This window comes from Mustela putorius, unplaced genomic scaffold, assembly GCF_011764305.1.
Source record: "Mustela putorius furo isolate JIRA1106 unplaced genomic scaffold, ASM1176430v1.1 tig00003913_pilon_pilon_pilon, whole genome shotgun sequence".
In the NCBI taxonomy this organism is placed as follows: domain Eukaryota; kingdom Metazoa; phylum Chordata; class Mammalia; order Carnivora; family Mustelidae; genus Mustela; species Mustela putorius.
Genome location: NW_025422060.1, coordinates 7,168,287 through 7,240,134, shown reverse-complemented (window position 1 = coordinate 7,240,134; position 71,848 = coordinate 7,168,287). Strand labels below are relative to the sequence as shown.

The 71,848-nt window shown below is 45.7% G+C and overlaps 1 protein-coding gene across 1 annotated transcript; it reads right to left on the bottom strand.

Annotated features, from left to right (window-relative positions):
- Positions 1 to 20,326: 20,326 nt before the first annotated feature.
- Positions 20,327 to 62,733, bottom strand: PROSER2 (proline and serine rich 2). The gene is made up of 4 exons (XM_004774904.3): positions 62,512 to 62,733; positions 42,322 to 42,526; positions 24,909 to 25,149; positions 20,327 to 23,304 (listed from the first exon to the last, which is right to left on the bottom strand). The coding sequence occupies exons 2-4, from the start codon at positions 42,457 to 42,459 to the stop codon at positions 22,298 to 22,300; spliced, it is 1,386 nt and encodes a 461-aa protein (XP_004774961.1). The 5' UTR covers positions 42,460 to 42,526; positions 62,512 to 62,733; the 3' UTR covers positions 20,327 to 22,297.
- Between the last annotated feature and the right edge of the window lie 9,115 nt (positions 62,734 to 71,848).

Sequence of the window (71,848 nt, the reverse complement as noted above, 5' to 3'; positions counted from 1 at the left end):
GGAGGAGGGGAAAATCATTTTCTTCCCGCTCTTTATAGAGAAGCCAGACCTAGGAAAGCAGAGAAGGAAACATACATCGGAAACCTTCTAGAGATGTAAGACATTTTCACCCTGAATGTCCCACTCTGAGTGTAGAAATAGTTTCCTTATTTATGTTCAAGGAGAAACTGAGGTTCACAGAGATTAAGACCTAGGAGTGGCTGATGGTCATCAAAGGCTTACTACAGGCCAGGCACCGATACGTGTTACCCATTTATTACTCACCAACCTGACCACGCACAAAGATCCCCATTTTACATATGGGAAACCAGACCTAGATTCACCAGGTGTCTTACCCATAGTTCCAAGGTAATAAACACTGGAGCCAGGACCAGAGTCTAGAAAGTCTGGTTCCAAAGCCTGTGTGTATTTCCCCACCACGCTGCACTGCTCTTCAGGTCACAGAGTTGCTAAACACAGGACTCTGAGTTGCCATATCTCCAAGTTCTGCAGAAGTCATCCCGAATGCCCAGGGTCTGAAGCCAAATGTCACCTCCCTCAGTATACAAGGATGCTCCAAAATGGCTCAGTTGCAAAGAAATGCAGGGATGCAGCTGCCAGACACGTGTGCAGCTGGGCCCTCACCCTGTGGTTCTTGGGCATATCTGCCACTGACACAGGGTGCACATGCGAGGGACGGTGATTTGTTCCCTTTCCCTAGGTGCCGGCAGGGTTGGCTCTGACCCCTGTCCACAGTACAGGCTGCACGGGATTGCTGCTGGATGAGCTGGAGAAGTTCCCATTGGCCAAGGGAAGCTTGTTTCTCCTGGGGCAGTAGGGGTGAGGGGAGGGGAGAGGAGTTGGGGGGGGTGGACTGGGGATCACCTCTCCCTGGCCAGATGAAGGCAGGCGAAGTCTTGCCCAGCAGCTTCCCTGATGACAGAGCAGGAGGCCCAAGCTGAGTCCAAAGCAGAAAGCATGTAAACAAGATGAGAGAGAGAGTGTGGAATGTTAGGACAGATTCCTGAGAGAGGCGAGGCACACACACAGGTCTAGTCTGGCTCAGATCCAAGCGTGCACTTCTGAGCAGAGAAAATTGGGTCCAGCTTAGGCTCGAAAGAGTGAGCACTGGAGAAAAAGACTTCTCCATTCTGAGCCGCTAAAATGTATTACCCATGTGGCAGAATTATAGCCAATGCCCAGTACGCATTTATTACATAGCACTATATTGCATGGTACTATTATTATTACATAGTACGCAGTACTAGAGTTGCTAGGTTCTTAGCTTTGCCTTTAGCTGCATGTGACCGTGAGACAAAGTTCTGGCAAATGCAGTGTGCGTGGGAGTGAGGTGTGTGCAACTTTGGGGTCATATCCTTAAAAGGAAGTGGTGTGCCCTTGCTTTTTGCCAGGCCACCTTATGACTGGAATGCAGACTTGATGGCAGGAACTGGAGCAGCAATTTTGGGCCACAAGATGGAAGCACATGTTGAGGATGACAGAGCAGATAGTTAAAGGATCCTGGATCCAGATAGTTGTGCAGCTACTGTACCAGCTCTGCCTGCTCATTTGAACTTTCACAGGACAGAGGTATAGATTTCTGTCTTAAGCCAATATTATTTGGGTCTCTTTGTTACAGCAGGAAAGCTGATGTCCTACTCATGCAGCTCAAAGCTCAAATAGGCTCCCCAGGTGTCCTTTGGGTGTGATGGTTTTGTCATTTCTCCTGTGTATGAAGCACCATGCCAGAAGGGCTCCATACACACCAGACCTCATCTACCTGGTCTTAAAGGGAGCAAATTTTGGAACGAGTTTGTAGGAAGATGGAAGAGAAGACCATACAAGCAGCCTCCTTCCCTGCAAGCCTGTGACCACTTTCAGGCAGGCTGTCCATGCTCTTAGAAAAGTGGGACCAGACCTGGTTCTGTTTCATTCAAACTGAGGTTATTTTTAGTATTGTTACCATTTCTCTAGAGAAAGAGGGAGAGTACGAGGTGGAGGTGAGAGGTAGCGGGACAGAGAGAATCTCAAGCAGATTCCATGCAGGGTGCAGAGCCCGAGGCGGGGCTCCATCTCAAGACCCTGAGATCATGACCTGAGTGGAAATCAAGAGTTGGAAGTTTAACCGACTCAGCCACCCAGTGCCCCTCAAACTGAGGTTATTTTGGTGGAAAGAGCTGGCAGAGGAAGAAAAACCCCAAGGGCGGGGTAAGGATTATGTTCTGGTCCTGACCAGGTTGCCGAGTGGCCTTGGACCAGTTTCTCTATATGTAAAAACAGGAATGACAGCAGCCCCTCTTCAAAGGGCCTTGACACCCTGTGTGTTCCTCAGGAGCCTGGGAGCATTCTTTCTATCCAAGCCTATGGCATTTTTTAAAAGATGACTGCCAAAAAAACAAAACAAAAAAAAGACTGCCATCTTTGATTTGATGTCTCAAGGAGTTTGACTTAAAGGGAAAGCCCCTCCACATTTTGATGTAAGGATTTCCAGCCCGGTGCCCCTCCCGCATCCCTGGAGCCATCCTGCCTGTCACACAGCAGCCACGGGACCTCAGCAACTTCTGTGTTCCATTTTATTTTTTATTTTTATTTTTTAGATTTTAATAATTTATTTGACAGAGATCACAAGTAGGCAGAGAGGCAGGCAGAGAAAAAGGAGGAAGCAGGCTCCCCGCCAAGCAGAGAGACCAAAGTGGGACTTGACCCCAGGACCCTGAGATCATGACCTGAGCCGAAGGCAGAGGCCCAACCCACTGAGCCACCCAGGCGCCCCCTGTGTTCCATTTTAAATCATGAACATGACATTCCATCTTCTGACTTTGTGGTCTTATGGGGCTTGGGTGGCACAGAGGAGACCATCTCACGGTCGAGGGCCAGAGCAGTGCAGGCAGCCTCCCTGGGTCTCCTGCTCCTTTCCACCAAACCCAAGGCCTCACCTTCTAGCTCTTTCCTCCCCTCAAGTACACATCCTTGTCTCTCCTAAAATCAGTGTCTTTTCACGAGCGATCTCTACCTCTCTCCGGGAGAAGGCTTCTCCTGAACTCCTTCTCCACCCAACGGGCCCACGGGCCCCTGGCACTTAAATAGGCCACAGAGGCAGCTTCTTTTCTTGAGAGGAACTTAAAGATCGACGGAAGGTCCCTGACCATCTGGGCTTAGCCCTGATTGTCAAGTCCACACTTAATTCTGTTATGTTTTCCTCTTCTGATTTCATTGTGGAGACTTCCTGACCAGGAAAGGACCCCATGGTATAATGCAGGGTTGTAGTGGAGGGGCGCTCCTTGAAAAGGTACAGGGGCAGCCTGGGCTGTTTGATGTCTGCTGCCATCCCCTCCTTTAGCCCCATTTACGAAACAAGGGGCCAAAGTCTCAGTATGCTTCCCGCTCTCTCTCAACTATCTCTTCTGTGAAATGGGGGTAATTAAACCCATCCAGGCCCCAGGACAGGGGGCCTGACTAACCAATCTGTCGAGTTCCCTGCCATCCCCGGGAACCATAATTTTATGGAAGACTGACTGATGCATTTCGAAATGACCTCAAACTTTTACAGAAAAGTTGCAAACACGCTGTAAATATTTGTCCAGGTCCACGTGGGGAGAAACGGCTGACATGGTGTCTCGCTCTCCCCTGGATGTTTCAGCGTTGTCATCTCCACACACAAGGACATTCGGCTACATGATCACAAAGCACCCGTCAAATCGGGAGATGTGTCCACTCCATTCCTACTGCCCAGGCATTCTATCCCCTTCAGACCCCCGCACTGTTCCCAGTAGTGGCCTCTGACCAGATGTATCCAGCAGAGAATCATCTGGCTGTGAGCTCTCTTCTGTCTCCTGCCATCAGTAAGGGTCTCGTGCGCTTGCCAGGTATCTAGACTTTTAAGCACTGCAGACTCCGTTGTGTGGGGGGTGTCCCTCAGGGATTCGGGTCATGGCGTTGGGTTCAGCGCCGCGTGGTCTCCCCTTGCTCCATCACACCTGGAACGTTGATTCCCTGATTAGGGTCCGTCTGCCAGGTCCTCGTGGGAAGCTGGATTGCGTTTGTGATTATTCAGTATTTTTGTGGGGAGGCACTTTGAAACCATGGAAATATCCATTTACTCCTCAAATAGAGTTAATTAATTCTAAATATGATTATGATAACTAATTGATATAATTAACTAATTGGCATACGTGTGAACTTGTGGTTTCCGAGTCCATCCTATGGGTTCTGACTCATTATTATTATCATGTGTCTTGATGCTCCAGTTGTCCCCAGTGTGGTCAGCAGGAGCCCATTCCAGATGGCTTCTGTGTCTTTCTGGCATGTCCCTGTCATTCTCTGAGCAATTCCGGTTTCTCTGGCACAAAAGTATGTTTTAGGCTGATCTTGCAGTTTCCTGTCCAAAGCTCTGGAGCGGCCATTCCTCTCAAAAGCCCCAAGTCTTTCCAGGTGACAGCGGATGGTGACAGAGACTCCCCTTGATATAACTATACTTGGGCTCCTCTGAACTCTGCACTGCTGGGGCCAGTGTGGGCTCCCTCTCTGTCCTTGTGGAATCCACTTTGAGCAAGAACCATGCTAAGTCATTTTATCACCACCCCTCGGGCCCACACCAACCACCCTGGCCGTCTGGTCAAATTCCTCATCCCCAACCTGGACCCCTTAGCCCCCTGGTCTGCACTCAGCAAGAATTCTGTGGGGTCATCGGGCGGGAATGGCCCTCACCCTGACTTCCCTGTGTTGGAGTGGGGTCCAGGCTCATCAGTTTCCCCCACCACAGACCCCCGAGTCACCCGCCATCCTATCTTTAATACGTGTCACAGACCAGTCTCCTCTTAGAGTGGTATTCAGAAGTTTGCATCCACATGCCACGCATGGCTGCGGATACTACAGTGTTGTGGGCAGAACACGGGAACCTGCATGCACGAATCTGTGTGCACACACGCTTACGGCCCGTCTATTTCTACTTCTCTTGATGTCGACTGGAAACATCCAACATCTCTGATTCCAACCCAACACCACAGGGTTCCTTCTAGTTTTCTCCTTTCTGTGTGGGTAGCCCTCTTCTCAGACATGGACAAAGCTGGCTCCCACGGTCCTTAACATTTTGATTCCCGCTGTGTGTGACTCACCTGCTGTCACATTGTCCCCTCCTCCACAAGGATGCCATCCCCTGACCCTCCCTGGCTCTGGGACCCTCTGCTGGACCACCTACACTCAACAGCCCTCTCCCCCGCAATGCCCCCCCACCCCTCTCTGCCCAGGCCTCCCCTACAGCCTGGCTCCTCCCCCATGGAGCCTCACCTTCCCCTCCCCACCTCACCTTCTCCTCCCTACCTTCTGGCTTTTGCCTGTCCTTGCTGTTAGGGAAGGCAGAGGGAGGAAGAGCCTATGAGAACCTTTGATGATGGAATCTTCCAGTCAGCAGTGAAGGTCTCTGAAACTTAGGAACCAAAGACAACTGGTGGCAATGTTCACAGAGACTGTTCCCTAGAGACTGAGGCTTTCTGACTTGGGTCATCTGTGACCCTGTCTGCATCTCTTAAAAAGAAGAGCCACTGGTGGCAGTCAAGAGAGAACAGGTCTTTTTTTCCTTCTGTGCTTCCACATGAGCTTCAGGCCACATGAGTGACCTTGGATGGGTTACATTTTAATGATCCCACCAGTTTCGGGGCTGGTCAGAAAATTTTCCACGTTTTCCTCCTGGCTGTTCATGCTTTCGGGACTCAGGCCCAGTGCCCACAGCTTCCGGTCTGCCTTTCTCTGAGCACCACCAGGCTCCCAGCCTCTGGCGCTCCCCCCAGCTGAGCTGAGAGGGGTATGGGCTATTTTAGGATTTCCCTCAGATCCCTTGCAGATTCCCCTCTGAGATGGGGGGAGACAGACAAGGTGCCAGTGGACAGAAGAGACTTCAGGAAGCCTTAGTATAGCTCACTGGAGTCTAACAGCCCCAGAGCTGTAGGGCAGTCGCTCAGCCTCTTCCACAGCCTGCATGATTTGCAGTCATATTTCTGAAGTCTTTGTCTCCAGGAAGGACCCCCCCAAATTGTCTAAGCTGTGGGACTCACAATCTGGGCCTACCCTGGGTCTAATGCTACGTGGGATGTGACTCCCAGCTCCTGTGTGTCCCAGAGGGGTGGGAAAGGTCCAGTGAAGGGACATCCCCCTCCCACCCCAGCTCCAGGTATGGGAAAGTGGCCTAGTGTTGCAGTCAAGAGCAAGAGTGTCCGGGTTCAAATCTCAGCTCTGACGTTTGCCAGCTAGCTGTGGGATTCTGGAAGTCACCTCTGAGGACCAACGTGAGGTTCAGTACATTCATCTGTGCGTGTGAACTTTATCATCTATCTATCTACCTACGTACCTGTCCTCTGAAACACAGACACAGAAGGAGTCCCCGGAAGAGCGTTAGACATGTCCTCCCTCTGTTCAGCTTTTTATGAAACGCAGCCATGAAAAGTACATGGCCCGCAGCTTGGAGAGCCCTCAGTCTTCCCCTCATTCTTCACAGCCAAAGAATGTTCCTTCACTTCTTTGCCTTATTTATGGAAGGTTTGAAAGACTCATAAAGGTTTCAGGACATTAAGAGTTTGGGAGTGTGGTTCTGGGCGGATTTGCCAGAGAGCAGCGTGGACGCGCCCTGACACGTGGGATCCTGTGCGCGCCTCGGCTGCCCGGGGAAGCCGAGGGCTAATAGCTGGGCTGTGCCGCCTCCCGGCTCTGTCCCCCAGGGAAGGGCCTGCTGTCCTCTGTCTTGAAGAGGGAGAAAATGAAAGGACTGGGTTGCTCAGGAAGGATTAGGACATTCAGGGGGGTTGCTGGCTGTGAACGTGAGGAGGATATGAACCAGTTTTGTGGGGGAAAAACCCCAATACTAGCCTCAGAGGATACTCTTAACAGGGGGGTACTCTTGCTTTGTCCTGGGAGTTTCTTCTTCTTCTTCTTTTTTTTTAAGATTTTATTTTTTATTTGTCTGAGAGAGAACACAAGCAGAGAGAGCAGCAGGCAGGGGGAGAAGCAGCCTCCTGCCAAGAAAGGAGCCCGATGCAGGACTTGATGCCAGGACCCCCAGGATCGCTTAACTGACTGAGCCACCCAGGCGCCCCTGTCCTGAGAATTTCAAGCCTCCCGCAGTAGATGGACCATGTAGGGAATTGTGATCCCACTTGGCACCATCCTGCCCACCTCTTCCCTCATTGTCAGGAAGCCAGGTGCTAGATACTGGAATTTCATGTGCATTTCTTGCTTCTCCGCTGGCCAGCTGTGTGAGCAACCGACAGCATGGCCACTGGTTCTAGCTGAGGCCAGCCTGCCTGGGCCCTGGCTGGGCCTTGGAGATCGGCTCCTCCCATAAAGAAAGCCTCTCTAGCCAGCTGCCTGCCATCCCAGAGCCTTCCCTTTCTATCCTGACTTCCCAGAATGCGACCTCCCTGGTCCCCGCCGCTAGCTCCTTCCCCACCCGGCTCCCTGTCCTCCCTGACCACCAACCAGCCTTTCCTCCCCCCCTCCCATGCGTACTGAGATCCTGGGGTCCCAGAAGGGCCGCAGCTCTTGACTTCGTAGAGGGAAGCTGTATCATTTTTGTCCCAAACCAAGCACTTCTGAAAATAAAAGGGGACTGTGGGACAATGAGCATAGGCAGAGACTTCCTGGGCAAGCTAGGCTAGGTGGTCACCCTGTTCCACCTCTAGTCATTCCAGCCTTCTCTGGCTCAGCTGATGCTCCCACCAACCTGCATTTTCCTGCTTCTTCCTTCTTCTGGAATAAGCCCCAGGCTTGCCTCCACTCAGCTCAGGCCGAGCTCCTGCCTCCTCGGACCTGCCTCAGGGGGTCAGCAATGGCCAGGTTGCCTGGCTGGACAGACTGTGAAGTTTTCAGAACTTTTACAGGCCAACTGTTCAACGCAGCCATCACCTCGAATTAAATGATATGAACTCACCATTCAACAAGGCAATAAATACTCTAAATTCATTGCTTCTTAATTACATTGTTCTATCCTAGGCTCTTGATAGGATTTATGTCCTCTCTCTCCGTCCGGTGGAAGTACCCCAGGGCTGGCTTCCTGCCGCCGTTTGCTCTCCGACTCTGTCTTCAACGATGTCAGCTCTGTAGCTGGGAAGTGGCCACGGTGGGCGTAGTCACACCACTGAAATGGCAAGTTCTAGAAACCAGGCCTTGATTTGTGGATTGTCCACACTTCAGAAAGTGATGCAAGAAAGAAAATGTTGGTAATGCAGGTTGAACTCAAAAGCCCCTGTGGGGTCCCTAGCCATGATGTGATGAATGATACAAAAAAATAGAGGGAACATTTCTCGGCATTTGAAAATTTAACTGATTTAGCCAAGAAGTTGCTCATATTAGAAGAGGTTTCGGTTTAGGGGGGCCTGGGTGGCGCAGTTGGTGAAACCTCCGACTCCATTCGGCTCAGGTTGTGATCTCAGGGTTCTAAGACTGAGCCCCGCACCGGGCTCTGTGCTCAGTGTGGGTCTGTTTGGGGTTTGCTTTCCCTCTGCCCCTCCCACTTATTGTCTTTCTCTCTCTCTAAGAGATAATAAATCTTCTAAAAAATGTTTCGGTTTAATAGACATAATTAGGATGAAAGGGAGAGATAGTTTATGAGCAGAGTGAAGGACAGTAAGTTGCTTGGGGAGAGAGCTGATTGGAATGCAAGGCTGCTTGTCAACCCAGGGCTGAATGCAAGGGTTTGGCAAAGATCAATGAAGGCATTCTGTGAGAATCTGTTGGCTATGCACAGTGTAGAATATTGTGTATTTCAGCATTGTTTATAAATTGCATGCTGCATGTCCTTGACATCAGGAAAGTTCATGATACACATGTGTACATCTCCGTAGGCATACACGACTCTTCTTATGCATGCACCGTGGTCCACTCCTTGGCCAAGCTGGGCTGCTTGCCTCTTTTTGCTGCTCCCACAATAAACCATGCAGTCTTGCTCACGCACTGAACTTCTTGAGGACCGGGACATCTCTGTAGCTCTAACACTTAATTCCATGGTACATATTAGGTACCCCTCCCAAAACGTAATTAAGTAATTTCTGGATTTAATAGTTGAGTGAGTGAAGGTGACGCTGTGCTCTCTCCATGCATTTTTCTTTTCCTGGGGAGGGACTGCATTCCAGGCCCTCTTACACCGGGGTGTGGCTGTGGGATGTGTGTGCGGTAGGAGGGATGCCAGCCTCTTTTAGACAAGACCTTCCAGAAGCTTCTTCCTTCCCTGCTAAGGGCACCCTGGAGGCCAAGTCTTCCAGATCGGGTAGGACATGACAGAGGAGAGCTGCCTGGCCCACAAGGTGACTGAGTAAAAGAAACTTTTATTTGCTCAGCCTCTAAGATTCTGGAGTTCAGTTGTTACCACAGCAGAGCCCAACCTATCCTGACTAACACAGGCAGGTGGACTGGGACCAGGCAGCCGAGATGTGGCAGGTGGCCTGGGACCAGCCTGTATAGCATGTTAGTGGTGGGGCCAGGCATGTTAGTGGCAGAGCCAGGCCAAGAGCCCATCTTCATTTTCCCTATGCAGACTGCCTCCTGACACTTTTCCGGAAGAATAGAATAAAGTCTGAATCCAAGGTGGCTTTTGTTCCAAGCCCCATTTCAGAGGATAACTGGTTAGGACCCACTCATGGTGAGGTCTTCTGAGGCCACTAGCCCAGCAGGCACGCCCACCAAACACCCTCCTTCATCAGAGGATCAACAGGTATGGCTGGGGTGTGGGATTCAGTCTCCCATTAACTGTCATTACCCTGGCTGATGTTTCAGCCACAAGCACCCTCCCTGCTCCCGTCATTTACCGCTTCCCTCCAAGCGTATCCAGACAGGTCTGAGACTTGAAGGGAGGGAAAGGCAGCTTTAGAAGTGATACTCTCAGGGTGTAGAACTTGAGTCCGAAAGGCAAGCAGAAAAAAGAGGACCCCCTCCCCAAATATGAGCTAGAGAAGCCTTAGCTCAGTCTCACAAACATCCATGAAGCATGGATTACGTGTCCCACGTTAGGCTATACTATAGTATAGTATGAATAGTATGGGCTTAATATAGCATAGAATATAGCATGTATAGTTTAACAGGTATAGTGCAATATTAGCATAGTATGTATAGTATATGTATAGCATAGCATAACATTAGTGTAGCATAGTATGTTCTTTATGGTGTAATGGCATGGTATGGTATAGTACAGTGTATCAGTATATTATTCGTAGTATAGCATATGGTATATTAGTATATTAATATAGTATAATTGTGGATGGTATAGTCTAGTATGTATGCTATAGTAGGTATGGTATATATATAGCACAGTATAGCTTAGTGTAGTACATAGAGTACAATATGCTATATTATACATACTATACTATGCTATAGTACTAGTATAGCATAGTCAAGTATGTAAAGTATGACATATGTAGTGTAATCTATAGTAAACTATGCTATATTGTACATGCTATACTATGCTATACTATACTATATACAATTTACTAAAGTATGTACAGTATAATATGTATAACACAGTATGGTATGTATAGAATTAATATAGCATTGTGTAGTATGTACAAAATGTATATTATTACTATAGCACGGCATAGTATATGGCATGGTATAATTTTTTTTAATCTTTTTTTTTTTTAAAGATTTTAGTTTTTTTAGAGAAAGTGAGAGAAAGCAATAGAGAAGGAGCAAGACAGAGAGAGCACGAGCAGTGGGGGAGAGGCACAGGGGGAGAGAGAAGCAGACTCCCCACTGAGTAGGGAGCCCGATGTGGGGCTCGATCCCAGCACCTTGAGATCATGACCTGAGCCGGAGGCAGAGGCTTAACCGATAGAGCCACCCAGGTGCCCCGCATAGTACTCTTTTTGTCTTTTTTCCAGTCTCCCCTGAAAGCCTGGCAATTTTTCCTTTCTTTGATTGTAAACCAGCATTCTGGAACCACCTGGCTGAAATCGCAGAGCCCCGAGTGGTGGGGTGATGTGAGAGGGGAGCTGACATGTTCCTGACTCTACCTACCTGCCATGACACCACCATCACCTTCCTGGGCACCACCCCTTCTCCCTCCACCTGCATTCCCTCCAGGACTTCTGCTTACCCCTTGCCCTGAAGCACAGCTCTTGGTCTTATGGTTTGTTTCTGTCTCAGCCACTAGGACTTAAGCCCCTAAGGGTCTTGGTCTTATTTTGGACTCTGTCTCTGGTCTGCTGTCTCTCCAGCATCTGGAGAGTGTTTATTGAATGGCAGGGATGGCACCCGTGCCTCACACCATATTTTATGCCAGGACCAGGGCACTGACAGCATCTCAAGTGTGCCCTCCACTCTGGCTGCTTTTGTCCCCACTTGCCTCTGACCTTTGTACCAGCTGTGCCCTCTGCCTGGGACGCTCTACTGGTTGTAGTCCCATTAACTCCTGCATGCCCTTCAAGTCGGTCTGGCTACTTTCCCCAAGCAGAGCCCTTCCCTGCCCGCTGCCCCATCCTCTGTCCCCTAGTCCCCTTACTTTCCCTGTCACAATACTGTTCTACCTTCTTGCAGTGACTGTGTTTATTTGCCTGTCTTCTCCCTGGACTGCCAGCTTGGGAGCGTGGGACTATGTGTGCCCTACTCGCCGCACTATCCTTAGCCCTAGGATGGCACATCCCAGGTGCTCAAATACTCAGAGGATGAACCAATGGACGCTGATCACAGCCAACGTGTGACCTCTTGGTCCATTCTAGGGAGACCCAGAGACGCAGTGAGGGAGTGTAGGCCCTTTTTCTAGAGGACGTTTCCCAGTCATCCTCTCCCCTGCAGCCATCATAGGCAGGCCAAAGATAATGGGCCTTGTCTACTATTTTTTCTGTCTCCTCTCATTCCCCTCTCTTTCTCAAATGAGGTTATCTGCTTTCTCAGTGATAAAAATAACATACATTCATTGTAATATTTCTGAGTTAGTCTTATCTTTCAGGGTTCACACACTTATTCTGTGCAAGAGTTATTAAATGAACACCTGCTATGTGCCAGCTGCCATACCCAGCAGTGGGGAGGCACATGGAAGGACATGGTCGTGACCTTCCAGGAGCTAACAAAGTGCCTGATGGTGTTCATTCTGCTGGCCAGGGGAAACACAGTTGGAGAACCACTGCCCAACACTACAGCACTAGCAGTTTTCCGAAGTTAGGCATATCTGTTATCTTGTTCAGTCTTTCAGAATCTCTCACCTGAGTACGTTAAGGGCATGCCTGTAGTGGATCCTCAAGCCCAGGTCTTCCTGGAACGCTCACCTCTCTCCATGGCACCAGGGTCACCTGCCATCCCCATTGCCACAGGAGTGCTGAGAAGGCTATGATGGGTCTGTTGGGGGGGGGGGTGTTGAGTTGCAGAAGAAAATTCCAGGAGGTTATTTACTGGAGGGAGGGATGCAGGGTCTAGCACTATGCTCTGGAAGGAGACCTGGCTTGGGTCACAGTGGGCTGAACAGCCGTGACTTGGTGCAAGAGCTAGTGCAGAGCAAGGCCGAGGGAGTGCAACGAGGGCCTTCTGACTTGAGGCAGGTGAGACTGGGCCTGGATCACTCCACCTGCTTCCCGGTGGCCCCACCCCGGAGGCTTTGGCTGAAGAGGCACCCCCTCTTTTCATTCTGCCCTAGCATCTCCCTCTGCCAGGACTGGCTGGGAGTGTGCTGTGCAGGGTGGAAAGTCTGACGGCCACAGTCTGGCCAGCCCAGGAGCTCAAAATAAGCATTTCCTCCTGGGTAGTAAGGAGGCCAAGGGGCTCTGACTGGACAATCCCCCAGTGTTCCCTGGAGCCTTTTGGGCACGAGGCTGGGCTGGGCACTTCCTCATCTGGGAGGAGGCCCTGGGAGGAGGCCCTGGGAGGTGGCAGGAGAGCCCAGCTCTGAGAGGAGCTCTGTGAGTCCCATGGGGAAAGGAAAGGAGACATGGAAAAGTGTGAACTTGGAAGAGGGAGTCCTCTGATGTTGTGTATCTAAGCAGGAAGCCAGACCTACCCAGTTCTGAGGAAGGAAAATAAACTCTGGAGACTTATTTTTAGAAAGTCGCAAAATTCTGTTTCTCAGTAAGCAGTGGAATTTAAATCTAAAACTTGTTTCATTGCTGAAGTAACCACCAGACTACATGTAGGAATGGGACCGTGGTGAGCAGTGGTATCTGAATGAGGCTGTTAGGCTGGTGCCTGCTCACCCTTGCTGCTGCTAGACTTGCCCAGAGCCATTCCAGAAGACTCCATAGGCATTCTGACACAGAGTTAGTGGTGGTAATGATGATGGAAGTGGAGATGGTACGGATGATGGTGATCAAGAGAATGGTAATGGTGATGATGGTAGTGATGGTAATGGTGATGATGGTAGTGATGGTAATGGTGATGGTTGTGATGGTGACAATGTTGGTGATGGTGGTGATGCTGATGGTGCTAATGGTGATGGTTGTGATGGTGACAATGTTGGTGGTGTTGGTGGTGATGCTGATGGTAATGGTGATGATGATGGTGGTAGTGATGCTGATGATGGTGGTGATGAGGATGATGGTTGTGGTAATGATGATGGTGCTGATGGTGATGGTTGTGGTGGTGACAATGGGATGGTGATGGTGGTGATGCTGATGGTGGTGGTGCTGATGGTGCTGATGGTGCTGATGGTGATGGTTGTGATGGTGACAATGGTGGTGGTGATGGTGGTGATGCTGATGGTAATGGTGATGCTGATGGTGATGATGACGGTTGTGGTAATGATGATGGTGCTAATAGTGATGTTGTGATGGTGACAATGGGAAGGTGATGGTGGTAATGGTGGTGATACTGATGATGGTGGTAATGGTGGTAATGATAGTGATGGTGGTGATGGTGATTGTGTGTGCCAGGCCTCCACTTAGCATATGTGATTTTATTCAGTCCCACAACAACCTTATGAGGGGAGTATGGGTCACCCCCATTTTGTCAGGTGAAGAAAGTGAGGCACAGAGAAGTCAAGTCATATAGCCAACAATCATAGGGCTGGGATTCAAAGTCAGGTCAGAGTATCAACAAAGCCTGTCTATGTGAACACATCACAAGATCTCAGATGAGGAAGGGGCAACACCGAGTACAATTCCTGACACCTTCCTGTCCCAGAGCACTTGCACGGTGTCTGCTCACACACCTCCATGGAGATGGGACTCACACTCCCATGAACAGTTCTCTCCCTTTCACTCAGCTCAAAGGCCCTAACGTTTCCTGTCTGGAGCTGAAATCTGTCCCATGTAATTTCTGTGGCTGCCTCAGATTCCCTGTTCTGACTGCACTGTAAGCCTCTGGAGGTGGCTCTCATTGCTTCTCAAGTCTTTTCTCTCTGAGGTTTGGATGCACTCGGTCCTGTCAGTGGTCTCTGCTCCTCATGAAGCCCTTTGGGTTTCAGTGTGGAGTCTGGAATCAGGCAGAATGCATTAGGGAAAAATATACCTTTGAAGGTGGATCTGATTTCTAGAAATAGCAAGTGGTTGTTTGGAATCACTGTGCCTGTGGATGATTCCACTGAGAAGAAAAGCTGGTTTAAAGATAAAATTGAGGGATTTTTAGATCTGGCCCAAACTAGCACTGAAAGAAGTTACTCCTGGAAGAAATGTACCAAAACACAGTTGAAACACCAACAACAGGGCATCTGGGTGGCTTAGTCCATTAAGCATCTGTCTTCAGCTCAGGTCATGATTCCAGGGTCCTGGGATGGAGTCCCGCGTGGGGCTCTCTGCTCAGCGGGGAGCCTGCTTCGTCCTCTCCCTCTGCTTCGCCTGCTTGTTCTCTCTCTCTCAAATAAATAAATAAAACCTTAAAAATAATTAAAAAATAAACACTTCTTATTAGAAGAAATGTAGAGCCTTTCAAGGTGAGGAGATGCCCAGTTCTCTGAGAGCTGGTTCATCCCAATAAAAGGTGGACAAAACTTCAGTGTCACCTACAAATGTTGGCAGACGTGCAATAATTCTTGACACGATTGGGGAAGGACCACCAGTTTGTGCTGCAGTTGTGTCCTGAGTGGACTGTGGCTAGAGATTTAGAATGGTGAGGCCGAGTCTAGTCCCAGCGGCCTCCGGAAGGGTTCCCACCCAGAGCTGGGTGGCCTCGGGCAGGGGGAGAGGCTGAGGCCGGGTGTGGGCCTCTGCGGGGCCTTGTCCTGCTTTGAGCCCTGATGCTTGGGGCAGCCGAGTCCCAGACTTTCCACTGAAGCCTGGCTGCCTTTCCAGTACCAACCACAACTTCAAAGGACTGCCAAGGAGCAGCCTGGGCAATGTCCCCCAGTGAACTTGGCTAGCTGGGTGTGCAGCGTGTGCGTGGGAGGCTTGCACACACGGGGGTGTTGGAAACCACGACTGGCAATTCTGGATTCCAGGAGCAAGCCCTGAAGGTGGGAGTGGAGGCATGGAGCCAAAGGATCTGCTTTGAACTGGATCCCCCGAGGCAGAGGTCACATGCAGCAGCAGGTTCAAGCAACCCACGCCCCCGTGGAAGGGCCCTTCTCAGGCCCGGGAACACAACCCACTTCCCTTTCCTCTTTCCAGCTCTGTTCCGCCCACTGGAATGCTCTTTCAACCAAGCCAGACTGTGGAAATGACAGTCCCCACCTGCCTTCCCTCCCTTCCCTAGCGATGCCCCGCCCTCCAGACCCTGTAAGCTGAGGCACGGCTGTAAGCTGGGGATGGGCCCCAGCGAGTAGGGGGCAGAAAGAACACCGCAGGACGTGGCTGCATGGGAGACTAGAAGGGCTCGGCAGAGGAGACACAAGATGGTGGCCTCTCTCGGTGACAATGAAGAGGGTCAGCCCTCTCCACACTTGGGAGAAGGGACAGCTGGAAAGGCATCAGCCTGGTGAGGCTTGGGCAGCTTCACAGAAGGTGCGGGAAGCAGGGAGTTTGCATTCCATGCCACCAGGGTATGGACTACTAATCCCCCCCCCACCCCTCCCGGGCATCCCTTGTGAAGAAGAGGAGTCTGCATTTTCTCATCTGTGAATGTTGTCCTCGCAGCCGCCTGACAGGCGGTCATGAGGAACAGGCGGTGACATTTAGCACCACTCACAGTGTGGGGCACAGGGAGGGACACACAGACTCGCTGGATGAATCGGCAAACACGGTCCTATTTAGCACCACTTGGTTCTCCTCCTAAGCTGCAGTTTTGGACAACTGCTGTCCGTGATTAACACTTCAGTTGAGTTCCTTTGGTTTTTACGATTGGGCTGGAGAATAAAGGGCCTTAGAAGATATATCACAAACCCAGGGATGATGAGCTGGGAAGAGCCTGCCGAGGTGCCCCAAGCTGGGTTTGGAAAGCAAGCCCCAGGGAGGTGAGGCTCCCCGGCTGGTATGTCAAGGCCGGCCAGGGAGGCCCTTCCTGAACCTTCCTCCTCTTTGACATTGTCTTCACAAAGCAAAGGTTATCTCCCCCCAACTTCAAAATGCATAGACACCAAAGGATGTCTAAGTGACAGGATAAATTCTGTCCTATCCCATGGACTGGAAAGCCACGTACCACAGGAAGACCCGTTGGAAGCAGGAGAGAACCTTCTATCGTTACCACCCCAATAACGTCGGGGTGTGGGTTCCATCGGTGTGATGTGATTGCACAAAGACCACGGAGGCTGGAACGCATCTCTAATAACAAGGGCCAGCCTCCCGCTGCATGTCCCCCACTCGAGGGGTGCACGCCACTCAGCGGCAATCAGCGAATCCCGTGGACGGATCTCACCTGTCGCCTAGAAGTGCGTGTGCCTGCTCCCGCCAGCACACACACGTGTGTACACACAGGGCCTCTGTGCTCGGGAGCCTCTCTGCCTGACACACGGATTCCTTGCTCACTCACCCCACCCCTTAAAGGTTATTTCCAGAACTTTGGTTGTTATCCTTGGCAGCTGTGCTTGACCCACAAACACTGAGAGGCTGGTTTATGAAGTGTGACATGTTTATCAAGGACTAAGTTCCATTAACCTCTGCTTCTGAATGTGAATTCCTACCTCTGGCCCCCCAGGCCGGAGCGGCCCAGCCCCTACCTTGAGTGCAGGCAGGGGGTGTTGGGCGGGGGTGACCGCTGAATCCCGAACCTAAGTGGCCACACTAGGAGCTCCAGTGCCCAGAAAGTAGACCCCCGAGGCCCTCCACAAAATGAGGATGGGTTTCCCCTTTGGAAATACTCTCTGAACCTCAGAAACACGGTTAGCTGGGGAAATGGCTGGCTTAAGCGTCTTGAAGAAGCAGTGGGAATCAGGAAAACCTACATTGAACTTGGCCATGGAGGCAGGGAGATTCCTTCTGACTCGGCTTTGCTCTAGATCCTGGCATGCCCCCAAAGCAGAAGGGCCCTTGGGAGCCCATGGCACACAGGTCTGGGCACTGGGGGAATCGGAAGGCAGAAAGCAACACTAGGAGGTGCCCCAGGATTGCACCGTTCTCCGAGTTGGGGTGGGGGGTGTCATTGGTGGACCCTACCCCTGACTCAGGGCCATTTGTGGTTTGCCCCGCCCAGCTTAGCGAACCGTGTTTGCCATTTTGGCTTTCTGGGCCATTTCTGAAAATCACTCTGTTTCCCCGCCTTTAGCTCATTGTTGAATAGAAAGTTCCTGCGCTTCAGATGATAAGCGGGCCTAAAGGAGATCCTTACACAGCAGTGCTGGCCCAGTTGGTGCGCCAATGGTATCGCATGGGCTGGGCACTGCCTGGCTTCTGGGGTCGTCAGTGGCCTCCCTAGAAGGACAGTAGCCAGGACAGCGAGTGAGCCTGCTGGTGACGGCAGCGGTTGGCCTTTCCTAAGTCTCATGAATTTGGAATATGCAGGGAAGAGTTTCATGATCTGTTTTAAAATAAAGAGACATTTTAGATCGACCACAAACCTCACACACAGAGGTTGACCCTTTTATGCTGAAAAGCGTGGGCTGGGAAGTGCCTTTAGGTCATGATCCTGCCTTTTCTCATGCGGACAGAGAGATTTTTTTCCCCTAGCAGCACTGCTTGCTCTTAGGGAAGAGGGAGAACCTGGCAAGGGGCAGGGAAGCAGGGGCTGCACTGGCCTGGTCAGCTGAGGCAGCAGGTGGCTGCATTCCTGGCCCAGCCACTCCCCCACCCCCACCCCTCCAATGCAGTTCCAGTCCCCATCTTCCCAGGACTCGGTGGCTTAGAGCCCTGCCTTCTCTTTTCTCAGGTATCTGAAAGCAGGGCTTGTCCAGTGAGTAGATTAGAAAAGGATATGCCAACTTGTTCCCATACTTGAAAGCCCGAGAAAGCCTTGCTGTGAAGAGAACAAACAGAACCTGTTTGGTGGCTTGTCATTTCAATGACAACACGAACCTTTCACAGGTGAGCGTTCCTCACACACCTCCCCTTCCTCCTACCCCTCCCCCACCAGGCAGGCAGCGGGGGGTCACAGGCCAGAGCAGAGGAAAAACACAGCAAACCAGCTCCGAGCCTTCAGGGAACACCAGGGTTTGATGACAAACATTTAAGATCTCAAGGGACAGCTGAGGGAGAGAAATGTATTAAACCTTTTCCAGGTGGTCAAAAACACTCCTAGGGAAACAATGCCTCATTCTGCTGCCTCCATTAGGGACCCGGCCCAGCAGGGACGCCTTTCTCGATAAGAGTGTATTGTTTTCATATTTATCTTATTTCTCTCTATGTTCCTCTTGAATAAACATCAAGAACTGATTTCTTAGATCACCTGTATCAAAAACATCCCCACCAAATCCTCTGAAGGGTCAAAGGCCTCATAGCCAGAGCTGTGGGAATTTAAGGAAGAGAATACCTTTCTGATTTCTTTACAAATAAAAAGGCCAATCCTGAGGATCTCCTGAGGCCTCACTTATCAACTCCACTAACCTCTTCATGAAAATGGGGAGCTGACCTTAGGAGCCCCCCACGAGGAATTTTGTGTGAAGAATCCTATACTGCCCATGACCGTGTGTGCTGCGCAGGGAAGGCAGAGCAGGAGCGGGCTCAGGCCCGAACCCCGCCGTGTGTACCTCGACAGACTCAGGACACCCCCTGTCTTTCTCCTCAACGGGTCTTGAAAGAGAACAATGCCAGCTGGGGGACAAGAGCAGAGATCAGACTTTCTCCCAGTTTGTGCAGATTAGGGAGCACAGATGAAACGCACAGCGGAGCAGGGAGGAGGAGGGATGGGAACAGACATGGCTGCTCTAGTATCTGTGAAGTAGTGCTGTGCGTGCATGTTACTGTGGAATCCACAGAGCAGTACTGTGTGCGGATTGTTACTCTGGTATCTGGAAAGTAGCACTGTGTGCAGATTGTTACTCTGGTATCTGCAAAGCAGCTGATACCCGTGTGGGATTGTTTCTCTGGAATCCACAAGTAGTACTGTGTGTGGTTTGTTGCTCTGGAGTCCATGAAGTAGTACTGTGTGCAGATTGTTGTTCCGGTATCCACGAAGCAGTGCTGTGTGCAGATTGTTACTCTGGTATCTGTGAAGTGTTAATGTGTGTGGATTATTTCTCTGGAATCTGGGAAGTAGTGCTGTGTGGGGCTTCTTACTGTGGTATCCATGAAGTAGTACTGTGTGTGGATTGTTACTCTGGAATCCATGAAGTAGTGCTGTGTGTGGAGTGTTTCTCTGGAATCTGTGAAGTAGTAGTATGTGTGGATTGTGACTCTGGAATCCACAAAGTAGTACTGTGTATGGATTGTTGCTGTGGTATCTGCGAAGTAGTACTGTGTGCGGAGGAGACTTCAGTGGCATGTGTACATACCTTCCGAAAAGCAGGAAATCTTTCCCACCATTTTTAAGTATTAAGATAAAGAGTTTCATAAAAACGGAATGTGATTTACAGGTATTACTTTGAAAAGAAAAAAAAAAAAAACCCTGGGCACTGGAGATTAATCTTTTCTTTTCATTACAATTTTGCTTTGAAATGTGATCCTTAGCGTTCCCTTGAAGATGAGCCTTTGTGAATGTCCTGTCACATAGTTATGACAAGGGAACTAATGCCTCACTGCAAACTAGAGGTTAATTTAATTTCATTTATTTGAGAGAAAGCACGAGCAGGGTGAGGGGCAGAGGGAGAAACAGACTCCCCGCTGAGCAGGGAGACCGATGTGGGGCTCCATCCCAGGACCTCAGGATCACAACCCGAGCTAAAGACAGGTGCTTAACCGACTGAGCCATCCAGGGGCTCCCAAACTAGATGATTTTATTAACATGAAACGTATACAGGTTACAGCATTAATAGCTATCATTTGAATCTTGTACAAAACACATGCCTTTAATTACTAGGGTTTGGGGCACAAGAAATGGCCAGAGTAATAGCCAGTATAATTATGAATAAATATAAGGGAAGGATATAACCATTTAAAAGAAAATAATTGGGTGCAAGTATAAAATGCAAAAACAAAGCTGTTTCTACTTAAGACAAATCTCTAAATTTATTTTTCAAAACCGTCATCATGGGAACAATATACTTAGAGTCATGTTGACCTTAATCACAGTGAAGTCATAGGATAGCATACAAGAGATAATTCTCATATTTAAAGGATATTTAAAATGTTAGCCATAAAAGACCATTAAAAGACCCTCTTTTAAACACTATATGGCATCTCTCCTTATGAAAGGGTAATATAGCCCTCAAGAATTCTTCAAACAAAATCCAACATAAATAGGAACACAATAAAAACTATTTTGAAAACCTGTAAAATCAAAGCACCTATTTAAATTAAGACCATCAAGAATCTATAAGATTATTTTAGGAGGACATGGGCTGGATGAGACACTAAATACTGTAGTTCTAAGGAAACATTGACAATCAATTTATGTAACTTACAAGGCAAATTGAACACTACGAAAGATGTCCTTTACGACACATTTAAAAGTTTTAATTTAAATAATACTCAACAGGAGGCAACCAAGTCTGTGACACTGAGACATAATAACAAAAGGGCGTGACTTGCAGTTGGGGCCCTTCCCAGTCTATTTTTAGAGGCTTAAGACTCCAGCCTTAAATAGTTTTAATAATAACATGCTTGTGGCTACAACTCAGCATGTAACACACAGTCTGGGAGAAAAGCAGTACTCAAGAACTGTGGAACCTAGCTTGCTGGGGTTTCGTTCCCCTTTAAAACTAAACCTGAGATTGTGCTCACAGAACACGAGGGATCTCAAGAATGTTTTCATTTCCTTCTGTTCACTAGCTACCTTGCAACACGCACAAGTAAAATTGGGTGATAAATTGAAATCAGGTTAAAATTAGGGGATACATCCTTAAAAATGTTCTTCACTTAAAAAAAAAAAAAAAAAGAACTATCTTGCTTCTCTGGAAGCCTACTTGAAATATTACCTTCCCTGGGTACAGAGCGACCCATGGGTGAGTAAGAAGCACTCTGATTATGGAGATGATTGAGATGTGTCCTTAAAGGTTCCAGTCTCTCTCCCATTGTAGCTGGGATGGCTGCGTCCATCGAGAGAGTAGGAAGGGCACTTACCTTACATCCTCTAGTTACTTGATAGGGTCTTGAAACGTTGGTGGATGTGGACTCACGAAGATATGTGCGTGTGAACACAAGTTTCCATAAACACACATTACAGACAGGTATATACACCATACACGCTCACCCACATATCTCCCAGTGACAAAGCCCCCATAGTCTGATGGGACTTACTGAAAATTACCACCTTTTCCAAATCCGGCCTTCCCATTCCGTTCCTGTAACTCAAAATTACATATTCTGAAGGATTCATTTCAATATTCAATTTTTTAAAAATCCAAAGCAACACATGGGTAAACCAAATTATAGCCAGAAACAAAGGCACATCTAGGGCCAACACACCAACATTTACCCCTGAGAAACAAACAGAAAAACCAAGGGAGATAGATGCTCTGAGATGTTATAAAGATTGAATGGGCATTTCTGTTTTATTTTCTCAGAAAAGGAAGAGGCAATCCCTTTCATGGATAACTAAATGTAAGAGATCTAAATGTCTTGGGTGTCCCCTCCTTGGGAGAAGTCTAGATGAGAGACTGAAAAGTAAACAGATCAGATCCAATCCCCTTCCTTCTAAATCCAAAAAAAAAGAAAAAAAAAAAGATATGGCATTTAGGGTTTTCAGGGCTCGTCTTTGAACTCCAAGAAAAAGGAAGACAAGATAGGAGGCCGGACTCTCCCAGAAGGATCGCCCTGCTCGGACTTGGCAGCGGAGTCGGGCACACTTCCTGTCCCCACTCCCTCCGCCTGGACTGTGGAGTCCTGGCACCTGTCATCTCTTGTCCTCCACAGGGCACAGCCCTGGGACCGTGGCCACTGCTCCTCACGCGGGGACATCTGTTGTTAGGCCACATGGGCCTGGCCATCCTGCCTCTCCAGCCCCACCCCACCCTCCATCACAAGTTCTCCTTCAGAAGGCCAAGCTTGCGCAGGGCCTCCCGGCGGGCCTCCTCTGTGGAGCCGCGACCAGAGAACTGGACAGTGATACCCTGGGGCCTAAACCCAACAGCCCTGGGCAGCGACCCTGACCGCTTCCTGGCATCCTGGCTGCAGTCCGGCTGCCGGTGCTCGTAAAGGCTCCTGCTGGCATTCTGCCGTGCAAGTTTGCCGGCCAGTGCCGGGTCTGGACGGAAGGTGACAGTTTTCCCCATTGAGACAAAGGCACTGGGCTCACTCTTCAGGACGTCGTGGATGCTCTGGAAGCCATTGGCCAATGACGGGCACTGTTCCGTCTGCACGCCTCTGGACTGCAGAGTGCCGGTGTGGCTGCCCGCCCGCGTGGACACGGCATCGTGGATGGGGCCTGGCTTGCTCTGGCCACGCGTCCCTAGCTCGGCAACCTCAGCCTTGGGGGCCCGGTCTTCCACCTCCCCCACGGCCAGGAAAGAGACGCCATTGATGTTGGCCAAGACCCGGGCCTTCCGCTCCTGCACGTTGACAGCTGCTTTGGAGATGGTCTTGTTGAACTCCTTCCCCGCGCTGTTGGTCACGCTAATGTTGCTTGGGAAGCGGTGGATCTTGGGCGCGGGCTGGGCTGTGTGTTTGTGCCACAGGAAAGTGTCCCCATGCCGAGGGGCCCCCAAAGGCAGTGTCCTCCAGTCCCCTGGCTTGCTCTCCTTGGAGGGGGACACAGGCGGAAACCCTTCATTCCCTGCCACCTTCTCAGACATTTTCTGAGCGATTACCAGGGGAGTGGGAACGGAGCGGGGCAGTTTGGGGTGCTCTGACGGGGGAGCTGGGGCCAGCAGCTCTTTCCTAGGGGGCGCGGCTGCTGTGGCCACAGGCGGGGAGGGCGGCACAGGAGGGGCCTCTGGAGCTGCTGGGCCTGGCAAGGGAGGATCCCCGGCTTCTGGTTTCCTGCCCTCAAGGACAGGAATGTCTTCCTTCCCAACAGGGCCAGTCCCTGAAAAGGAGGCAGAACCCTCATCAGGTACCACGTTAGGTAAAAATAAATGCATCCCACTGCCTTCCCACTGGATTCATGAGGGCGTACAAGGGACATAAAGCCAACATCAGCAGCAATGTCAGCATCCTGTCGGCTAACCTCCCTGGCCCAGCGAAGGAGAACCTGCCCCGTGAGTCTCACCACCCCCGTGAGTTATGAGAAGGCATGACGCGTCAGGGACAGTAGAAGATGCCAGTCTGAAGGCTCAGCCCCTGGGATGCACACGGAGCATGTGGGCTTCTAAGGAGGTGTGGACCAGGACAGAATAACAACCCACCTCAGGAGGCAGTGTTGCTGAGGGGAAATGGAGGCAGGAAGGTTGGGGGCACCCCTGCATCAGGTTTTTTTAGATGAAGACCAGCTGGTTGTGTCAGATGCCCTGGGTCAAACTCAATACACCGCTGAGCCTTTACGATGTCCTTAACAGATATGGATTATAGGCCACCCAACACCGTGGGCACCTACATCCACACACCTGTCCTTTGTGGCAGAACTGCGCACCGCATCTTATTTGTCCCTAGTCTCAGACTCTCACACAGCGCCTGCCGGAGAAGGCAACTGCCACTGCCCTGAGAATGTCACGGTAGAGACAGGTGGGCAGGGCGGCTTTCTCTCAGTGAGTGTTTCTCTTGGCACTAGTATACAATCTGGCATTTTTAAAGGATCAGCAGGTTCAAGTTAACGTTAGGAAACACACTTCAAAGAAGTGTGATAAAAATGGGAAATTCTTATTCAGTCTCTTCTTTGCTGACATGGCTACAGGCAAAGCTCCACACTGGAGCCGAGAACCCCAGTCTGTGAAATCTGGTGTAACACCGCGCCTTGCGCACGTAGCTCGCACACACACAAACATGCGCGCACGATAGAAAATATATTTCTAGAGGCTTGTGGCAGATGGCAGTATTTTGTAGTAAGAGCCCAAACACTTTCCCTTCTGTTTCTCCCTCATTGTTCCAATCCTCATGTCCTTGCCGAAGCTTATTTCGAGGATCTTTTCCGATCAGGAAGGACAGTGCCAGACAATCCCACCTCATCCGTCCTGTCTGGTCTTCTCGCAGGATTCAAAAGACAAAATTCGTGCCTCTCCTTGGAGGCCACCCTGAATCAAGCAAACCTACAAACCCACAACCTACTAGATGCTGAGCCAAACTCTTGTCTGCTCTTTTCCTGCTTTCCTGAACCAGCAGACTTCTCAGTTCAAATACTCCTACTTTGGAAAGTCATGCTAGAGAAACAGGGATAGAAGATTGCTCAAACTCTGAGATCAAACCCAAGGGCTAAAATAGAAGTACCTCGCCTGTTTTCTTCGTAGAATGAATTGTTACACCTGGAATTCATTTCCAGTTTTCTTTCTCTCTCCTTCCCCTCCGATTCATGTGGCCAGCTAGTGTCATTCTTTATCCTGGCCCTTTCGGAAACTCCCTTCAGAGGCTGTCTCCTAATACGCTATGAAAGCATCTGCTTGGCTGGACACTCAAACTAGCGAGACCCTGCTTCTACCCTGCAAAAACCTGATGTGCCCCACAGCATCATTTCTGGCCACACACAGGGGACGTCCTCACCTGCTGCTGCTGTCCCAGCTGCGAGGCACTCCGGTTCTCCCGCCTCTGGTGCTGGCTGCACTAAGTCGATCACCTCTTCCGGCTCTGAGTGACCAGAAGCACGCTCTTCCAGAGACCCTGGAGAGTGGCCGTCACACAGGACTTGCTCCTCAAAGTCGTCTTCCAGGGAATCGATGGTCTCTTCAAAAAACAGGATGACATCCTTTTCCTCGTGCGTCAGGTACTTCAGACTCTCGTCATCCTGTACGACAGGTGTGGGGATTGGGAATAAAAGGGAAAAAACAAACAGTCATTTCGCTCAAGAGAGAAAACAAGACAAAGTCGGGATCTGCACCCAGCGCCTGATAGGATCCACAGCCCCCTCGGAGCTCCTGCTGGGGAGAGTCTGCCATTCGGGAGGCCCCATGGACCAACGTGTCCCTCCCCATTTTACCTGAATGAAAAAGAATGCTGCCAAGAAGCTATAGCCAAGAAAGCATCTTAGAACCTATTACAGGCTCTAGCCTATGGTTCCTGATGAGTCAATGACAAGAAAAATAATAATTCTTCAAACCTCCTTGGACCAGTGTTCTCAACTGACTGCTCTCAGATGTCTTCCCCAAGAGCAGCGGGGGACATCTCTGGTCAAAGAGAGTGACATGAATGGACATATTTATGTCCTCTTCCACCGGAAACCTCTCTAAAACAATGGGATTTATTATTTGTTTTAAAGGCACAAGTCACAAAGACAAAAATAGTAGGAAAGGAGACGACGGCCACAAAATGTGGGAAGTTAGGCGGCAGCAGGACAGTTGTAACCAACTCTGAAGACCCAGGGAAGCTGAGTTTCAGCCAGCAGCCGCGGAAAGCCAGGGACCAGCCTGCTGGGGACAGGGGACTCTCCCCTCAGTCCCCCACCCCCGCTCAGGTACTGGAGGTACAAAGCAGTTCTGGGAGAGTGGCAGCAAGTGGACGGTGGAAAGAGCAGAATTGGTTCAGCAGGAATGAGGCACCCTGGCAGAAAACTAGATTTTTTTTTTTTTTTTTTTAAAAGAAGGTAAGAGAGGGATTTGAAGCAGAGCTGGTTGTGATGGAAACAGAGAGTAAATGAAGCCAAACAGATGCTCTAGGGACAGAAACCTGGAAGCTTTCCTGGGGCATCTGAACGTTCAAGGGCCCAAAGGGGTCGGCCCCACAGGTTCCCCAACAGAGCAGCTCAGTACGATCTCCCTACAGATGAAGACCACAGTCAACAAGCCCCACACAGAATTTCTAATCAGCTTCTCAACCTCCTCTCTTAAATATGTGCACACGCAGAAGGATCTGTGAGCAGCTGAGAAAAACCTTTATCATGAAAGACATACCTGAACAAATAAAAAAGAAAGCACTTAACAAAAACAAACTATGGAGAACTGATGACAATTTCCAAACAATGACTATGAATGCCCTCAGAGAGATGAAGAGACACTGAACCCATCAAGAATATGATCCTCTTGGGGTTCCTGGGTGGCTCAGTGGGTTAAAGCCTCTGCCTTCAGCTCGGGTCGTGTTCCCAGGGTCCTGGGATCGAGCCCCGCATCAGACTCTCTGCTGGGCAGGGAGCCTGCTTGCTCCTCTCTCTCTCTCTGCCTGCCTCTCTGCTCACTTGTGATTTCTATCAGTCAAATGAATAAATAAAATCTTAAAAAAAAAAAAGAATATGATGTTCTTAAAAAAAACCAAACAAACCAGAGGACCAAAAGCAGCTCTTATAAATTAACACCAGGACAACAGAGTTGAAAAATGAAATCAAAGCCTACAAGAGAAAGTAGAGAAACAAGTAAAGTAAAACAAATAGACATTTAAAAAAAAATTAAAAAAGAAGGAAGACAAGAAAATTAGAGGATAAGTATGGGAGGGCCAACATCTGATAATGAGGTTCCCAAAAGATAAATCAGAAAAGTAGAGGGAAAGTCTCAAAATAAATAAGTAAGAGAATTCAAGGAGAGGCCACTGAACTGGAGGCTCTGGGTTTCCAGAGTTTGCATGGTGGAAGTCATCATGAGGACAACCTAATGAACAAGAACAAAACAGACTGAAATCTCAGGATGCCACAGACCAAGATCCCAAAATCTTCCCAGAGTGAAAATCAGGTTACAAAACAAAAGACCAAGAATTGAAATAGCAACAGACTTCTTAGCAGTGATATCATTGGAAGCAAGAAGCAAACAACAGGATTCCTTCAAAATTCTGAGTGAACTGAGAACTAGAATTTTATGCCTAACCAAATTACGGTGATGATAAAATAAAGAGGCTTTTAAGACACGTGAGGACTACACAATGGATCCCCCACGTATGCCTTTCTCAGGGTGGTGGGATAGTGTGGCCGCTCCCCTGGACAAGGGAGGAAACCAAGAAAAGACACGGGAGTTGGGGCCCAAGAGAGCATGAGAGACAGCCAAAAGGAATCCCAGGAGGCCAGTGACATTCCCAGGATGTCGGCGGTGCAGTGAACAACCAGTCTAGTTCAGAGCACACCAGAAGGGGAAGAACACAAAACAAGCAAATAAAACTCGGACAGTTATTAACCACAGAAAACTGAAGTTATGAGAAAAGGCATGTCTATGAATCCATTTGTCTACAGTAATAAGCATCCATACACATAGATATATGACTTATATTTGTGTTCACAGTAGCAAGAAAACAAGCAAAACAAGAAACTACAGAATGTCCAACAATAAGGGTGTAGTTAAACACACTGAGGCATGCTCACAGATGGAATGTTATAACCGGTGTTTTCAAAAGAATATAAAGCTAAGTGAAAAAGATGCAGATAGAAAAATGGAGCTGTCTCAATTTGACTTAAATATATGCATATTTAATATTTCCCCCCCACAAGAAATACTGATGGGACATAGAGTAAAAGGTAGACAGTGGCAGTGGAAGGAAGATAAAGGTAAGTAACAGAGGAACAGGGTGTGTTAAAGGTTGTGTCCTCTAGGGGCGCCTGGGTGGCTCAGTGGGTTAAGAGGCTGCCTTTGGCTGGTCCTGGGGTGGAGTCCTGCCTCTGTCCCCTGCGCAGAGGGGCCTCTTCTTCTCCCTCTGCCCTTCCCCCTACTTGTGCTCATGCACTCCCTCTCTCACGTAAATAAACAAATCTTAAAGAAAAAAGTCACGTCTTCTAGTGAGTAGGAAATGGGAGGAGGGTGTTTTCATAACCCTATGAAACTGCTTGACCCTCTATGAGTGCAAACTTTGATAAAACAACAGAAAAAGTGGTAGACGCAAATGTGATTAAGACCTGACCAGGGTGGAGTGGCTGCGTGGCTCCAATGGCTAAGCATCTGACTCTTGCTCTCAACTCAGGTCTTGATATCAGGATTTTGAGTTCAAGCCTGCCTCATGTTGGGCTTAAAAGAAAAGAAAAAAGAAAAAAAAATTGTTGACCTCGGTGGCGCAGGAGAATGCTTTTCACACTGGGATCTGAGAGATAATGACAAATGCTCGCCCACCCAAAGCCCCTGACTCCCGGGCCGCCCACGGAAGGGCCTGCAGGCTTCACAAATTTAGAGACCATTTAAGGCATTTGTTTGTTTTTGGTATTAAATCAAGAAGACGTGCAAATTTCTCAAGCTGCCCAGGCTATGTTAGCTTAATCCCGAAGACAGGACGACTCTGGGCAAGGGGACGGTCTGCAGCCGGGTTCAATGGGCAGACAGACAGAATGGCATGGGCTGGGTCACAGCCATGCGTCTGCTTTGGTAGACACAGACAGTTGTCTCATATGCTGGTCGCTGGTGGGCTTCCGCCTCTGACTCCCCCTCCCCCGCAGGCGTGGGCCAGCATCCTATTGTGATTTTCCATCCGCTCCCAAGAAGACCAAGAAGACAGTGCTACAGTTTTTTCCCCCGCCCCCGTAATACTTCACTGGCTGTTTGGAGATTCTCTTATGAAGTGCCGCCTGTTCCCGTTTCTATCAAGTTGTCTTTTTAAAAAATACAGTACTAGCCAGACATCATTTGTTGGATATACTCATTGCGAATATCTTCTGCTATTCATGGGCTGCTCCCTGCTATTCACTAGCAATTGGACGGGCATCCTGGTTGGCGAGGCTTCTGCGATTCAGTGCTACAGTGAGTCTGGAATGAATCTCTGTGTATGGTGTGGTCAAGGGTCATTGTTTTCTAAATTGATACCCAATTGTTTCAGCACCAGGCCTTGGAAAGACCTCCTTTCTCCCCTACAGGTCCCCCTGGTTGTATGTCAGGTGACGGTCCACGTGTTGGGTCTGTTTATCAATTCTCTTACCTGCCTACTTGTCTATTCATATACCAATTAAACAGTTCTATTTTTTAAAGGATTTTATTTATTTGAGAGACAGAGTGAGTGAGAGACAGCGTGAGCAGGGGTAGGGTGGGGCTGAGGGACAGAGGGAGAAGCAGGCCCCCTGCTGAGCAGGGAGCCTGATGTGGGCTCTATCCCAGACTCCGGGATCATGACTTGAACCGAAGGCAGACACTTAACCTGACCGAGCCACCCAAGAGCCCAGGTTGCTTCCATATATCTTGACTATTATAAATAATATTGCAACAATAACATGCTCACCCAAAGTGCATGAGGGCTCCCTTTTCTCCACATCCTCGCCAACACTTATCTCTTATCTTTTTGGTACGACTCATTCTGGCAGGGATGAGGCGATAGATACTTCACTGTGGTTCTGATTTGCATTTCCCTGATGATGACTGATGTTGAGCATCGTTTCGTGTCTGCTGGCCATCTGGATACCTTCTTTGGAAGAATGTCTATTCAATCCACTGTCCATTTTTACTTTTTATTTATTTACTTTTAAAGATGTATTTATTTATTTTAGGGAGAAAGAGAGCAGGGGTGGGGGCAGAGGGAGAGAATCTCAAGCAGACTCCGTGCTTGATCTCATGATCCCGAGATCACGCACTGAGCTGAAACTAAGAGTCGGATGCTTAACCAAATGAGGTACCCAGACGCGCCTTAAACACTGTTTTAATTATAAGTTTCACTATCTGGCAGTTTAAAAGCCTTCCACTATCTGGCAGTTTAAAAGCCTTCCAGGTTTGCTGTTCTTTTCTAAGTCTGTGCTAGCTCTTTTGGTCCTTTTTATGTCCATGTAAATTTTAGATTCAGCTTGTCAGTTTTCCATACATCCAGATACACACACACCTCTGCTGGGATTTTGGAACTATACAGAAGTTCCTTAAATGAGGAGAACTGAATTTTCCAATGTTTTTTGAATCCTCAAATATGGCATACATCCTCCCTTATTTAATTAGTGGCTCTCAAGCTGTGGGCCTTTACCAGCAACTGTAGGAGCTTAGCACAGCACTTAGAACTACAAATTCTTGGGCCCTACCTCAGATGGGCTGAATTTTGTAAAGCATTAAGGGCCTCGAGTCTGTGCGTTAACATATGCTCTGGGAAATACTGATGCACTAACGTTGGCTAGGCACTGATTTGGTTCTTCAGCATTCCTCAAGAATGTCTTGGGGTTTCCAGTCTGAGATTTTATGCAGTTATCATTATATGTCTTCTTAGGTATTTGATGTTTTTTTTTTGATGCTAATATAAATGCTGTCACTTAAAAAAATTTTTTTTTAAACTTTTAGGTGTTTTTTTTTTTTTAAAGTAAAGGTTACCTCCAACGTGGGGCTCAAACTTATGAGCTGGAGATCAGAGCTGAATGCTCCACTGACTGAGTCAGCCAGGTGCCCCTAAATGGCGTCACTCAAAATTTTTTCTAATTGCTGTTGGTATATAGAAATATAAAGTACACTCATCTTGTAATAAATAAATTCAATTTGTTGTGTAATCCTGGCAACTTATTTGTAGATTCTTTTCAATTTTCTACACACACATGGTGTCTGCAAATGAGAGATTTTTCCCCCCTCCTTCCATTCTGCTCACGTCCTGTTCCATTTTTTCATTTGCCTTATCTCGCTGGGTTCTCAAGTTGGCTGAATACAAGTGGCCTCTTTGTCTTGGTCCCAGTATCAGAGAGAAAGCTTTCAATATTTCTCTATTAAGTATAATGTTTGACATAGGGTTTTCTTTTTCTTTTTTTAAATTTTATTGTTTGTTTGTATGTTTACTCTTTTTAAAAAAAAAGATTTTATTTATTTATTTATTTGACAGACAGAGATCACAAGCGGGCAGAGAGAAGGGAAGGGAAACAGGTTCCCCGCTGAGCAGAGAACCCGATGTGGGCCTCCATCCCAGGACCCTGGGATCATGACCTGAGCTGAAGGCAGAGGCTTTAACCCACTGAGCCACCAAGGCGCCCTGTTTACTTATTTTTAAGTAAAGTCGACCCCCAAAGTGGGGATCAAACTCACAACCCTGAGATCAAGAGTCCCACACTCTACCAACTGAGCATCAGGCACCCCTGCTGTAGATTTAAAAAAAAAAAAAGGCTTCTCATCAGATTAAGAAAGATTTCTTCTATTCCTAATTTGCTGAGTGTGTTGGTTTTAATATAATGAATGGGTTTTGAATTTTGTCAAATCATTTTCTTTACATATTAGAGTGATACTCAGCTGGGGGTGCTGTTACCCTTCACAGGGCGCTTGGCAATGTGTGGAGACACTTTTGGTTATCACAACTGGGTGGGTGTCACTGGCCTCTAGCAGGTAGAGGGCTCAATAGCCCACAGGGCACCAGACAGCTCCTCACAGAAAGAATGATCTGGCTGGGGGCACCTGGGTGGCTCAGTGGGTTAAGCCTCTGCCTTCGGCTCAGGTCATGGTCTCAGGGTCCTGGGATCGAGCCCTGCGCATCGGGCTCTCTGCTGGGCGGGGAGCCTGTTTCCTCCTCTCTCTGCCTGCCTCTCTGCCTGCTTGTGATCTGTCTGTCAAATAAATAAATAAAATCTTTAAAAAAAAAACAAAACAGTAAGAATGATCTGGCTGAGGAGGTTGAGGACACAGGATCGTACGCTTTTCCTCTTTTATTCTGCTAATGAACTGAATTACGACGACTGATTTTCAAATATTAAACCAACCCTGCATTCTTGGAACAAGTCCAGTCTGGTTGTGATGTTATCTTTCTTATACATCACTGAATCTGATTTGCTAATACTTTGTTTAGAATTTCGGCATCTGTGTATTCACCAGACAGACTGGCTTGTCATTTTCCTTTCTTTGTGATTGGGTTTTGTACACCCTTCTTTTTAAAATGTCAACTTATAAATAAAACAATGTGCCTGCCCTAAGATTTTAATTTTAGTTCCTAGCTTATCTTTTTGCTCCACCTTTCCTGAGATATTTTTTGGGGGAGGCGGGGGGAGACAGAATTTCAGAATACTTTTTCTCCAGCTGAAATGAGAGCAGATTCATTTTAACTAGGTCTGTGTAATTTTACCAGCAGACCTAGCAGTAGACACTCCCTGAGAGCTTCAATACTTCCTCTAAGAACATGGTCAGGGTAAGGGGCATTAGAAGAGGGGCAGGGTACCATGAGGGAAAAGGTGTACCAGGTGTTCCTGACTGAGTACTTTCTATTGAGTGCTGGACCAAGGAAAAGAGAAATGGGTTTTTAAATACCTAGCACAGGGATGCCTGGGTGGCTTAGTCAGTTAAGCATCTGCCTTTGGCTCAGGTCATGATCCCAGGGCTCTGGAATCGAGTCCCATGTTGGGCTTCTTGCTCGGTGGGGAACCTGCATATCCCTCTGCCTGCCATTCCCCCTGCTTGTGCGCTTGTTCTCTCTCTCTCTAACAAATAAATAAAATCTTTTAAAAAAATAAAAATAAAACCCAAAATATGATCATCTACATAACATGTGACTAAAGAATTTACACTTTATTCTGAGAATTTCAGGATCTGGCCCTACCTACTTTTCATATTTCATCTCCTACCACTCTGCCCTTTCTACTCTATTTAGGGGTCGTAAACCTTTTTCTGTAAGGGCAGGGAGTAAATATTTTGGGCTTTGTAGGCTTTATGGTGACAACTACTCAACTCTGGCCATGTAGTGTGTAAGTTACAGGCAGTGTGTTAATGAAAAAGCCTACCTTGTTACAATAAATCTTTATTTACAAAAACAAGTTGGGGGCCAGAGTTGGCTTGTAGGCTGTGGTCTGCCAAGTCTTGCTGTGTACACATCAAACCACCTGCCATCTCCTATGCTTGTTTTCATGTCAGCAGTGCCTGTCTCTGCATAGTCACATCTTACCTCCATGGTGACCACGCCTCCAATACCACCACACCTCCAGCCTTCTCCATAACATCTACTGAATCATACATTCAAATATTTGAGCATCTACTAAGCATCAGGCAATGTAAATGTAACAAAAGTCTACCTGACCGTCTAATGACCGTCTAATAAGAAAAGAGGTAGTTACTTCAGAGTCTGGAAATGGTTCCAATGAGGTGACTTTCCTGTTAGGGAAATGGGTGTCAATTCACACATTTGGGGAAGTGGTCTGACATGGAACACTTTGGCAAGGATATAGTATCTGCTAATAATGTGAAAGAAGTGGGCTCTTAGCATAACAAAGGTCCCCGTAGTTAATAATTACAACCATCAAGGATATTGTTAGGATGACGAGATGATGATAACAGCCATAACCAAACAAAATGTCTACAGAAATAAATTAATGCTCTCTACCCTCTTCCTCCTACTTCTCCTCTCCTAACTCAGTGTTTCAGGAAAGATATGCACAAGAATTCTAGATAATCTACGTTGGTTAGATATACAGACAGCAGAATTAAATGGGCAGCTGGCCTGCAACTACACCTTCAGCTTAAGACACATGTCAACTTCCCACACTGAGCGAGGGGCAGAAACTATGAACAGAGTATATAACCCCCATGGGTCTTTTTTAAAAAAATATTTTATTTATTTATTTGACAGAGAGAGAGAGAGAAGCAGGCAGAGAGAGGGGAAGATGAAGTCTCCCCGCTGAGCAAGGGAGCCCCATGTGGGGCTCGATCCCAGGACTCTGGGACCATGACCTGAGCTGAAGGCAGACACTTAGTGACTGAGCCACTCGGGTACCCCAATAACCCCACGGGTCTAATCCAACTTCAGAACAAGAAACCCCAGCGTAAGTTTTCATTTGAAAAATGGGCTTAGATCCGCTTTCGGCTCAGGTCATGATTGCGGGGTCCTGGGATCGAGTCCCGCATCGGGCTCTCTGCTCAGCGGGGAGCCTGCTTCCCCCTCTCTCTGCCTGCCTCTCTGCCTACTTGAGATCTCTGTCTGTCAAATAAATAAAATCTTTAAAAAAAAAATGGGCTTAGAAAGGGCAGGATTCTGTGTTCTAGGACAGATTGTGGGACCCACAGGCTGAAAGATACAACACATAGATCAATCAGCCTACCTCCCTCACTGGAAGATGGGAACACTGAGCTCAGGGCCAATGAAGTGACCCCAAGGGTCATACAACTCCTCAGTAGAGTGGCTAAGACAAGACCTAGTCTGTTCTTGCTTTTTTGTTTTATCCTATTCATTTCTGTTTTTAGTCACATACTTATTCAAGATCAGAAGCCTGGGTCCTGGAAGACTCAGATTTTTGCATCCTCAACCCATCCAAGGTCTCTCCCCAGAGTTAGAGGCTGGAGTACGTATAGGCTGGCAGGAAGGCTGGTGTGGATTCCCATGCATAGTCTCTGAGCTCAGCCTGGCCTTGAGCACTGACTTCAGGGGCAGAGCCAAAAACAGCTGTGTGCTTGGTCTGCTGCCTAATTCCCCAAATAAGAAGCTGCCCTCCATATGAAGCCCCCTCTGCCTACACCTGGGAGAGGAAAGAAGGCAGAAACCAAAAAAAGCTCCAGAGCCATAGGCAGGGAAACGGTACTCAGGGCCAGAAAAGGGGTGCATGGCCTTGTGCAAGAGAGTTCCTATCTACTCCTCCCGTCCCAGGAGATGCCTGCGCTGTCTCCCTCAGACAGGGATGTGAGAGGAAGACTCGGGCCTTGGGGAAGAGGCAGAGCTTGGAAAGCAGAGGGCATAGGCAAATCCACAGAGCCAGGGAGTAGGTGAGTGTTTGCTCAGGGCTGCGGGAGTTGGGGGAAATGGAAATGACTGCTAATGGGCATGGGGTTTCTTCTTTGGGGGCAGTGACAATGTTCTAAATGTGTCTGTGAGGATGGTTGCTTGACTCTGGGAATCTACTAAAAACCACTGACGGGCATACTGTAAACGGGTGGACTGTCTGGTACGCGACTATCTCAACAGAGCTGTCATGCAGTGAAAACAACAAGGAAGGCAGGGCCTCGTGGGCCCGGGGAGGAGGGAGGGAGCCCTGGCGGTGGTGGCCCCGCTTTGCTGGTGGGGTTTTAGAAGTGGCATTTGCTAACTTAGTTCCAAAGAACTAAGTAGATAGGAAATGAAGATAAATGAAAACAGCAGCTTTCTAGGACTGTTGACAACAGTCAACTGTTGGTAACATTTGCTATAAAAGTCTGTCATCCAGGGGCACCTGGGGATGGCTCAGTCCTAGATATGCCTATAGGAGTGCAGATTTGGGACAAGAGTTTCATTTCAAGGGAAAATGTAGAGAGGACAAAAAATATCTCTGTTTGATTAAACAAAAAAGTCAAGGAAGCCTAAAATACTCATGCTAAACACCTACCTAAAAAAGTACTGAATTAGTTAAGTTTTGAAGCTTTTTCTTTTCTTTTTTTTTTAGATTTATTTATTATTTTAGAGAGAGAGAGTGCAAGCAGTGGTTGGGGAGAGGGACAGAGGAAGAGGGAGAATCTCAAACAGGTTCCATGTTCAGCACGGAACCCGATGTGGGGCTCGATCTCAGGACCCTGAGATCATGACCTTAGCTAAAACCAAGAGTTGAAAGCTTAACTGACTGAGCCACTGAGGCGCCCCTTGTTTTGTTTCTTGTTTAAACAAAGAAATTGGTGTTGTGGGGCACCTGGGTGGCTCAGTTGATTAAGTGTCTGCCTTCAACTCAGGTCATGATATCAGGGTCCTGGGATCAAGCCTCACACTGGGCTCCCTGCTCAGTGGGGAGCCTGTTTTTCCCTCTGTCCATCCCCCAACCTGCTCACGCTGTCTCTCTCATGTGCTCTCTCACTCTCTCTGACAAATAAATTAAAAAAAAAAATCTTAAAAAAAAAAAAAAAGCAAATATGAATATCAAATCACACTCTGCCAAAATAAATACTATAGGCTGCCTACCTAAGAGACAGGCAGTTGAGAACTTCTCAAGAATATTTTTAGATGTCATAATCTTGTTTATGATTTTTTTTTTTGTCTAGAACAGATATGAATTCTATAGGGTTTTTTTTTTCTCCCTCACAAGGAGTTGCCACATTATCTTAACCTGCAGTGAAGTCAAATTTCTTTGTTTCATTTAAAAATAATTTATTTAAGAGAGAGAGAGCACAACTGGGTGCAGGGGGTGGGGGAAGGGAAGCAGGAGGAGAAGCAGACCTTGTGCTGAGCATAGAGCCTGACTCGGGGCTCAATCTCAGGACTCTGAGATCATGACCTGAGCAGAAACCAAGAATTAGTCTCTCAACTAACTGAGACACCCAGGTGCCCCAATCCCAATTTCTTTTTTTCTTTTTTAAAGATTTTATTTATTTATTTGACAGAGAGAGAGACATCGAGAGAGGGAACACAAGCAGGGAGAATAGGAGAGGGAGAAGCAAGCTTCCCACTGAGCAGGGGGCCCAGTGAGGGGGATCCCAGGACCCTGTGATCCTGACCTGAGCCGAAGGCAGATGTCTAACAAACTGAGCCTTGCATTTGCTTTTTTCACACACCAAAATGACCTTCCAGACACTTGAGCAGGGCTTCACTGACCTAAGCTGAGGAGCGATGCCCCCACCCCCGCAGCTGAAGGGAACCGGGGCAAAGAGAAGCACATCAGCCTCGGCCTCTGCGCAGTTCTCCACGTGGCTGTGCATGCTGTGCTGACCTGGGCCCATCACCCCCACCCCAAGAGCAGAAGTGCACATGGCGTGCCCCACAGCCTGGGGTAAGGGCTTCATTATGGTCTAGGCGTCCCTGCGGTGAGGTTTCCCCAGCACTAACTGAACCCTGTACTTCTGGCCGGAAAGAGACACAAACTGACCAGTGGGCGACCAGATGTGCACCCAGTTTTGATTATAGATCTGATGATTCAAGGCTTCCAAGGATCACCGCTGGGCTCCCTGCAGCCTGTAACTTCCCTCCGCCAGCAGTATCAGGAAGGAGTCCTGACGAAGATGCACCCCCACCAGGCGTGGGCCAGCCATTGAGCCCCCACCCCCACCCCAGACCCCTCCGGAGCCCGCAGTGCTGACCCAGATCCTCCCATGGCACCCAATTGCGAGTTCATGCAAGGCTGAAAACCGCCTTGTGCTCATCATCTACCATCGCGGTAGTTTGGCTTTGGGGTTTACTGAATTGAACTTTTGCAAAAGCTATTTGTGCTTTGTCATAAAATGGCTGCTTTGACTTGGCAAGTGAGGCCAGTATAGAAAGGAAGATGGGTTCATTGTTGACCAGTCTTTTTTTTAAAAGATTTTATTTATTTATTTGGCAGACAGAGATCACAAGTAGGCAGAGAAGCAGGCAGAGAGAGAGGAAGGGAAGCAGACTCCCTGCTGAGCAGAGAGCCCGATGCAGGGCTTGATCCCAGGACCCTGAGATCATGACCTGAGCTGAAGGCAGAGACTTAACCCACTGAGCCACCCAGGCGCCTGGCCAGTCTTTTTAAAGATTTTATATATTCACTTGAGAGAGAGTATGCACACGAGCAAGGGAAGGGACAAAGGAGAAGCAGACTCCCCACTGAGCAGGGAGCACGATGTGGGGCTCCTTCCCAGGACCCTTATATCATGACCCAAGTGGAAGGCAGACGCTTAACTGACTGAGCCAGCCAGGCACCCCTGCTTCTTCTTTCCATCCTAGGTTCTATTTCCTTTCCTTGCAATCACCCGACCCCTTATGTGTCCCAATGCCACGTAGGACCCAGACTTCACCTAACCCAGCCACGCAGGCAGAGCTCACCACTGCTTGCTCTACCTTCTTATTCCATGACAAATGGGTGAGGCCAAAAGGCAATCAAAGGCTTTGGAGAAGGAAGGGGGTAATCAGGAGCTGACAACTGCTGCCTGACCACAGGCTTATTATGTGACTACAGGGCCCTGACGTTTGTTAACTCAGGGTTAAGGGAGGGTTGTAGGACCCTGCACTGAGTAGATCATCTCCAAACACGTGCTAATGAATCTGGATCATTGTTTGGCCCCAAGTTAGAGATAAAAATGAACAGGAGGTATGCCTGGGGATTCGAGGTGCTTCTAATCTGCCCTCAAAGAAGCATGTGCATTAACAAGTCCCTTCCGAGCTAGAGTTTCCAACTCTTTCCAAGCAGGTGGTCACTTTCTCTTCTAGAAGAAGCCCCAGGAGGCCTGCAGGCTGCAGGGCCGCACACAGCAGTGGCACCCAAGCACACCAGCAGGGGGCAGCCATCTTTCCCTGGGCATTTCATGAGATGGGTGCTCCAGATCCAACCCAGCTTGAAGGAGTTAAGAATATAGGGAACCCTACACCCAAAGTTTCCTTTGCTCCGTAAACAGCTATCATATATGAATGTCTCCAGATTCTTCTCAAAACTTTTATCCTGAATCTGTATTACGGACTGAGGATAAATTTCTAGAACCATCCTCCCAGATTCGTGAATATGTGCTGCCTTGCGTTGCATTTAGTCATCCTTCTCAAGTTCCAGAGAGGGAGAAAAAACACGTTCAAAAGGTATCTTCTTACTCAAGTATTTCAAGATTTGGCTAATCTGGTCTCATTCTAGCTCTGTCTTTCATTAAAACGTGTTCAGAGGCAGAATTCCTTACAAGAGAAATAAAGTACATATCCAAATACAACCAGCCTCTTGGTAATACAGACCACATCCTCTGCCCTCCTGGAACAGCCCCGGTCGTCATGGTGGCCATATGGGCAGCCAGAACAAGCCTACTGAAGCATCTATTTTCATTTTTAGCTTGCACTGGCTCAGGAGAAAAGTTTCCATTGTGTAAAGATCTGTTACAACCCAGGCAACCCTTCCACCAGTGTTTGAGAACATTAGGATACTCTCATTTAACACCAGGCATTCGTGTTTTATCTTCTTTTAAAAAATAACCTTGCTTAAAAGAAATGTTTCCCTAAGGCAAAACTAGGTGATCTCTTATTTAAAGAGCCTTCCAAGAGGTACACGGAATGCAAAACAGTGTAAAGGCCTGAAAGCACAGTCCCTGACTAGTCTTTCATGAGGCTGGGGGTTCAGAGAGGCAAGGGTTTGCAAAACTATTATGGTTCAGTCTCATTCCGAAAAAACGGGTCATAAAAAGCCCTGATGATGTAGAATCAAAACATAAAGAGCTCCTCTCCACATTCAGACTCCCTGAAAGTTCACCCGTTTTTGTAATGGTGTGGCTAGTTCACTGGTGAAAGGGGCTGGCTGCTGAGGCAGTGCTTCATTAAAGTTAAGTCCTAATCAAAATGCCAAATTTTCTCAGCGTGCCACTGCTCTCTAAGGAGAACACACAACTGTAAGAGGACACAGATGGCAGCTCAAGTCGGCTTGAGAATCTTCCAGAAAGGAAAACACTTGCAAGCAAGCAGAGGTCTGCAAAGAAGGTGCTGGAACAAGACTGGGATGTGTCCTCCTACAGACACCGAGAAACAGGGAGCCAGGTGGGGCACGTGGCAGGATTACGTGGTCACACCCACCCACGCACGCATCCTGAGAATATAATTTCACTGCGCACTTCTTGAAAGCAGAATCTGCCATGCCGTTCCCACAATTATGCTCCACTGGGTACAGTGCTGGGGCTGCCAGAGAATAAAAGAGTCAGGCATGTTGCAGTCCCACTGCAGGATGGTACCAGAGAGGAAACAACACAGAGGATAGGCATTCTGGACGTTCACTCCAACGTGATGCCCCAGAGTGAGATCGCCAGAATTAGGAAGTGTGTGAGATGCTCAATGCGGGGAGAGGAGTTCTCCCTTTCCCATCTCATCATTAGTGGCCAAAGGAAAAACTCAGAAGACTACTGGTAAGACAGAGACACGACACGGAAAGCATGGATCCCACGAGAAGCTGGGGCGGGATGAGGCAGAATCACATACAGCCTGGAAGCTAAGTGGGCACTCACCAAGGAGGCTGTGGTCAGGAAGGGCGGACTATATGCTGGCCGGCGCGTCCTCACAGTCACCCTGGGGAAGAATTCTTATCCCAGCACCCCTGTTTGTAACTCGGGAAGAAAACTACTGAGGAACACAGTGACTGATTAACTTTCCCAGATTCCAAAGGCAATGAATTTGAATTTGAACTCAGGCCTGTCACTAATATGCTGTGTTTATGACTATGTTGAACAGTTTCTTAGGATACAGACTGCTTAGTAAGAGGGAAGCAACTTGAAACATGCATAATGTGGGTTTTTTTTTTGATTTCAGAGAAATTATAAGTATACTGGGGAATGTCCTGCTGATACCTATTCAAACGCACTGTAAAACCTATTTGGACCAACACTGATGGCTCAGAAATCCTTCCCCAAAGATAGTTAATGCTGTTCACTCTACCCACCTTGACCTCCTGATATTTATAAATGTAAAAGATTTGTAATCTCTCCCACCTTTGAACCTAAAATTTCTAAAGGCAGAGGCTTAACTCACTGAGCCACCCAGGCACCCCTCATCTGTCTTTTCTACATATTCTTTTATTTTTAAAAGATTTTTTTTTTTTTTTAAATTTGAGAAGGAGAGAGGGAGAGATCACAAGTAGGCAGAGAGGCAGGCAGAGAGAGAGGGGGAAGCAGGCTCCCTGCAGAGCAGAGAGTCCAATGTGGGGCTGGACCCTGAGATCATGACCTGAGCCAAAGGCAGAGGCTTAACCCACTGAGCCACTGAGGTGACCCTCTACATATTCTTTTAATAGGTCCTTTGTATAAACTTAAATTTAAAAAGCAGCCCAGGGGCATCTGGGTGGCTCAGTCGTTAAGCATCTGCCTTCGGCTCAGGTCATGATCCCAGGGTCCTGGGATCAAGCCCCACGTCAGGCTCTCTGCTCAGTGGGAAGCCTGCTTCTCTTTCTCCCACTCCCCCTACTTGTGTTCCCTCTCTCACTGTGTCTCTCTCTGTCAAATAATAAATAAAATCTTTAAAAAAAAAAAAAAGTAAAAACAGCCCAAATTCCCCTTTATTAAGGCTTTCTAGGTCCCCAGATATTCAGGGAGTAATTTGTAATATATGTTTTTTTTGGATGAATCAAATCAGATAGTATTTATTTCATACTACTGTGATGGTTTAAGAAAAGATCCAAGTGGAAATCTATAAAGCTCTATCATTACTATTAACTGCCCTCTTTGCTATATATAGTTATCTTAAGTTCAGCACAATTGGGGTTAATTTTAGGACTCAGTGTATCTGAAGGAAATTCTGCCCCCACTCCAAGGGAGTGAGATGAACAACCGAAACAGTTCTCAGTGGGCCCAACGTTAACCTGTCCTTCCCTCTGTGAATAAAAAGGTCTCTCTCCTGAAAGACGAAGATCTTGAGGGGCAAGGGGTGCAGAAGAGTCACCGTAAAAACTAAAGACCCTTTCTGTAAATGTTGCCAAAGCTTTCTGATGCTGTGTAAGGGCCTGGATCCTGAGAGAAAGGGATACAATAACACTTAACATTTGCAAAGGAGGTAAAAATCGGTTTCAGAGTGAATTTGGTTTTGCCCCATGAAATGCTTCTCTCTTTTCAACATCCCCCCTCGCTTTTTAAAAATATTTTCATTTATTTATTTGAGAGAGAGACAGAGATAGGCACAGAGATAGTGAGAGAGAGATCAGGGAGGAGAGGGAGGGCTGAGCAGGGAGCCCGCCCCAGGGCTCGATCCCAGGATTCTGGGATCAGGACTCGAGCTGAAGGTAGACGTTTAATCAACCGAGCCGCCCAGGTACCCCTCAACCTCAACTCCTTTTAAAAAAAGATTTTAATTACTGATTGATTTAGAGAGAAAGAGAGAGCATAAGCAGGGGTGAGGGGCAGAGGGAGAGGGAGAGAGAATCTCAGATGGACTCTGCACTGAGCTTGGAGCCTGATGTGAGGCTCGATCTCACGACCCCGAGACCATGACCTGAGCCAAAATCAAGAGTTGGATGATCAAACCGATGGAGCCATCCAGGCACCCCTCCTTTCAGCCCTTTGAGCGGAAAGGCAGTGGGCCTTTGCTGGGTGGGTTACAGACGTCAGGCACGGTCCTCTCCGAGTCTCAGCAGCCGGATTACCGGCCACAGCATGAGATCTGATTTGAGTGGAACGTTCTGCATCTATGCAAATCTTAAGATGATTACAAACGAAATGCCACTCCACAAAGCAAGTATGTCGAGACGTCAAGCTTGTGAACCCAAGAAGGTAAGCTATTCCTCAAAGAGGAGGGGGCTGCACAAAACCAGGCAGCCAGAGCATTAAAGAAAGCAGTCACTCACCAAAGTCAAACTCCTGGAGCGGGAGCTGCTGCTTCGACTGTCCAGGCTGCCCCCTCTGCTCAGGTCGCTGAGACCGCAGCTGGGGGACACATCCGAGTCCATCTCCGAAGAGTCTGACTGCTGGCGGTTCACAGGCATCCCCACACACACCTCCACCGCTGGCCCAGTCACAGGAAGTGGGGGAGGGGCCAGGGTCCCATTCCCTCTGGAGAAACCAAGCACAGGGGGACAGCTGTTAGAAAGCCCACACAATGAATGCTTTAGCCCTCCGAATGAAAGGCTCAGCATGGGTCAGAATCATCTCAATCTGCAGCCTCAACCATCAAAACAAAGGGAATTAGGAGCCCCTAAGTCAATGTGTCTGCTCATTTTCATTTCTCCTTTATATCTCTTTTCATCATGAAGATGTGAATCATTTTTTAAGGAAAAGATGAATGGACTAACAATTACTTTGTCGCTGAAAAGTTAATAGGATAATGTTCTGGCTCCCTCCTTTGCACCGAGGACCTGTACTATCATGCTCTTTCCCACGTGGATTCAGGACTTCCTTGTGCTCTTTATTGATGCTAGTCTCTTCTACCTCAGACACCACCACATTATGGCTCTTTTTCCAGCTCCACTGCAGTTCAGAGTTCAGTGAAGTGAAAAGAGCTAGTAAATCGTGAATTAAAGTCTGGTTGACATCTCTGAGATTCCAGGCTCTCTGGGGGCTGAGAGGCTTTTGCAATTTCTACATAATATTCTAATGTACGGTAAGTTACCACTATAAGGAAGTTCATACTTTTTACTTTCAGGAACAAAGATAGGAAAATTTCCCCTACCAGCCCCTTAGTTTCATACTCTGACTCTTTTAGCAGGAAATTCAACTCAGTCTCTGAACAATGGACAATGGGGTTCAACAATACCTTCTAGAAGACCAAACAAGATTAATAGGGAATAAGGGAATAAGCCTCTTGTGGAGGCTTAGGGCAAGTGGAGAGATACAAGCCCACGTCATTTATTCCTAAATTGAAAATACTGCCAGGTGGCCTTACGAACCCCTTTAAGAATACTGAGGGGCATGTGAGCTCAGATAACCATTGGCAGAACTGTGTGCATACACGTGCACACTCATGTGTGCATTAATTTTTTTTAATTTATTTGATAGAGAGAGAGAGATCGCAAGTAGGCAGAGAGGCAGGCAGAGACAGAGAGGGAAGCAGGCTCCCTGCTGAGCAGAGAGCCTGAGGTGGGCCTCGATCCCAGGACCCTGGGATCATGACCTGAGCCGAAGGCAGAGGCCTAACCCACTGAGCCACCCAGGCGCCCCTGTGCATTAATTTTTAATAGAAACATGACCACCTGGGGAGAAAACCTAATCAGTATGGAATACTTTTGGGTGGACTGTGTTGTTTAAAACTTCTAAAATTAGTGTAAGATCTTCTTAGGGAAATCCTGAAGGTGTGAGAACAGCTTAGAAAAGAAACTCTTCCTCGCCTGGTTTCTCTTCATTTTTCAGGTGAGTCAGCTTATGTTAACTGGCAGTTTAAGAGCAAGGCTAGGGAGCAGAAGATTCTGAGCATATACATACTTTTTGGAAGTCACCATTATTCCAAATGGTTTAAAAAAAAAAAAAAAAGCTTAATGTGTTAAAGGTGTTTCTTTTTTTTTTTTTAAGATTGATTGATTGATTGATTTTGAGAGAGAGCGAGAGAGCGAGCATGAACGAGCACAGCCAGGGAGAAAGGGAGAGTGAGCTTAAGCAGACTCCTCGCTGAGCAGGGAGCCTGGAGCGGCTTTGATCCCAGGACCATGGGATTACAACCTGAGCTGAAATCAAGAATTGGACGCTTAACTGACTGAGCTACTCAGGCACCCCCCCAAAATGTTATAGGTTTTAAAATTTGTGTAACAGCAAGCCTAAACAGTGCACAGACGTCATCTAAACCATCTAGCCATCTATGTAGCTAATAATATGCGCCTTCCCTGGGCCGCTGAGTAGCTGGGGACTGGGTGAGGTGGACCCATGGATGCTAATTCATTCCTGAACTAAGCAAGTCACTGCTCCAGGGAAAGGAGGGAGATGTGGGGCAGTAAATCTTCCCCTGACACAACAAGGAGGTGAAAGATGGGGAAGTGAGATGCTCATTAGCCCCACATGAGGAAGGAACCCAGTGGATGTGCCTTGTCTGTGGGAAAGGGCCGGGAATTTTGCAACAAGTCTGTGCAGTAGGAACAGCGCTCTGAGGCAGCCCCAGCATGGCCAGAGGGCAGTAACCTACCAGATCGAGAACACACCTTTTTCTTGTGCTATGACAATTTGAAAAGCTATTCTGACACTGTAAAACTATAACATTTAGATTTTTACAAATTACTACCTTGAAAGAATATGAGGAAGCTAACCATAATTCTCCAGAAGGCAGAAGTTGTCGGGGAGAAAGTGAACACCTTGGTTCAACATCCTTCCCAAGTTCAAGGTGCAACTCTTCTGTGATCTCTTAAGACCTCAAGAATGAGGGGCTCCCCTCATCCCGGTTCCCTGGGAACTAAAAATATAGAATCCCAAGGTGGTCCACTGTGGCGAGAGCAAAGTTTTCTGGAGAGGAAGGGCAAAGACGCAGCCTTCTTCTCTGGTCTGCCCTGGGAAGGGAATAGGGCAGACAGGTTTGACAGGAGTGACTCCCCACATCCCATGAGCCTGGGAGGGTCATTACCACCCTAAAATATTTAGTCTCCTTGTCCAATCATGGGTTCACTCTTTGGGTTTACAGTAAAGTTTAGAACAAACAAGACTAAGAGAGCCCCATAGGTGAAGAAGCTGATTTCTACCAGAGGAGCTTGCTGAGGTCCCAGCAAGTCTGACACCGTAGGAGCAGAAATTTGAGCCACTGTGTTCACTTCCTTTTTTTTCCCTCTTCAATTTAATTTAATTTTTTTTCTTCAATTTAACGTAATTAAAAAAATTTTTTTTTGAAGAGAAAGAGTGGGTGGAGGGGCAGAGGGAGAGAGAGAATCTCAAGCGGGTTCCATGATCAGTGCAGAACCCAATGTGGGGCTCAATCTCATGACCCTGAGATCATGATCTGAGCTGAAACAAGAGTCAGAACTTAACTGAGCCACCCAGGTGCCCCGATGTGCTCACTTTCTGTTTATTTTCTTAGACTTCCTGTGTTTATTTCTCATTGTTTACTAGTAGTGTCCTTGTCCGGAAAGGTCTAGTTTATCTGTTGAGCAGACAGAACGAGGACAAGGCCACTGCTGATCTACAGTCCTAGGAAATCTACATCTGCCAAGCATGGCAGGTGGGAAGGACAGCAGCTATCCAGGCTGAAGGACCTGGTGGGTCTGTGGGAGCTGGGCAAGTGAACGCCCTCAGGTGAGTCCATTGCAGCCAACAGAGGAAGACAACTCCTTTTCTTCATCTTCCCCTCCATTCCAGCAAGATATAGAATGACCTAGATGCATCTAGCACAAAGCCCTCCCTCACCATCACCCCACTCTGTCTCAGTTCCTACCAATCAATACGTGCTTCAATCTGAGGCCTATCTTCCCTTCTAGCCCCAGCATATTCTCCAGATATTTGCCGTTTTCCGACCTCACACTGAGCAGACTGCAGGTACCAGGCAATAACCGACAAGTAAAAACCACTTCTTCCACAGAGGAACTTGACGGAGGCCCTGGTTCTTAAGTCCATAAGGTATCAGACAGACTGAATGTGCGTACAGGAGTTAAGCCTGAGCACATGTATTTTTTAAAAGTGCTGCAAACAGTTCTGCCGCGCAGCACCGACTCCCACATAAGACGGAAGTGTAGGCTACGCTCAGCGCCATTGCGGAGAAAATGGGAGCACAGGGCAAGGGGTGCCATTAAGCCCAGCGGGATTCAGAGACTTCACAGAACGGTGACAACAAGGCCAAGCCCTAAGAGATGTTTAAAATGTAAGAGACTATCGGTTATACACACTGTGATGGGCATTCCGAGCAGAGAGAAGGACTGAGCAAAGGCCTGGCCCCACTCGGGGTCTGTGGAAGTGGTGGGCACTGGGGTGAAGCACTGAGCTTGGCTAGAGCATAGGACCAAATAAGCTGGGAAAGGAAGACAGAAGTGCAGATGGAGGGAAAGTGACCAGAGGGAAAGGGGCTCTGACTTTTTTTTTTTTTAAAGATTTTATTTATTTATTTGACAGAGAGAAATCACAAGTAGATGGAGAGGCAGGCAGAGAGAGAGAGAGGGAAGCAGGCTCCCCGCTGAGCAGAGAGCCCGATGAGGGACTCGATCCCAGGACCCTGAGATCATGACCTGAGTGAGCTGAAGGCAGCGGCTTAACCCACTGAGCCACCCAGGCGCCGGGGCTCTGACTTTTGAAGTGACTTGCTCACAGGTGGAGGAGGGGGAGCAAGGAGGTTTATGCCCCAGCAGAGTGCCACCATCCCATGCATAACACACAGGTAACTCAGGTGATACCTTGACGGGCAGACAGCCCAGGAGAGGAACTTAAAGGTAATGAAGATAATGGAATATCAAACACTGTTTTAAAAGGGGGGAGGTATGTGCAGGGCGCCTAGGTGGCTCAGCCGGTTAAGCATCTGCCTTCAGCTCAGGTCATGATCTCAGGGTCCTGAGTTTGAGCCCCACATCTTTTGGGCTCCCTGCTCAGCAGGGAATCTGCTTCCCTCTCTCTGTCTCACTCCTTCTCTCAAATGAATAAATAAAATCTTTGGGAGGAAAAAGAAGGGGCAGCTGAGTGGTTTGCAGGACACAGTTTGTGTGTGGAAAGAGCAAGGGAAAGAACAGAACCTGGCGTATACTTCCACTGGAATAGGGAAATCAGTGAGAAAATATATTTCTGCAGAAACTTTCTCTGGAAGGATAGACAGAAAGATGCTCAGGGGAATTGTCTGCAAGGAGGGAGAAAGGGATGGCCAGGAGGCGAGAGCAGAGATGATGCTCTCACCAAATGATCTTTTCTGTCTTTCAAATGCTGCACATACTCACTCTCCAATCAATAATCTATCTCTGGGGCAATCAAAGCTGTTATCAAGTTATTTTACCAGTTCACATAAGAAATGATAAAAACCTGGAAACTACTGTGGCCGTAAGTTTGGAAGGCAAAAAACGTTAAGAGGTAAAGGGTATGAAATTTTCATGACTAACAGGCAGGGCAGGAGTGTATTTTCAGAACAAAAGAGAGGGGGACTCTGGCTGCCAAAAGGTGCAACAGAGTAAGGACTAAAAACTGCCAACAAACTCACTGACCTTATAAAGAGCGAGCAGTGCAGAGATGATCCAAAGCCCCCGAGAGTGGGCCAAGACATGGACGGGAGAAGTGGGGTGTGCATCGTGTCATTGGGGGTGTGCTCTCTGGCAGGGGGGATGGGTGACATGGGTAATGGGGATGAAGGAGTGCACTTGTCGTGATTATGGAACAGCTGAATCACTAAATTGTATACCTGAAACTGATATAACACTGTATATTAACTATCTGGAATTAAAAGAAAAACTCAAGGGGTCCTGGGTGGCTGAGTCAGTTAAGTGTCTGACTCTTGATCTCAGCTCAGGTCTTGATCTCATAGTCATGAGTTCAAGCTCCGTGTTGGGCTCCACACTGGGCATAGAGCCCACTTTTAAAAAATGAAATAAAATAAAAACTTGGAAAAAAAAAGTTGAGATGTGATGGGAAAGCAAAAAAAAAGAAAAAATTAAAGACAGTAGCTACAGGGACAACTGGGTTGGAGAAAGGTTATTTTCAGTTACTGGTTTGGTTTATCTATTTTGTTTTGTTTTAAGGAGAGGAGAAGCCTATTGATGAGCTAAGGGGAAAAGAGAAGGTAACAGCCCCATGGAGAAACCCTCATTTCCAGAGTCTGGTGGATAAGACAGCCTGGCTGGTATATTGGGACAGTTTTAGATGTGGAATGCTATATGAAAAATACTTCTGACCACTCTCTCTTCCTCACAGAAGGAAAATATCTCATCATAAAAAATGACCAGAGTAATTTGAAAAAGAACCAAATTGAACTTAAAAGAAAAAGTTAATAGCAATTTAAAAACTCAAGTGGATGGGGTAAACTGAAGATTGAATATCTGAAGCAACGAGTAAATTTAATATTAGGCATAATTTTTTTAAGAACTTCACAAAGTATGAAGGAAGAACTTCTAACCCAATAAAAGATATGCATGAAAAATTACAGTAAACATTATACTTAGTGACAAAACATTAAAGCCATTCTCATTATCACTACTGCTGTCCTCTATACTGTATTTTATTTAAGTCCTATCCCACATATAAGACAAGAAAAAAATGTATAAGGATTGAAAAGGAAGAAACAAAAATGTCAGTATTTATAGATACTTGTGATCTTTGTAGAAAACACCAAGAATCTCATAAATTATTAGAATCAACAAGTGTTTTCTGGGGCCCCTGGGTGGCTCAGTTGGTTAAGTGTCTGCCTTCAGCTCAGGTCATGGTCTTGGCGTCCTGGAATCAAGCCCCATATCGGGCTTCCTGCTCAGCTGGGAGCCTGCCTCTCCCTCTCCCTCTACCTGCTGCTCCCCTGCTTGCTCTCTCTCTCTGTCAAATAAATAAATAAAATCTTAAAAAAAAAAAAAAAACCAAGTGTTTTTTATAAAGTCACTGGATATAAATCAATATATAAAAAAAACCAATTTCTATAGGCTAGCCACAAACAATAACTAAGAAAACATTTAAAATAGCATAAAATAAAAAATAAAATAGCATAACATATGTATGCATATACATATATATTAGAGTTGCACAAAAAATGTGCGAAGTTTTTTGGAAAATAATAATAAAATGTTATTGAAAGTCAATAAAGAACTAATAAGTGACCATTTTCAGGACTGGAAGAGTCAATATCACTAAGATGAGCTAGTCTCCTACAGTTGAATTGCTCTGAAGGAATAGACATCCAGTAAACTCTAGCCATGTGTGGTTACTTAAATTTAATTAAAATTAAATTAAAAGATTCGGTTCCTCAGCTGTACTAGCCATATTTTAAGTATTAATTAATGGAAATTTTCCATCATTCTAGAAAGTTCTGTTGGACAGTGCAGCCAACAGAGCCATCAAAATCACAACAGGGTTGTTTTGGGAAAAATCCAGTAGGTTGGTTTTTAAACTTATTAGGGGCTTAACAAAAGGAGAAAGTTGTATTGGGAAAAACAAAGAGATAAGAACAACCAGGAAGCTCCTAAAGAAGCTGGAAGAACTTTCAAAAGAAAGAAGCTGGAAGCTCCTAAAGAAGCTTCCAGAATCATTATAAAGTAAGAGTAATCCAGACACAGGTACTGGTGCTAGATCAGTAAACACACCCATGGAACAGACTAGAAAACCCAGAAACTGCTTAACATAAATTGCAAAAATGTTTTCTTAACTTGTGCATTGACTTAGAGAATTTGTTTTTATATAGTTGACTTCATCAATCTTTTGGTTTATAACTTATGGGTTTTGCAAACTTAGAAAGGCCTTTCCTGAGGCATCTAGGTGGCTGAGTCAGTTAAATATCTTGCACTTGGTCTCAGCTTGAATCTTGATCTCAGGGTCCTGAGTTCAAACCCTATGCTAAGACTTGAACTAAAAAAAAAAAAAAAATTCTAAGGATATAAATAAAATACTTCTCATATTTTCTACTTAGCATTTTTATGGTTTCACTTTTCATATTTAAATATCTGACCCAACTTGAATTTGTCTTAGTGTGAAGTGTGAAGGAGAGATCTATTTCTCCATCCCCAAGCTAAAATGGCTCTGCAATTTCTCAAATGCCAAGTGTTGAAAACTCATCTTTTCCGCTGTCTTGAAGTACTAAATGTTATTTTATGCTAAATGGTTATGTGGTAGTTTCTATTTCTGAATTTCCTGTTCTGTTCCATTGATATTTCTGTTCATTAGGACTCAAAAAACCACAAGTCCTAAGGTGAAAATTGCAATGATTATATGTAAAAATGGAAGGCACTGTAGGCCACGTTAACAGAAAAGAGGCAGGCCGGTGGGAGATGTGCATGGTCTCATAAAAGGAACTGATCGCTAGAATATGCAAAAAATTCTTGTAAACCAACAGGAACAAGACAGGAAGCTCATGAGAAAAAAAGTACAAGGAATATGATTAAGCAGTTCACAGAGAGGAAACCCGAGTGACTAAGAGGTATGTGAGAGATGTTCAATGTTACCGGGAAACAGAAGAAATACAAGTCTAGAAGTACTGTAAGACATTAGCTTATACCTACTGGATTGGCACAAATTAGACAACTGAAAAATAACAAACACCAGCAAGAATGTGGGGAAACAGGAAACTTCATGTACCACTCACTGTTGGGGGTGTGAAATTCATCCGACCTCTCCATGGAGCAATGGGGCAGCACGGTGAAACTATGCCCCGTGATCCAAAAATCCCACTGCTTGGTCTACTCCATGGGAATTCTCCAGGAATACAGGGGAACTTTGCCTGTAGCAGAGTTGAGCTGGTGGGAATCTAGTTTCATTATCCACTACGAACTCCCAGAATAAATCAAAACCTGGTAAATGCTTTTACTATGGAAAATTGTGCCTCAGCCCAAAGCAATCGACTGGACAACGGCATGCATATGTCCTAAAATGTTTTGAGTGAAAAGTTATAGTCAGATTGTTAACACAATTCCATTTATTTAAGTATAACACACAACACTATGTTTTATCTCCATACCCAGAGGACAAGCTAGTCGCAGGTACAACAGGGCCCCACCTACCTCCCACTGCCAGGGAGACAGAAAAGAAAGATGACCTGGAAGTTTGAAGAGTAACAATGTATCAGATCATTTAGCACCCAGGAGATGTCGGCAAGGTCCAGCATGGAAGGAGATGATGCAGGACAGGCGGATGACTTCGGACTTAATGAGGGAGGAAGAGAAGACATATAATCTAGAAACCCCAGGGCAATGCAGGAGGGAAGTGCTTTCAAAGGAAGGAGAAACCACAAAGATAAACTTTTCTTGGTTCGTGGTTTAGCCTGAAATTAACCAGGGAAAGGCTGATCTGATGCAGTTTGCTGCATCTAAGCTAGAACAAGTATATGAAGTTCCTTCACCTTCCAACTATTGGGCTTTGTACCTACAAGGTGGGGGGCAGGGAAACATACCTTACAAGGCTTAGATGCCCTACAGACAGGCTGAACAAAATCACGAGAGTGATTACTGCCTTTGTTCATTCTGAACATGAATGGAAAAATTATCTACCTTAACCGAATGATGTGGAACTAATTTTTGCTCAGCGTGCCTACAGGACACTTCAAAAAGAAAACTGCTCCGGCTTCTCGCCAAGGTAAACTCCTTATGAAAGAAAAGGTCCAGGTTGGATCCTAGGATTCTAAGCCCCTGGATCTGTGATTTATAGACCCGTACACATTGTCCAGATACCACCGTTACCCAACAGTGCTAAGATGCAGTCAGCAGAAGCACAGCTGAGCTGGAAAAGGGGTACAAGTCATCTTAGAAACGGCCCCTTTCCCACGTCAGGCTTTTCCCACGTCAGGCTGTGCAGGAGGGTCGGTGTGCCCATCTGTGAGTAACGGGAGCAGGATCCCTCCCCACCCGAGTCCTATTGCTCCATCAACTCAGTCTCTCCTGCTTCCATGCACAGGAATTCTGTGAAGACTTTTTCAGAAACGTAGAAAAACAATCCTAGGAAAGGAATGACCTTTAAAGCTATAGCCTGAGAAATCTCAGTACGATGATTTAATAGCCAAGCTGCTTTCAAAGGTATGGGCTGTTGGTATTTTGGTTTCATGTGTGTATGTGTGTGTGGGGGGGTTGTTTTGTTTTATTTTTGACCTTCAAGAACACTAAAAACGAAGCAGTTTCACAGTGGGAATGGTTTCTAAGTGACCACCGCTCATTATCATGAATGGGCTTTTTCATACGGTTAAGCAGTGGGTGAGAATAAAGAGAACAGCCATTTTTATTGGAATGTACACACTCCTAGATGAAACTCGCAGTAAATATAAAATAGCCATTGTTGGCCTTAATGCTAGTAGCTCCTGACAACATTCATTCATGTGAACACCAACGAATGTGATAGGCACTTTGTACTGATTTACTTGAACAAAAAAGACAGGAGTCCTACTTTTATCGTTTCTGTCTGGTTCTGTCTTGATTCCTATTTTTATGTAAAGAGTGTGTGTTAAAAATGAGTTATTTATAATAAGAAATTAACTAGAAGATGGAGTTATGAATGATACCAACTCTTGTTCTTTTTTAAGATTTTATTTTTAAGGGGCGCCTGGGTGGCTCAGTGGGTTAAAGCCTCTGCCTTCGGCTCAGGTCATGATCTCAGGGTCCTGGGATCGAGCCCTGCATCGGGCTCTCTGCTCAGCAGGGAGCCTGTTTCCTCCTCTTTCTCTGCCTGCCTCTCCGTCTACTTATGATCTCTGTCAAATAAATAAATAAAATCTTAAAAAAAAAAAGATTTTATTTTTAAGTCACTTCTACCCCCAATGTGGGGCTTAAACTCACAACTCCAAGATCAAGAGTCACACATTCCCCTAACAGAGGCAGCCGGGTGCCCCTTCTATTGTTTTATATTACCCCAATCCATATGTGAGAAGAAAACTAAATGCTTATATTCTCTTTCCTATTATTCAAATTAATTAGGGATTTAACCAATTTCTTGTGGGCAAAGAGCTCTCTTTGTTTTTTTCAATATAGCCACAGGACTTCAGAAAACATGTGTCACCAAATGGAGACTTGCTATTCAGTATTTCACAACATTCATATTTTGAAACCATCTTATTATTATTTTTAAGTCCTATCCTTAAAACAGACCTTTGATCTAAGCAAAAGGCTTCCACACTCAGGAGTCCTTTCAAACATGGTAACTTCACTGGGAGGACCATCCTTTATCTCTCTCTCAGACTGAAAGACCAAAGCAGTCAGATTTAGATGAAATTACTCTCATTACCTATCTATTTCAATCAAAGACAAATGGAGAACACAGGGGAAGTGACTTTAAATTACAGCCATAGAGGAGACGTTTCACTTAGATTCACAAGTGTTAAAAAGTCAGCACTAATAAATACACCAGGCGTAACAAACCAGTACCGCTCCCCAATATTAACATGTAATACGTGTCAGTATAAATGCAGGTATGTGTACAACTATAGGCATTAATCTATACCCAAGATCAACTTAAAAAATAAGACTCTAACAAATAAACAGCTGAAATAAAAGAAATATGTAGTTACTATTCTTCAGCATGGGCTCTTTCTCAATGTCAAGAAAACAAAAACCTTGGAAAGATAAGAAAGCTTCAAAAAAATATTCACTGAGTCAACTGGCAAACTATGACTAGTCCCCAGCCCTGAAGATCAGAGGAAAGTCCTCTACAGATGGAAGCTGGTTGGTGCTAGGCGTTAGAGATTTAGTTTTGTTCTGGAATTAAAATTTTTTTTTTAAATATTTGTTTATTTGACAGAGAATGAGAGAGAGAGAGAGAGAGAGAAAGCATGAGCAGGGGAGAGGAGAAGCCGACTCCCTGTAGAGCAGGGAGCTCTATCCCAGGACCCTGAGGATCAGGACCTGGGCTGAGGACAGATGCTTAACTGACTGGGCCCCCCAAGGAATCCCTGAAATTTTAAAATGTTAATGCGGCCAACGGTTTTGGCATCCCTTACATGTGATTTTTTGGCTTTTTCTCTGAGTTGGGTTTTTTCCCCTTACTACTGAAACGTCTGCTGTAAGAATTTAGGACCTTAAACTCTAACTGGCACTCACGGGTATTAAATACAATTACACATTTTAAAGGCTAGTAATTTTACTTTTCCAGAACAACTGTCATGCTTTCATGTAGACTTTTTTCTTTCTTTCAAAAAGCTCTTTCTGAACAATGTTGAAAAGCAAGATTTATTTCAGACTGTCTCAACTGTGAACAGTTTCAGCTGTTTATAGGAGATGGTAATTTACTGAGGGCCTGGCAGCACCTGAGAGTAACTGATGTGCCTACACTTAAGCAAACAAGTTCAGGGTTGAGGCCTCACCTAGCTAGGCTAGGTTAACAGGCCTAAGGGAAGAAACCTCCTGTTACCTGTTTCCTATCACTGAACAGAAGGCGTGGAAATTAGATTTTCCTAAAGTGAAGCCTCACCTGAAAACAACCTTGACTAGATCTCAGATAAGTTCCTTATAACAAGAAGGAATGACAAAAACAAAAAAACACCTACAAGAGAAAATCCAGTTCTACCTGATGAAATACAAATTTTATTTATATACAAATGTATTCAAAGACGGACACTTCTAATTTAATTCTTAGCTCATCAAAACGAAGAAAATTGACATTCTGTATGCCTACTGCCTATTTCTGGATTTCTGGATTCTTATGGAAATTTTTTAGAAGAAAATCCCCATTTAACTTTTACTTTTGTTAAACAAGTTTGGGTGCGTTCTCTGAATGTATTCAGCAAATATTAACAGAGTACCCCCTACATGCTACAGTGGCGAGATAAAATTCATACTTTTTACTTAGAAGTAATAATCATGCCTTATTATTGTATAATACTGTTTCTTTCTGAGAAGCTCAAAGTTCTTAGCTGAGTATTTCTTTTTTCTTTTTCTTTTTTTTTTTTTTTTAAGATTTTATGTATTTATTTGATAGAGATAGAGTGAGAGAGGGAACACAAGCAGGGGGAATGGGAGAAGGAGAAGCAGGCTTCCCGCAGAACAGGGAGCCCACTGCAGGGCTGATCCCAGGACTTTGTGATCAAGACCTGAGCTGAAGGTTAATGACTGAGTCACCCAGGCATCCCCAGCTGAGTGTTTCTTTCATCCTCACAATGAAAATAAAGCTGAGGTAGAGTATGTTCATCTAGTATTAGTATTTTAACACCTGGTTAGATTGGAAGTAGAGATCTGATTCACATATCTTATCTCAAGTTGAACAGATTTAATTCCAAGCCAAGGGGAAGCAAAGCTCACTCAAGACATCCCACTGGGTCAACCCACTGCACTGGACCTTTAACCCTACCTTCCAAGACTTCTTTTCTAGCCCTGCTGCTGTGGGTGTATATACAGAGGCTCCCTTCTTCTCCCCAGACTCTTCTTAGACACCTTCTGGGAATACCGTCAGTAAGAACTTTCATCCTGAAAAACTGGGAATTAGCTAAGAAACACAATATTTAAATGCACTGTGTTTTTCTGTGAATTTTCCAGTTCACTGACTACATTCTTACAATGGTTGAAAAGGGGAGAGTCTAACAACCGGGCCTCTAAGGTTAGATTGAATCATATGAAGTTGCCATATGCATAGGCTGAAAATAGCAGAATACTAGTAATTATATATGGTTAATGTTCTTAGAATAGAATTGATAATTAGTCATAGCAAATTATATATATATATATATATATTTCATTTTAAGGAATATATATATATTCTTTAAATATATATTAAATAAATATACATGAAATGTGTTTAAAATTAAATTGTGGTTTAAGTATGATTTACTACATGTTGACACAGATATGTTTTTCCTCAGAAGATACCTCTAAAATCACAGTAGGAGGAGTGTCTGGGTGGCTCAGTCTGCTAAGCTTCCAACTCTTGATTTTGGGTCAGGTTGTGATTTTAGGGTCCTGAGATTGAGCCCTGAGTCAGGCATGGAGTCTGCTGGAGATTCTCTCTCTTACCCTCTGCCCCTCTCCTACCCTCCTGAAAAAATAAGGTAAAAAAAGATCAATAAAATCACAATAGGAGTCTGCAGAGAAAAAGTGCTCACTACACAACATATTCACCTCAGATACACTGTAAGATAGCTGATTCATGAAGTGACATTGCCTGCAGTATTAGCAGGACCTCAGTCACCAAAGTTGTTGGTTTATCTAGTGTGTATGGAGGGCAATTTAACAGGTGAGGAACTGAGGCCCAAAGCCCTGAAGTCGGTTTGGCAAGTCAGAAGGAGCAGGGTCTAGATCCCTAGTTCTCCACTTAAGAATAATGCTTTTTTTAAAACACTTCTTGTGGGTGCCTGGGTGGCTCAGTGGGTTGAGCCGCTGCCTTCGGCTCAGGTCATGATTTCAAGGTCTTGGGATGGAGTTCTGCATTGGGCTCTCTGCTCAGTGAGGAGCCTGCTTCCCTCTCTCTCTGCCTGCCTCTCTGTCTACTTGTGATCTCTGTCTGTCAAATAAACAGGTAAAATCTTTAAAAAATAAAAATAAAAAAATAAAAAAAAAAAACACTTCTTGCACTGAAACATCTAATCAAGATTTGACATTTTCAGTGCCAACTCCCCTGTTTGTACCATCTTATCTCATATTTCTATCCTCCCTCCTCAACAATGAATATCCCATTCAACGTCAAGTTACTCCCTGTGTATACAAAAGTCTATTCTACAGTGAAGCCAGAAGATAAGACCTGCCGTCTTCCATGGTTAATTCCCCCCAATACAAGACTAACCTCCTCCGCCTTCTAATCCAAGCCACCATTCTACCACTCTGATTTTCCAGTATTCTCCCGTTTTTGGCCCAGCTTCATGTTCTGATGCCCTGAAGGAAAGAATATCTATGTCCTCTGCTCCCAAAAGAGAGCAGAATGTTGCTGCTATGGACTCCGATGACATTTATACTATCTCCTTTATTAGATCATGAATTTCTCAAAAGCAAGTTCCACCCCTTATCCATGTCTACATTCCTAGTTGTGCCTACCATGGTAGGAACTTAAATGCTCACGGAAGCTCTTCAAACCCTCTGAATCTTTACAGAAAATACCAACTGCCCCATCTTGGAAGGAAGCAATCAACCAAACCCACCTTTGTCATCTAGTGGAAAGGAGCACAAGCTGCTTCTTCTTTCTTTCTTTCCCCCAAACAAGATAGTTCCTTTAAGTGTACTGTGCAACATAAACTATTTTCCGTACCTTCACAGAATTAGGTGTGCAAAAGAAAACTGTCTTGAATCCGTAACTTACAATAATCAGTTTCAAGGTCAGAGGGGTCTGAGAAGTCATACCCCAAATTTCCTACCCCAAATTTCACAGACCAGGAAACTAAGTTCCAGAAATGCAAGTTGGTGAACCCTGCAACACATGAGGCCGACTCCCTCACCTCCAGCTGAGTGCTCTTCTTTTTCCCTATGCCAAGCTCTACTAATATCTTAAAAAAAAAAAAAGATATCTACAGACATCAAAAAGAGAAGCCCATGAAGACTGGTATGTTTGTATAACCAGTGACTAGCTCAGTGTACAGGACAATGCTGGTGGCCAATCTTCAAATACTGCTGAATGAACAAAGGAACAACGCAGGCCTTTGGAACAATCAATACCTAAAATAGGCAGAATATGAAATATTTCAAAGCACTAGTCAGACAATTAGTCTCCTAGGAGGAGCAGCTGACGTCTGAAAAAGAAAGCAGGGGGAAAACCCCCTAAACAACAGAACGAAGGTTTGAGAAGGAACATAATAGACAACCCAAGCCCTATAAAAATAACTACACTTGCTCACATGCAAGATTTTGGCAATACAAAAGCAAATACAAAAGAGAACTGCGTCCTTGAATTATTATTTCTCCAAAGAAGACCTCTAAGTGGCTAGCAAGCACATGAAAAGATGTTCAACACTATTAGTCATTAGGGAACTGCAAATTAAAACCACAGTGAGATACCACTTCATGTCCACTAGGATGGCAATTTAAACACACACACACACACACACACAAGTGTTGACAGGATGTGGAGGAACTGGAGCCCTCATACGTTGCTGGTGAGAATGTGTAAAATGGTGCAGCTGCTGAAGAAAACAGTCTGGTGATTCCTTGATAGGTTACACACCACATTACCATATTACTCAGGAATTCCACTCTTAGGAACAGACCCCAAAACATTTAAAACAAGTTTTCAAACAAAAACTTGTACATGGGTGTTCACAGCAGCACTACTCAGAGCAGCCAAAAGGTGGAAATGACCCAAACGTATATGAACTGATAAATGGATAAGCAAATTGTGCTCTATCCAAGGAAATATTCAGCCTTTCAAAAAGGGATGAAGTGCGGCACCTGGGTGACTCAGTCAGTTAAGCATCTGCCTTCGGCTCAGGCCGTGATCTGGGGGTCCTGGGATCAGCCCTGGGTTGGGCTCCTTGCTCAGCAGGGAGTCTGCTTCTCCCTCTGTCTGCCCCTCCTCGCTGTTTGTGGGCTCCCTCATTTTCTCTTTCTCTCTCAAATAAATAAATAAAATCTTTTAAAATAAATAAATAATAAAAAAGGGATTAAGTACTGATGTACACTTTCACATTGGTTGCTCTCACATGGATGAATCTTGAAAACATTGCTAAGTGGAAGAAGCCAGCTGCAAAGAACCGCATGCTGTATGATTCCATTGACATGAAAAAGCCAGAACAGGGAAATCCATAGAGAAAGAAAGCAGATTAGTGGTTGCCAGAGGCTGGAGTGGGAGGAAAAGGGGAGTGACTCTTTAATGGGAATGGGGTTTCCCTTCAGGGTGATGAAAAAGTTCTGGAACTAGATAGTGGTGATGGTTGCACAACATGGTGAATGTACCTTTTTTCTTTTTTAACGCTTTAAATATGTGCAGTTTATTGAATGTCTATTATAATTCAGGAAAGACATGTAGAAGAAAATAAAAATGAGAAAAGGTAAGATCAAGCCAGTATTCACAACAGCAACAATGAGAGGATCTCTTCTGGCTATATTACATAAAGCACAATAGATTTTAAGGCAAAAATCCTCATTAATGATGAGAGTAATCAAGTAATAATAAAAGCTCAATTCTTATTAGACACTGTACATCTACCAATATATACTTACAGATGCACATTTTTAGGTATTCACATATAAAGATGTATGCACAAAGTCTGAGAATACTTTCTAGCTCAAAATACAAAGAGAGTGACAAATCCCCCATTGCAGTGTTATCTTTCAATATACAGATCTTCCTTGACTTATGAGAGGGTTATATCCCGAGAAATCTATGTTAGGTTGAAAATGCATTTCATACACATAACCTACTGAACATCAAAGCTTAGCCTAGCCAACTTTTAATGTATTCAGAACACTCACATTAGCCTACAGTTGGGAAAAATCCTCTAACACAAAACCTATTTGATAATAAACTGTGGATCATCCCATGTAATGTGCCGAACGCCGGACCTGAAGACTAGAGTGGTGATGGGTACAGAATGGTTGTCGGGATGGCCCACCTGCCCTCATGATCGCTGGCTGCCTGGGAGCTGCAGCTCACTGCCCAGCGTCCGAGAGAGGACTGACCACACATTGCTGGCCCAGGACAAGATCCAACTTCAAAATCCTAAGTACTGTTTCTACTGAATCTATACGCTTTATGAAGTTTAAAAATCGTCAAGTGGGGGGACAATCTGTACCTCTCTCAATTATTAACATCTTGAGCAGACACAAACTTAGGAATAATTCAATTAATAAGGTTCATTTAATGGATATCTGCAGACCTCTACAGAAAAAAAATTAGAGAAAACATTCTCAAACATGTAGAATGTGAATGTACTTAATGCTACTGATTTGTATACTTTAAAATGATAAATTTGATGTTATATATATTTAACTCCAATTTAAAAACAAAAATGAAGAGATTCAAGTCTTTGGAGTGCTAGGATCTTTGCAAAGATCCAGTCTGAAGTTCTGCATTCATAAAGCACTATCCCGTCTCTCTTCAACAAAGTAGACTGTTCTGCCCTACAAGTTTCTTTGCCACCAATCCTGACCGCATGGATTATAAAACCAGCACTTACTTTCTTAAAATAGGTTTCAATATGAATGCTGTGAGTCTAGAAGGGGGACAAGGGCATCACTGTGGCTCTCCGCAGACAGAGTACTATCAGGGATTCCACGCTGACCCTCCTGTGTCAGTGTGGACAGAGTTTTCTCTGCAATGGTCAGCAGACCATTCAAAATTCAAGAGGGACAGATGTGCTACAATGTATCAAAGGGTGGCAAGATGCATCATTCCTTAGAGCACGCTGTCAGCTCAGAAGCCACCAGCATTACCACCAGTGGAAACTGAAATGCAATGCTGCCCTTCAGCAAAGCAGAGAGCTCAAGTTCTGGGATGCTCCTAGGATTCCCTAGCACCTACCCCTGAATGGCCTCTGTGCCCTGGCGGCTGTCCCACAAACACGTAGATAAGATGCACCTGAACTTTTGTTCCAGAGGCTCCCTTGCTCTTAGCTCAGCTCTACCAAAACCTTTCACCTCTCTCCCTCTAGGCTTCTACTCGATGCATTTAGTTACTTGAGATGATCTTTAAAATCAACACAGAGTGCCAACTCTAGACTCCTTAGGTGTCTGAGAACTTTGGAACGGCGGCCAGGTGTTATCTTCAGCTCCTGATGAAGGCTTACTTGATCTGATTTCAGTCAGTTTGGGCCATATGGCTGATATCTAGATATGCTTGTGTGCCCAAAAATGAACTCAGTACTCAGCGTGGTGTAGGTGGTCAATCCCCAAATATTGCTGCACAAGTTAAAGAGCACTCAGTCTGTACCACTTAAGGACGTCATCCTGCCTGACACACTCAAATCTTCTTAAAAGCATCTCTCATCTTTCTAATCTTTAAATTATTACTAGCCTATGTTACTCTAATTTTTGGCTTCCTGATTTTTAGTAGTGGAGAAAATGTGTTGCTTCTAGATTATCAATGTCCAAAATTTTCAAAGAAAAGCTCACTTGAAATGCTGTTACCAAGGAACCTATCCAGTCAGTTAAAAATGGCTCTTATTGGTCTGGGCAAGAAAACACACAAGATTCCATACATACACTGTCAAGTTTGGCAAGAGAGATTTTAGACAACTTCCGTCCTTCCCACCCAATCCCAAGTAAACAGGGCATTTGTTTGTATTTCCACATTGGCCTCATGAACGAAATACCTCCTCCACCTAGAAAAACAATCTGTAACATTCAGGCATGGAACTTTGAGGACTAACTTTTTAGTGTATGCTAGAGCCCTAGGTATTCAGTGCTTTAAAAAAAAAATAAAGTAGAAAATTATCTTTAATAAACATTTCTCCGGTGAGCATCTTTCTCAAGTCTACACTTATACCTGGCTTGATGTTTCTGTGTCTTTCAGAAATGCAGATCTAAAAAAAAAGTTTTCCATTAAAATTGGAGCCAGAAGGAACTTTCTTCCTACAATCTCCCTGCAACAGACCTGAACGTTCGTTTTACTTTCTTTGGGGAGGGTGGCCGGGAGTGGGTGAGGCACAAAAAACGACTTTCTTTTACTCACTGTTTAAGTTTTCTGCTCTGTACCACTATCCTGCCCCGCAAAGAGTTAAGAATTTTTCTGAGGTTAGTTCCTGCGGTTTAAAAAAAAAAAAAAAAGCTAGATGCTTAAATTTAGACTCCGTAAAACAATACTGGGAAACTTTCAAAGCCTCAGAGAAATACTGGAGTTTATTGTATTGCCTTTCGTTAAACTGCATCACATCGGTCACATTTTCTTCTCTTTTCTAATCCCTCCCGGCCTCTATTCACTGCTGATCCTACACATGCCCACTTGATTCAGCTACCTGCCCGTGATTGGGGGTTGGGGAGCGGAGGTGGGGGAGAAAATCTCGTGGTCACTTTGCACCAAGTTTAACAGGTGGCTTTGGCTACCTCCTATCAATATGAACGTCTCCCACCCTCCTCTCCGTAGTGTGAGGCAGAGCTCCCGGGAGTTCGAGGGCCACCGCAGTGGCGACGAGTCAGGCGACGAGTCTAGAAGGACTCCGGGAAGAGCAGTGGGGATCAACCGTAACCGCTCTGAGCCCCCAAGTTAAACACGTGCCTCGGACCACCTCGCAGCCCCCAATAGGATAACCTCGGAGCCGAAAATCGCCGCGTTCTCCCTACCTCCCCGACCCGGAGCGGAGGCGTACCCCTGAAATCCCAAAGGAAGCACTGGGTTTCCCGTAGGTGAGGCCCCCAGGTTGACCACGGTCCCTCGGATTGCGCGTCTTTCCTAACTTTCAAGAGGCTGGGCGAGCGATGTGGAGGACACTGGCGAGCGAGAAGAGATCCACACAACTTGGGCGCCGGCAGGGAAGCGTGGGACGTGCACACAGCCGGGCCACAAGAAAAGGGGGTCACCCTTGCCTATCCGAAACCCACCCGAGCCCAAGCCTCCCTCTACAGGCTCTAAACACCGCCCCGCTCACGGACGTGCCCGCCCGCCTCCCTGACCCAGTCCGCGATCCCAAAGTCCATACTCACCTGGAAGGAGCCCCCGCGCCCGGGACCGCAGGTGCCCACCGGGACGGCGACCCAGAGCCCTCACGCCGCCTGCTCTCCAGTCAGCCCGCGCGCGCGCGCCTGGCGTACAGTCCCAGGCCGCTCCGCCGCGCGCTCCCCGCCGCGCGCTCCCACGGCTGCCGCTTACTCCTCGCCGCGCGCTCCCAGCCTACCCGGCGCTCGCACCGCCGCCGCGCGCTCCCCGCCTCGCGCTCGCAACCGCGCCGGCGTCCGCACCTCCAGCCCGCGCCCGCACCCCTCCCCCACACGCAGCGCGTCCGCTTCTGCGCGCTGCACAGTCCTGCCGCGCGCTACCCGCCAGGCTCAGCCCCCCAAAACGCACAGCGCGCGCCCTGGGCATTTAAAGGGACAGCCCCCCACCCACGCCACTGCTGCCCGGAGGCCGCCTCTGGAGGGGGGTGTCCTCGGTCTCCGCGCGAGGTCTGAGTTGGGGACTCCATTGCACCCTCCCCGAGTTAACAGCCGCCGAGAAGAGCAACAGGGGTTTGCGTCTGGAACTCTGAGGGAGACGGGGCTTGTTCCCCCTCACCGCCGCATGGTCAGCTTTTTATTTTTAGTGATAATAACTCCCGAACATAGGATTTTTATTACCCTCGGAAAAGACATGGAACATACCCATTATTTCACGTAACCCGTAGAACTAGCCTCTGATTCTGCGCGCCGTTTCTCACTGAAGGAAACCCGTGGTTCAGAGAGGCGACGAACCTTCTCCCGGAGCTCCTGACCCCACTGCTTGGGTGCTGTTTTCTTCTTTTCTCCATCGCGGTGGAAATACCGACTGAGGTTAACAGCCGGTTGTGGAAGGCTTTCATCAAGTTGTTGAGAGCTAATGGGACCAGTGTTTCCACCGGGCGGCACAGGTCCGGAGGGAGGGAGAAAGCAAGAGTTACGGGCTTTATTAATTGTAGGGTTTGTTGGGGACTCCGCTGGCCGACATTACAAAACCTACATTCCAAAAGGCTACGTGTGGCGTATCCCCATTTTACAGAAAACTGAGGAAGGAAGTGGATGGAGGCACCGCAGGGCTGAGTCACGGGCGGCGCTCAGGGCTGAGCCCCAATACCTTAGTCCTTAGCTCATTTCTTTGTCCTCCCCAGGAAGGCATACCTGATTAAAGGAGAGACCTTTTTCACTAATAACACACTGGCCTGATCTAACTCCCTGCATCTTTAATTAATGTTTACAAAGTACTTTAATCTACCCAACATGCTGGTTAATTAGGCAAGTATTATTACCCCCTCTTTCTGAACCAAATCCAGGAGAGAATCAATATTGTCAGTCCTTAATTTCTGTTGAATAATGGGCCTAATCTTTCGGCTGTTTGTTTGTTTTTTTTCCAAATTGTGATACTAATTCATTTAGCATGAATGGGCTTACTAAAAGAGACTATTAAACACCCGCCGGTGAGAGGTAAAATAGACAACCCTGTCTTTAAGGATTTCAGCATTTTCTTTCGCATTTCAGATAAAGCATTTTGTCAAGTGCTTTCCAGAATTTTTTTTCCTTTTTATTATTGTGCTATTTGCTTGTTTGGGTTTTCATGATGTATAAACATATGTTTGGCTTAATCTTTAAAGTTTATTTAAAATTTCTGATTTACACATTATCTTTACTTATTAGTAATTAAGCACTAAATTTTACTATGTTTCTTACAGGTGAAGAAGAGATAAGAAAGAAGAAATTGAAGGATGTTGGGATTGGGAAGGAAGAAGGAGAAAAGAAAAAGGCAAAAAGAAAAAAAATCCCAAACACCACCACTGCCATCAAAAAAACAGAGAATGAAAAAAAAAAAATCAAAAATAAATAAATAAATAGTAAAACAACAACAACAACAACAACAAAAAAACAGAGAATGAACAGGGAAGAAGGTGAGACAGGTTTCAACCAGATGGCTGTGGGGCCGTGAAGCAGCCCCAGGTTAGCACACCCCAGAGCTCTTTGGGAATTACAAACAGGTGGACCTTCCTCTGGGCTGGTGTGGACCTAGCCAGGGCCCCAGAGTGACTACCTGAACACAGGCTGGCTTCCCCTTCCCACTGCACCCCTGTCCAGGGACCTTTGTGCCACTGATTAACACAGAGGAACAAGAACAACAAGAAAGGAAGAAAACAAGAAATGGCTTAGAGGGGTAATTGAAAAATAGTTATTCATAAAAGTACTTACATGACGTCAAGGGAGGAAAAAAGAAACAAAGAAACATCTGGAGGGTCTTTCTATCTACCGTCTTTATTCCTTTAAAACCCATGGAATTTACAAACTTCTACTTTATATTTACTTGAGTTTTTAATCAACGTCTTCCAAGGCTGCTCTTCCTTAAGAAAATCCTGGCACTACATGATCCCCAAATTGGAGACAAATAATATCATGAACTTTGTGTAAATTAATTTTAAAGTGAATTTTAAAAATTAAGCTAAAGGCACAGGAATGTTTTATAATTACTGTAGAACATTGGCTTGATAAACTGCAGTATCTGTTTTGGCCACTAGAGGAGGCACACAGGAAAGAAGGAAGGCTAATGATTTTCACGTTTCCTTTGCTGAAAAACTATAGCATGGCAGAGCTGAAAGAGATTAAAAGAAATGATTTTATTTTATGCCTCTTCCACTCATATGATTTTGAGCTGCTTATCCTTTTTGAGACTCAGTTCCTCATCTGTACAGTGAAGCTACTAACACCTACCCTTGGAGGCTAAAATGGAATTATTTTAATGTTTATCTGAATACACGGCAGATGAGTTAAGAAAATTGCGAAAATGGAGGAAAAATATAGCAAATTGCACTGTTTTGAATTGAAACATAGTACAAGACTATAATAATTTAAAAGTATCATGATAGAATGGCAACAGATATTGAATAATAGAGAAAGTAGAATGGAATCGATAATCCAGAAAAAGATAATATTGACATAGTGTAGACTTTGAGATGTGATGAAGAGAGTCATTTAAAATAAATGAAAAAGGGGCGGATTCTCGATAAATAGGTTTGAGAAAACTAGTAATTTGAAAAAATACTCGATGTAGAACCCTTCCATTATGTGCTAAAACAAATTTCAGATACATTAAGAAATTTTAAAGCTAGGAGAAAATTTAGGCATTTATGTGACCTCAAGATGAGGGAAGAAAAGAAGTGGAAAAATCATAGATGAAATGAACATTAGACTAGATTACATAAAAATTTTAAATCCTGAGAACTAAAAATACTCTGAACAAAATTTGAAAGGAAAAAAAGACCCTACAGTACTGTGCAGAACAAATCTGGCAGTTAATTTTATCCTCAATGCAAGAATATCCTTAAGTTGATATGAAAACTCCAATAACTCAATGGGAAAATTACCTCAAAAAATGGTAATTAGCTCTCTTGCTGTTTGTTATATTTTTAAGCGTTTGAACTACCTAGTAATGGGAAAGTAAAAATTTAAAATAATACCTAATCTATCTAGTAGAAAATATTTTCTTAAATTCTAATGTTTAATACTGACAGGAACGCAAAGAAATGGGACATTTTATATACTATCAATGGGAGCATAAAATGATATAACTTTACTGGAAAACAATTTTATAAGAATATTTCCCAGCTTTAAAAATGTTTATACATTTTGGGACACCTGGGTGGCTCAGTTGGTTGGATGACTGCCTTCGGCTCAGGTCATGATCGTGGAGTCCCGGGATCGAGTCCCGCATCGGACTCCCAGCTCCAATGGGAGTCTGCTTCTCTCTCTGCCCTTCTCCTCATTCACGCTCTCTCTCACTGTCTCTCTCTCTCAAGTAAATAAATAAAATCTTTAAAAAAAAATGTTTATACATTTTGATCCTATAATTCCATATCTGTGGATTCTATAGAAATAGTAAAAAACTATCACAAAAATAATGCATAAAGATATATATTGTCCCTTTTTAAAATGTCAGAAAATTAGAACCAACCACATATCTAAAATTAGGGAGAAATAAATTATCGTGCAGCTTTTTGAAATGAGGAATTTTTAGTGGCCTCAAGAAAATATCTAAATATATGGTTGGGGGGGACATTACAAAATTGTATATAAATTATTATTTCATGGAAATATACTTCCACATACGTAGAAAATGCATGTATGTATGGAAAAGTTAGAAGGAAATCTGTCAAATTGATGGCAGTTTGTGTTTCCATCTCTGATTATGTGATTCTTTTTTATGATAACTGTATATGTTCCAAATTTTCTGTTGTGACTTTTTCTATGACTTTTTTCTCTTATTACTTTTATACATCAACAAAAACGATATTTTATGTCTATATGGGACAGTAAATGCCAATGTGCATAGCATTGAGCCTGGCTTTCATCAAATATTCAATAAATATTTGCTAGACAACAGGAGGAGAAGAAGGACATTGATGTACTTCAAGTATGATTTCTTGGTGAAGTTTCTTGATTCAAAAAAAGAAATATTTTTTTAAAAAATGAATAATTATTCTACTTCAGCAAATGAAGAACTTATGACCTGGAGGTTTTTTGGTGACACATTTAGAGGAAGACTAGAAAAAATGTGGTGGAATGGTTTCACATTTCCTGAAAGCAGGTAGATGATGTCCATATTCCAGGGCGGTATTTTGAAGAAGAAACATGTGAAAGAAACAATTATGGAAGCAAACAGTAAACAAGTTACTACTAAGCTTTAATGGTAAGCATTCTGGAAGAGAAGCAAGTCTCCAGAAGATGCCTGGTGAACAACAGTGCTGCTCAGGCAAGCGTTAGGACCTTCCAGGGAATGAGGTCCAAACACGGAAAGAGGATGTCAGGCGCCTACCCATACTTCATCCGAAAATTCTTTGTGGTCTTTTCTGTGGCAAGCCCACAGATACAACAGTGAAGAGTAGAGATAAATTCCCCACCTCCAAGGAATTTACAGTCTGGGAGGACTTGGAGAGACAAAGACAGGACTCAGGTGATAAAATGGTTAATCACGAACAGTCTGTTAATCCACAGGTGATTTTATAAATAAAAACAGTAGCCAGCTGAACTACATTCCCCCCCCTGCCAGAGATAAGCCTGAGGCATAATTGGTGGTTAAAATTTGACTGAGGAGAGCTTGTTTTGCTGCTGCCGATCTGTGTCCGGCTAGTTTTCAGTTTACGGGTGGAGGACACAGCGCTGACAGCGTTTGGGAATGGCTTGTTTCTGAGGAGACTGGGGGTAGGGCAGCTGCTGAGGGAAGGACTTTTCAAGGAAAAGTCTCAGGAGATTTCCCTGACAAGGTGTCTGTTAACCCTCACCCTCTTCCCACCAAACCTTCACGAACTCCCTGCTTCCTCCTGAGGGCTTTTGGTGTCAGGAGTTGAACACGGGCCAACACCAGCCTCAGATGAGTGTCTGGTAAGAGCAGGACTTGGCAAGACTCAATCTGGTTTTTGTCACAGATAAAGCAAGTACCACTTTTGGAAGGACAGATGAGTCTAGTGGGTGGAGTGCTGTGTGTGTGGAGTTTTCTGCTTCGGCTACATTGAGCTTTCGTAAGCCCATTTCAGTCAAAATAGTTCATTATGCCAGATTTCTGAGTTTGAGGGCTTTTAAAATACAATTCCACTGTAACCTGAAACAGAACTTCCTCTTTGATCTGACCCTGAACTTGAAGATGTGAATTCCCTGAATTGTGACTGAGCTCTTTCCTAGTGTTGCAGTCAGAGTGAGAGGAAGGAATCACCCCGCAGGATTCGTGATTACTTAATGGGGCTGCGAAGTCCTGGTCTGGCCACCAGCTTTACAGACCTGGGCATCACCAGGCTTTCAGGCCCTGAGTCCCCATTGCATTTCCAAGCTGCAATATTGGTGGAGGGGAGGATGGGGGAGATCTTACCGGCCGTCCTTTGATAAGCTTAAAATATTTTAATTCAGTTTCCAGATTGTTAAATAGGATTGAAAACAACAACAACAACCACTCTTCCTATGGAGAATCACAACAGGAAAAGAAAAGGGAAACCGCACCACACGCTACCATTCACCGTGAGTAATAATATGTTGGGGGATGTGTTTCCTTTGTCCTCAAATGGCAGCTGAGGGCGGACAATTCTCAACATCTCGTACGTTTCAAATTCAAGACATCACCAGGAACTAACAGCGAACTATCTCTTCAGGATTTACTGACAGGACCTCTCAGTTTCTGGGCCTCTACTTGAAGGAACACAGAAATGATCTAAGAGACAGACTTGGAGTAAGCTGCCTGCCACGGGGCCAGTAAGCCAGGCAGCTGAGTTTAAGATGGAAGTTTCTAAATGCCTAGGACTAAATCTTTTTTAAAAAAATTCTTTTTATTGTGGTAAAATAAAATTTATCATTTTATTTTATTTTTAAATGTATCAGTTTAATCATTTTTGAAAGTACAATTTAGTGGCATTAAGTACATTCACAGTGTTGTATAACCATCATCACTCTCTATCTTCAGGACTTTTTCATCTTTGTCCCCATTAAACACTAACTCCCTATTGTGCCCTCTCCCAGCCTCTGGCAATCACCATTCTTTCTGTCTCTATGAATTTGCCTGTTCTAGGTACTTCATATATGGGGAATCATACATTTGCCATTTTATCTGGCTTACTTCGCTTAGCATATGTTTTCCAAGTTCATTCATGTTGAAACATATATTAAAAACTCCTTCCCTCTTAAGACTGAATAATATTCCGTTGTATGGATAGACCACACTTCTTTTATTTGTTCATCTGTCTATAAACACTTGAGTCGCTTCCACCTTTTGGCTATTGTGACTAAGGCTGCAGTGAATACAGGTGCACAAGTATCTGTTCAAGCCTCTGCTTTGAATGGTTTTGTGTATTCACCCAGAAGAGGAATTGCTGAATCATACTGTGACTCCATGTTTGACATTTTGACAGACCGCCATATTGCTTTCCACAGTGGCTGTGCCATGGTACATTCCCACCAGCCGTGCCTATGTGAGTTCCAGTTTCTTCACATCCTCACCAGCTCTTGTTTTCTCTTTGTAATAATTGGAACTGAATCTTAAAATGAGACTGGTTTAATAACCAAAACTGTTAGGGAGTTTATTAAACCTGGCCAGTCTGATTCCTGATGTCCTGCTGGTCTGTGGAAAATGGGAATTTCACAGAGAACAGCTCGGGGCAGATACTGATAGCAGTAAAACTGATTGATGCTTATGCCCCAACATGTTGAGACTCCTGAATAGACCAGTCAGGAACAAAGAAGTAGGTGAAAAATATTTTTCTTCCTCCTTGGCTTTTTCTTAAAATGTGTACTAACTTTGAAAATGATTCACATAAGAATGTAGCAGGCTACGCATATGGCCAGTAAGCCATACCCTGGCTTACTGGCCCCGTGGCAGGCAGCTTACTCCAAGTCTTATGTGAATGATTCACATTAGAATGTAGCAGGCTACGCATATGTATGACCTTCATCGTTTCATGTCCCATTCATTTCTTAAACCTTTACCATCTGGGTTCTAATACCACAACCATTCTGAAGCTGAGTCCTCTTGGTTTCCATCCTGGCTTTCAATCTCTGGTGGTTGGGATCACCCATTAAATCTACATATTTTTCCTAAAGTTGAGTCTTCATCAGAGCTCACACTGCTTTCCTTGGGGACCATTCTGAAGCTGTGTCCTCTTGGTTTCCATCCTGGCTTTCAATCTCTGGTGGTTGGGATCACCCATTAAATCTACATATTTTTCCTAAAGTTGAGTCTTCATCAGAGTTCACACTGCTTTCCTTGGGGAAAGAAAGACATTCATCAGCCTGACCTCACATATTCTATGACGATGATCTGGAAAACTCCCCCTCTGGGCATTATTCATTCCACTTAACAAGCTGAGTGGCTACTCTGGTTTCAGTTGGGAGCCTTGCTTTAAACTGTGTGCCGGGCATCTCATTCATTAAATTCATTCACCATCACCCTGTCTTGGTTGTGAAAGGCCAACCTCCCTCCTTAGACTGCTTGACCTGGGAGAAGTATAGACACACATACACCAGTTAAATCATTCCGCATGATGGGAAACAGGAGTAATCCACTGGCATCTCAAGAAGGAGATTGGGATCCTAAAAGAGGAAATGGAAGGGTCAGGAAGGGTGGGAAGCAGGGAGGGCTAGCTGATGACATGATGGAAGCGCAGGCCCTATGGAGAGACCTAGATAGTGAACATTCTGTATGTGGGAATGATGGGACTTTGGGAAAGTGATGTCGACAGTAAAGTCTAAAGTGTTTACTAATTGTGTGGCATTCCCTCTGCTACTCCCAAATCTCCTAACACCAGTGGTTCTTAGGGGGAATGAAAAGGATCATAGCTCATGATTTTCAGGGAAGTAAAGAGAAGTGAAATATAACCAGGTGTACTGGTTTGGAGTCAGAAGGCAGCAGGAAGTCAGTTGCAGTATGGGTAAGAAAGCAAAGCCCTGTGCCATTGAATATGTTAGAGAAGTAGAGGAGGGTGTTCTAGACTCTACCATTATGACAACCTAAGTCTTTAATGTTGACATTAAGTAAAGCAGCAACCTTAAGAAGTGGGAGGCTTGGAGATTCTTGGATATACAATGTTCACAAACAGGATGTCAACCTGTGGCATCAGGTACCTATTCATAGAGGCTGGAGCACACCTGGGACCAGCTGCATGTGTTGCTCTAGCTGCCCTCACCTTTTGGCTTCTTCTTGGGTTCCTAATGTTCTCTCTCGGACCTAATCTTCTTTCTGAAGCTCTTTATAAGTCCTGGAGACCCTCTTTCTCACATTTCAGGGGTATAAGTAATAATGCTGTGTATCTTTATATCATATTTCATAGTTTACAGAACTCATTCACACATATTTAATTCTCAATAGTCTCAAAAGGTATCGTTCTTCCCATCTTACAGATAAGGAATCTGAAGCTCAACAAGGTTCCATGACTTGCTCAAACTCACTCATGTAGTAAGTGTCCCAGTGAGAATTCTGTCTGCTGTACTCTGCTTTTCGTGAGAGCTGCCTTCGTGAGCTCTTCCCATAAGGAAGAGCAGTGCTGGTTGATGCATTTTCTCTCTAGAAGGCCAGTTGAGGGATTTGTGCTCCTGCTGTTGACGGTTTTCAAGGTTTCAAATTAGTATTGGGGAAAAGTGTAACCTTTATGAGAGTTTAAGGAATAGTAATAAGCATCAGAAATTTGGAAATCTTACCTTATTCAATATTCATCTGAGTGGAGTCAGCTGAGGACGTACTAAGATGGACGAAAAAAGCAGAAACCACATTTCCCAGCCAAAGAAAGGATGAGAACTGCATAAAAATCCACTAAGATTTTGATGGAAAGATTCCAGTGTTTTCCTTAAGGATTCCATA

Bases quoted from the DNA above. Each gene is read 5' to 3' on its own strand.
- PROSER2 (XM_004774904.3), bottom strand. From the start codon at position 42,459: ATGCCTGTGAACCGCCAGCAGTCAGACTCTTCGGAGATGGACTCGGAT. The intron at 25,150-42,321 runs GTGAGTGACTGC...CCTGTCGTACAG, and splicing joins GCTCCAGGAGTTTGACTTTG to GATGACGAGAGTCTGAAGTA. The intron at 23,305-24,908 runs GTGAGGACGTCC...CCTCCTTTTCAG, and splicing joins AGCTGGGACAGCAGCAGCAG to GGACTGGCCCTGTTGGGAAG.